General features: G+C 40.5%; 7 protein-coding genes across 11 annotated transcripts in view; 2 read left to right on the plus strand and 5 right to left on the minus strand.

Moving 5' to 3' along the window:
• The first annotated feature begins 5278 nt into the window (after window positions 1-5278).
• si:dkey-234i14.3 (fibulin-7-like) lies at window positions 5279-10111 on the plus strand. The gene is made up of 7 exons (XM_027163818.2): window positions 5279-5344; window positions 6068-6242; window positions 7024-7194; window positions 7630-7785; window positions 8401-8538; window positions 8842-8977; window positions 9125-10111. Exons 1-7 carry the CDS (start codon window positions 5279-5281, stop codon window positions 9483-9485), a joined length of 1203 nt encoding a protein of 400 aa, XP_027019619.1. The 3' UTR covers window positions 9486-10111.
• A 341-nt stretch (window positions 10112-10452) lies between these two features.
• glg1a (golgi glycoprotein 1a) lies at window positions 10453-31831 on the minus strand. 3 transcript variants are annotated; one of them, XM_027163890.2, is made up of 29 exons: window positions 31447-31831; window positions 26997-27026; window positions 26649-26735; window positions 26310-26525; window positions 25745-25948; window positions 25590-25661; window positions 25259-25445; window positions 24101-24312; window positions 22897-23018; window positions 22674-22775; window positions 22357-22510; window positions 22101-22130; window positions 20515-20652; window positions 19037-19123; window positions 18801-18863; window positions 18550-18663; window positions 18082-18170; window positions 17211-17328; window positions 16945-17037; window positions 15912-16049; window positions 15652-15775; window positions 15391-15533; window positions 15183-15284; window positions 14994-15101; window positions 14784-14904; window positions 14591-14697; window positions 13545-13708; window positions 11095-11169; window positions 10453-10749 (listed from the first exon to the last, which is right to left on the minus strand). In XM_027163890.2, coding segments are annotated over exons 1-29 (3507 nt in total). In that variant the 5' UTR covers window positions 31753-31831; the 3' UTR covers window positions 10453-10748. The 3 variants fall into 3 exon arrangements, with proteins under 3 accessions (XP_027019691.1, XP_027019690.1, XP_027019692.1); XM_027163889.2 differs by having other exon boundaries at window positions 10453-11169; XM_027163891.2 differs by lacking the exon at window positions 22101-22130 and having other exon boundaries at window positions 10453-11169; window positions 31447-31830.
• An 800-nt stretch (window positions 31832-32631) lies between these two features.
• rfwd3 (ring finger and WD repeat domain 3) lies at window positions 32632-41219 on the minus strand. Of its 2 annotated transcripts, none has more exons than XM_027164029.2 (13): window positions 40919-41219; window positions 39147-39328; window positions 38188-38444; window positions 37446-37504; window positions 37158-37367; window positions 36881-36972; window positions 36680-36794; window positions 36208-36430; window positions 35965-36115; window positions 35435-35611; window positions 34683-34897; window positions 33386-33600; window positions 32632-33275 (listed from the first exon to the last, which is right to left on the minus strand). In XM_027164029.2, the coding sequence occupies exons 2-13, from the start codon at window positions 39326-39328 to the stop codon at window positions 33105-33107; spliced, it is 2067 nt and encodes a 688-aa protein (XP_027019830.1). In that variant the 5' UTR covers window positions 40919-41219; the 3' UTR covers window positions 32632-33104. The 2 variants fall into 2 exon arrangements, with proteins under 2 accessions (XP_027019830.1, XP_027019829.1); XM_027164028.2 differs by lacking the exon at window positions 40919-41219 and adding an exon at window positions 40277-40422.
• A 539-nt stretch (window positions 41220-41758) lies between these two features.
• ticrr (TopBP1-interacting, checkpoint, and replication regulator) lies at window positions 41759-53035 on the minus strand. The gene is made up of 22 exons (XM_027163965.2): window positions 51955-53035; window positions 51547-51799; window positions 51222-51454; window positions 50886-51093; window positions 50160-50301; window positions 49822-49952; window positions 49479-49670; window positions 49252-49397; window positions 49060-49160; window positions 48842-48929; window positions 48633-48715; window positions 48306-48533; window positions 48140-48227; window positions 47179-47254; window positions 46944-47075; window positions 46739-46829; window positions 46558-46613; window positions 46335-46469; window positions 46080-46222; window positions 43585-45580; window positions 42620-42748; window positions 41759-42430 (listed from the first exon to the last, which is right to left on the minus strand). The coding sequence occupies exons 1-22, from the start codon at window positions 52633-52635 to the stop codon at window positions 42300-42302; spliced, it is 5463 nt and encodes a 1820-aa protein (XP_027019766.2). The 5' UTR covers window positions 52636-53035; the 3' UTR covers window positions 41759-42299.
• A 1214-nt stretch (window positions 53036-54249) lies between these two features.
• On the plus strand, window positions 54250-55359 carry zcrb1 (zinc finger CCHC-type and RNA binding motif 1). The gene has a single exon (XM_027163777.2). It carries the CDS (start codon window positions 54324-54326, stop codon window positions 54990-54992), a length of 669 nt encoding a protein of 222 aa, XP_027019578.2. The 5' UTR covers window positions 54250-54323; the 3' UTR covers window positions 54993-55359.
• A 5233-nt stretch (window positions 55360-60592) lies between these two features.
• c10h11orf96 (chromosome 10 C11orf96 homolog) lies at window positions 60593-61403 on the minus strand. The gene has a single exon (XM_027163811.2). The coding sequence runs from the start codon at window positions 61034-61036 to the stop codon at window positions 60665-60667; it is 372 nt and encodes a 123-aa protein (XP_027019612.1). The 5' UTR covers window positions 61037-61403; the 3' UTR covers window positions 60593-60664.
• A 6987-nt stretch (window positions 61404-68390) lies between these two features.
• Window positions 68391-70893, minus strand: part of alkbh3 (alkB homolog 3, alpha-ketoglutarate dependent dioxygenase) — a 7025-nt gene continuing 4522 nt past the window's right edge. For both annotated transcript variants that reach the window (XM_047819874.1, XM_027164025.2), the window contains 2 exons: window positions 70891-70893; window positions 68391-68779 (listed from right to left, as the gene is read on the minus strand). The exon at window positions 70891-70893 is cut by the window's right edge and continues 96 nt beyond it. In XM_047819874.1, the coding sequence (XP_047675830.1) occupies window positions 68684-68779; window positions 70891-70893 (99 nt within the window). In that variant the 3' untranslated portion in view covers window positions 68391-68683. The remainder of the gene's footprint in view (window positions 68780-70890) is intronic.

Raw genomic sequence — 70893 nt, forward strand, 5'->3', positions numbered from 1 at the left:
GTATCCTGTTTAAAGCTTAGTCATAAACCTATATACACAGAAACTAAATGAAAATCGTGGTAATATACACGTGTAGTGTTTGTGTAGCTCTGTTTAGACAGTTAGATTAAACCCTAGTGTCTCATTTAGTCTATTATTCCATATTAGCCACATTTACTGTGAAATCATTGGTAAATATTAATATTTAATTCATCCAGATATTGACGATGAACAGCTCTGGAACACGAGACATAAAATTTTCATATAAATTTTTTTTACTGAATTCTATTGGATTTAATCTTGTACACGTCTCTGCAGATGACCTGATCGTTACAGCTACATCAAATTATTTGCCTCGATTGCAGATTAATATTATGCTTAGCGATATAATCAAAATATGAAAACATTTTTAAAGTGTGTATGTGAACCAGATTTTTATGTGCTCAAGTTATAAACACTGTAGATTCTCTAGTGGTACATACAGTAACTCTTTGAACGCAGTTCCTCGAGAGTTCTGTGCTTTCTGAAAGGTTTCTTACTTGAGACATTTTAACAAATAGAAACTTTAAATGTTCTAATACAGGAGGGAAAGACAGACATCCTAAAGGCTGGGTCCAAACTTATATTACATGTTCTCTTCTTTCTCACATTGATTTCCTCTGTGTTCTTGGGTTTCTCCCACTGGATAAAAACATGCTGGTGTGTGTTCGTGGTAGAGGTCTTCACGGGTCTAAAAGTTTCACGTGTACCTCGGACACGGGTCGGGTATAATAATAGCGGCGTCGGGTCTCAGGTAATTTAAAATGAATGTGTTTTTACCGAACGGACCCGAGAAGACCCGAACTACTGTATCTCGTGTGTGTGCATCGACTCGAGTCCTTTTCCAACCTCTCCTCTGTTTGCCAAGACCGCGTGCAACATGCGGCTGGCGACGTGCGGCTGGCGGTAAGCTAATTTACATTGAAACAGACCTGTCAATCAATTTTGAATCCACTCTGTAGCGGTTACTTTAGTGAAGAGTTACGCAACATTCGGGTCCAGTCGGGTTAAAAAAAGATGCCAACGGGTCGGGTCGTACTCGGGTCGGGCCTTTCCTAAAAAATATAATAAAATTATGCACGTCGGGTTCGGGTTAAAATGTGATTCGGGTCACTTCGGGTCGGGTCGATTTCTTCAGACCCGAGAAGACCTCTAGTTCGTGGTCCCATCCAGGTTGAATTCACCTGCCTTTTACTTAGTTTTCTTGCTACTAGGATAAAGCAGTACTGAAAATATATGTATGTTTTTTTTGTTTCAAACATGCTTGATAGAGTGCTCATTTTGTATTTAATGAAGTGTCTGACAAAGGGACAATGATCAAGTAAAACATAATGAGCTCCGTTGCAAAAATAAGACTTCCAAAATCGATTAAGATGCCTGAATTGTGAGGTTTCTTTCTCTGACACTATACATCACAGAACATGAGGCTGGTGTTGTTTGAAAGTACTCGAGAGCTCTTTTAACTGAAGATGATTATGTAACCATAAGGCTGTCAGTCACTTATGCAAACCTCTTGTTACTGAGGTAGGATCCTGCAGGCTCTGTATGAAAGGTGGTGATAACCATATGCCTTTCTGTATATTTTACCTCTGAGATGTTGATGTTTAACTGCATTAAAATAACATTATGTTTACATTTTAAATCCCACCATATTTTTGTGACGTGGTACGTCGTCTCATGACGTATCCTTACACCACTGGTGCTTTTGCTTTAGCCCATTGTTCACTGTCTAGTAATGTATGTGTTTAAGTAATAGCTCCTATCGACCTATTAACATATTCATGCTTGTATTATTTCATGGTTCGGTGTTGATAAATGACAACGTGTGCATTATTACTCTTTTAATAGGTGAATATAGTCAACAGAATAACTTGTTGTCAGGACCCTGGCAGAGGTGGCTTGGAACAGACCCGTACGCAGGATAGCTTCAAATGAAAGGGGTTTAATACATTAGGAAGACAAACATAAACCACAACATACGGGGAACCAACAATATTATCAATGAAGCCGTGCTGCCTAATGCAACGTGGCTCACATGTATAGCGACACGGACAATCACACACAAAGGGAAACGGGTGTGATGACGGGGAGGAGCAGATGTGGACGGGGCAATCACGTGACACAAACAAACAACAAACCAAGTCTGCGCTGATCCCTCACGGATCCGCGCTGATCCCTCACGGATCCGCGCTGATCCCTAACAGAACCCCCCCCTTACGGCGCGGCTCCCGAAGCGCCAAAACCCGGCAAGGTCGGGGGTCCACGGCTAATGGCAGGTGAGGGAAGCAAGGACGACGGCGAGGCTAGTGGGGAGAGCAAGGACCACGGCGAGGGGAGCAGAGGCACACGGCGGTGCAGCCGGAATGGGCTGAGCGACGTCCACAGCTGAGCTAAGGGGCCGAGGCGACGTCCGCATCCGAACTAAAGGCCGAGCGAAGTCCACAGCTGAGCTGAAGGGCTGAGCGACGTCCACCGCCGAGCTGAAGAGCCGAGCATCTTCCCCGACCCACCGCGGCCAAACCCGCGCCTCAGCGAGCTGAGGAAAAGGGCGGGAGGGCGGGAAGGCGCCCCTGCCTCAGGCCTGCAGCACCCCCCGCGGAAGTGGTGAAGCGACGTCCTCCTCGGAACGGAACCGGAAGTGGAGCGGCGTCCTTCACCGGAGAGATGCGGGCGGTGCCACAGGGCACCTAAAAAAAAAAAAGGAACCCCAATAACATGGTGACACCCTCCGCGGAAGTGGTGAATCGACGTCCTCCTTGGAACGGAACCGGAAGTGGAGCGGCGTCCTTCACCGGCAAGATGCGGAGCGATGTCACTGGAAGGACTGGCGGAACAGTCCAGGGGGAAAATGAAAGAAAAAAAAAGCCGGCCTGATCCCTAACACTTGTGTATGACTCCCTGACTCAAGGACAGAGAGACTGAGGAAAAACACACAGAAAAAACAGAAAGAGAGGAGACTAGAGAGAGACTTAAGAGTTAGAGATGAAATTTCTCACAAACCCTTTAAACCCCTGGAAAAACAAGTCTTAGTTGCGGTGTTTAAAATAATGCCAGAAAATAAAGCAGGGTTATTTTAACAGGTGCATATTATTATTATTCCAGATCATTTCAGAAAGCACAATACTAACGATGCCAAAACACGAAAGAAGCTACAGAAATGAAGGGGACAAAAAGTAGGTATTTATGACACAAGAAACATTAAGTGATGCATTATGGTACTGTATATGGTGAGGGATGTACAGAAATTAAACAAACAAATACAAAATTGTGGCAGTTCAGAAAGACCGGTGGGTGCGATGTGTGTGTTGGTGTCAGAAAGCAAGTGGATAAAATCAGCATATCTTTCCTTTCAGCAAATTCATGAATCATTATCCATATTCCAGGCAGGTGTCAGCAAACAGGCAGCAAACATTCATTCATCCATAATCACAAATCCAGTAATCAGCCCCAGGTCAAACGAGGAAACATTTGGAATTTGGAACAAAAAAATAGTTATAATGGAAAAAACTAGGGTTCAGTAAAGATGACGATATAAATAGACAAACTAATCAAGAACCAATCAAGCACAGAAAGCCTCACTCACTCACTCATTTTCTACCGCTTATCCGAACTTTTCGGGTCACGGGGAGCCTGTGCCTATCTCAGGCGTCATCGGGCATCGAGGCAGGATACACCCTGGACGGTGTGCCAACCCATCGCAGGCCACACACACACTCTCATTCACTCAAACACACACACACACACACACACACTACGGACAATTTTCCAGAGATGCCAATCAACCTACCATGCATGTCTTTGGATCGGGGGAGGAAACCCCCCGAGACACGGGGAGAACATGCAAACTCCACACACACAAGGTGGAGGCGGGAATCGATCCCCTAACCCGGACTGAAAACAAATGATGAGAACTGCGCTCGTCTCACTTTACAACTTGCAGTGGGACGGAGCTTGTTACTGCACCACTTGCTTCACGCTGGGAAATAAAAGCTAAAGTTTCTGCTGCTGTGTGCGTTTTCTCCGTGTTTCATTTGTGTTCTTTACCTGCAGGACTTTAAAATCACCTGCTATGCTAGTATTTAAAAAAGCATTTTGTTCTTGTACAGGAATAAATCAGTACACACAGGATCCACAACTGCTACTTTATTTTACACTTAACTATCCCACACTAACAGAACCATCAGAATTGATAGTGTAGATTTACTCAATACATTTTGTTATGAAGGTTTTATGTGATATTTTAAAAAAAAATGTAGTTAAGTGACTTCCTCTAATAGCTTTGGGGATTTTATTCTGCTTGATAGTCAAGTTTAATCTCATGTGTGCAGTAAAACACAAACATGTATCACTTTGCTCAGTAAAATCAGGTCTGATCTGCATGCGCAGTTGAGGCCTTGGTTCCAGAGCATGCGCCGTAGATACTGAAGGACAGACAACACATTTCTCAACACATGGCTTTGCTGCACATTTATCCAGAGCTGATAGTCTGTGTTAGTAAATGTTTACGTTCTTGCTGACGTGTTCCTGCTGACCACCTCATTACCCATGGCCTGTTAATCATCATTAAATAACACCTACAGACTCCATTGGGCAGGGTTCAAATTACAGAGCAGCCACTAGGGGGAGTAAGAGACGTTCTGACCTCATGTTTAATACATGTCTCTGTCTCTCTCTCTCTCTGTCTGCGTCTCTCAGTCTCCCTCTCTGTCTCACTTTTTCTCCCCTGCTACCCCTATCTCTTTCTCTCTGTCTTTCGGTCTCTCTCTCTGTCTTCCCCGCTCTCTCTGTGTGTGTTTCTCTCTAACTTTTTCTCTCCCGCCCCCCCTATCTCTCTCTCTCTCTCTCTCTATTTTAGAATTTTCTCATGTATTTGTCATTTCTGTCTTCCCGGTGCTTTCAGTGTGGATAAAATTTGAAGCATAATTACTCCACGTTGATTCTTACTGCTGTTTAATTAATGTCATTCCTCTATTTGGTTTGTCAGATTAAAGCACTCCGATATTCACTAATAAATGTACTGCATTTATATTTCTACAAGGCATTTATTAGGGATGTACAGTGTGTGGGTTTGGACACAATCTGAACTCTTTCCAGATGTACACAGCTGTCTCTTGGAGGTGGGTTTTTCCCTCTCTGGCAGGGCCTTAAAGTTTAGATCTGTGCTGAACAAACTTCTCATACACACACACACACACAGGACAAGGAGAGCTGCTACGTCTAACACACACTGACCCGGGAAGGTTTTTTTTTTCCTGCTAGGATGTATAGCGGCGGACTATTTTTGATCCTTTTTATCCCATGCCAAATGCTCGGATCTCAGAGCCAGGTACGTCCAAAACCGGTAAATAACTCATTCAGTTATTTACTATATTAAGCCACCTATATGTACTGAGTTAAAAAGGTAACAAGGTAAATACTAACATGAAATTATATTCTCTCTCCCTCTCACACACAAACGTGCGGCTACATGTGAAATATCTTAGTGCGAGTTTAAAAACCATGATGCAATACAAGTGATGTTGAATATTTCTAGCACTGTTTATATCCTTATACATGCTTTATGTATATTTTTATATCATTTGATCAGCACGATTAACCATTCAGCTGTTTTTTTTATACTTGTGGAAAACGAACCCTGCAGAACTGCGATCCCTCATTTGTGATGTATTGTATTTTGCCCTGTTTCTGAATCAACAGTGAAAAACACATCGAAGAGTCTTAAAGCATTCTGATAAATAGGATTAAAAAACAAACAAAAAAAATCCTTGCATGCATACACATGATCAAGATCAGAGCTAAGCGCTGGGAAGTTGAAGCATCGCTAAAGATATTATCTCACATTATCCAGAGCAACTTACATTTATACAACTAAACAGTTGAATGTTAAGGGCCTTTCTTAAGGGCCCAGCAGCAGCAGTCCTTGTCCTGGTATTTTTCTGATCAGTAATCCACAACCTTAACCACTGAGCTCCGACTTTTGCATAATCCACCACTGCCACTACATTTCTGTTAAACAAACACCATTAACTCCATAACTGGAACCGTGCAGGAGTGTGAGAGCAGGCAGGACATCCAGAGCACTCTACAACATGTTCATAAGCTGCTCTCAGTGCACGAGACCTCCTTCTTACAGAGTGTACGCAGCCTGCGCAAGAAACTCAACCTGCTATACAACAGCACAGTCAAACACAGCAGCAACTTCAGCACAGACAAGAACAGCACACGTGAGTACAGCAGTAGACACGTTACTTACACGGTATCACACAAAACTATGTAAAAGCTCAGAGATAATAGCTCCTCTAGGATCTAGATTTGGGGCACGGTGGCTTAGTGGTTAGCACGTTCGCCTCACACCTCCAGGGTCGGGGGTTCGATTCCCGCCTCCGCCGTGTGTGTGTGTGGAGTTTGCATGTTCTCCGCGTGCCTCGGGGGTTTCCTCCGGTTACTCCGGTTTCCTCCCCCGGTCCAAAGACATGCATGGTAGGTTGATCTCTGGAAAATTGTCTGTAGTGTGTGTGTGTGTGTGAGTGAATGAGTGTGTGTGTGCCCTGCATTGGGTTGGCACTCCGTCCAGGGTGTATCCTGCCTCGATGCCCCTTGACCCGAGAAGTTCGGATAAGCAGTAGAAGATGAGTGAATGAATGAGGATCTCATTTGTAGTCTCTCTGTAGTCATGAGAATAAAGAATATACGTTTGGATGTGGTGACAGGATCTAGGATTCATAGGCTTCAGTTAAATATAAAGCTAGAAGGCTAACAGTTCTATGTTCCACACGGGGTTTAACTTGGTTCCTTTTCTGGAAGGAAAACACTAATGTAAAATAATACCCCATGAAGAACCTTTAGGAATTTTGCTAGAGGTACAAACCAGAAAGATGAAATCAAGTCTTTACCAAGGAGTCAGTTCTGTCTCTGAACCTGAAAGTCGATTGAAGTTTTTTTTTGCGCATAAACTTGTTTCTTTACCCTCATAACATCTTAGCATGAACTTTCTTTACCTACCAGAAATATGTCTGCCTCCAAACCCACCAGCCAACGGCAGGATGCTGGGCCAAGTGTTCAGAGTGGGCCATGAAGTTCACTTCCTCTGCAACCCTGGTTTCCAGCTGACCGGGCCAGAGACTAGGGAGTGTCTGGATTCCCTCAGATGGAGTGGAGAAGAGCCAAACTGCCAGAGTACTTATTAAATAATAATTCAGAACTTTAAAACCCCGTCTTTAGTTACCACATCTGAAGAACGAAAAAATGTCAAAAATGTTTACTCTTTACTGAGAAAAGAAGCAAAATCCTGTTGGCATAAAACTTGCTTATAATGGCAGCCAATGGCCGGTTCTGAAGAAGACGATTTATGAGAACGATTGTTTTTAATGAATTCTTCACTGAAAGTTATTCTTCATCCTGCTACCTTTTCTGAGAGAGGAATCTGTGGTTACTTTAGTTGTGTGGGTCTGATTACGCTCAGATACCGAACATCCTGATACGGCGTAAGACGACAGAATTACACATTTGTGATTATATGTTTAGAATATATTATATATATATATATATAAATCAATAAGAATCATATATATTTAAAATGATTAACAATAATCTATCCTGGTCTATGTTCAGGGGCAGATGATGGACCACACGATAACACCACTTCCTCTTTTCTATCCACCTCCGCCTACGTGCGTCCCTCCCGCTGTATAAAGTTCCGAGGCTCGACGCACTGCACGTGTCAGCAAGGCTACAGCATCTCCAGCCAGGACAGTGGTTTATGCACAGGTAACGTTCCTACGTAGGTAAATACTAGGCTTTGACTCGACAGTGTAAGAGAGCTGATCTGGGCTTTGTCCATATCACCATAGTGAAAAGAAGAGAAGTGTTGTGACGTGACGTGACACACGGCTAAGTACGGTGACCTGTACTCAGAATTCGTTCTCTGCGTTTAACCCATCCAAAGTGCACACACACACAGCAGTGAGAACACACACACACACACCACACACACACACACACACAGTGAACACACACCCGGAGCAGTGGGCAGCCATTTATGCTGCGGCGCCCGGGGAGCAGTTTGGGGTGGGGGTCGGTGCCTTGCTCAAGGGCACCTCAGTAGTAGCCGGCCTGAGACTCGAACCCACAACCTTAGGGTTAGGAGTCAAGCTCTCTAACAGATTAGGCCACGACTTCCCCAGTGCTTGGGGTATGCAGGGCAAAAAAATTATTCTCAATGTGTAAGTTCCAGAGTTAGATGCTGTATATTATTAGCTGATAACTGGAATAATTTATAAAATGGTGTTCTGAATTAAAAAACTGCATTCAGGGGCACGACGAGGCAGTCAGTAACTAATTTGGTTGCATGGAATCTACAATAACATTTTTATTTATTTACAGACATGGATGAATGCGAGCTCTTCCCTAAGTCCCAACCGGGCCGTCTATGTTTGCACACGTGCGTGAACACGGCTGGGAGCTTCTACTGCCAATGTCCCTCTGGCTACGCCGTCAGCAAAGACACCAGGGGCTGCCAAGGTCATCCTCCTTAAACACTTATTCCATAAAATCTTCCCAAATACGCAGGTGATTTGCAGGTCAGAGGTTATACTGTTCTTACTAAACAGGAATTCACTTGGGTGTTTTGTTTAGATCTTTATTATAGCTGCAAACTGTATGTTTATTTTTTTGCTCTACTTTCTTGCATATCGTAGCTCTCGGAATCAGGAACAAAGAATCCAAGGCAAAAGTACTTGTCAAATGATGCCTCGGTCACCGCATCACGACGTATTGACCATTAATCGGTCAGTTAAATAAAGTGTTAAAATATTTACATTGCAGATATTGACGAGTGTGAGACAGGAGCTCACAATTGTACCAAAGATCACGTGTGTGTGAACACATTTGGAGGTCACAGATGCGTGTCTGTCGAATGCCCTCCCTTCCGCAATGCCTCCTACATCAAGACCTCGCCTCTGTAAGTATACAACTTTCATTCTCATCGATATAACACGTCTGCTCCACATTTGAGGGACAGGCCGAAGACAAGCACGTGATACAAAACATAGTTAAACTGGACATGAAGTAAAAAGCTGATTTTTAACATCCAACCTCATCGTTACAGGCAATGTGAGCGTAACCCGTGTGTCCAGGGGAACAAAGCTTGTCTCCAGGCTCCTGTCTCCATCAGCTTTCACTTCATGTCAGTGGTGTCCAACATGAGCACACCCCGCCTCCTGTTCCGGGTTTCTGCGGCCCGTCTTCTGGGAGACGCCCTGCGCTTTGGGCTGCTGAGAAATCGGGGCATGGGGCATTTTACCGTTCAGCGCTCGAGCAAACAGAGTGGGGATCTGCTGCTGGTGGAGTCGGTGGAAGGTCCCGCTACGCTGGAAGCTGAGGTGGAGATGAGCGAGCTGGAGAGGAGAACACTGCTGGGAAGATATGTTACAAAGATTACACTCTTCGTGTCTCCATACAGCTTCTAAAACCCAGAGTAAAGAGGAAACAGACTGGAGAATAAAGTGAACACCACAGGAACTAAAATGTAGTAACAGATTTTCAGTCCAGACAAATCAAAACTCTTTATTTGGATTTTCTTTTCTTATGCATTTTTTTATGCATTAAATTTGACGAGCTAGCGTTATATCATACTCGTGTGTATTTCATCTCACTTTAAAAATCCTTCACATTATTCTGAACTACCATAAAATCAATCACAGACATCCTGTGGAAGGAGAAGCAGTGTCTCCACAGACAGACGGGCTGAAAAGAAATGTTTCCCACCAAAAAATATGTTTCACCCTAATGACAGAATGCCAAGGCAGGACCTCACAGACCTGTAACTCAATGCACATCATTTAACTGTGTGCAGCTATAAAAAGTGTTCAAACACAGAAGTGGCGCTCTCTCACACACACACACAAACTCAGACAGACACACTCAGAGACACAAACTCCGACACAAACACAGACAGATAGAGACAGACACACACAAACACAGACAGACAGACACAGAGAGACACACAGAAACACAAACAGATACAGACGAACACAGAGACAGACGGACACAGACACTCAAGACACAAACACCGACAGATATACAGACAGACACACACAAACTCAGACACAAACACAGAGAGACAGAGACAGACAGAGAGACACACAAACTCAGACAGACCGACACACTCAGACACAAACTCAAGACACAAACACAGAGACAAACAGACACACACACACACACACACACAAACACAGACATACAAACAAACAGACAAACAAACAAAGAAACAGACAGACACACACTCAGACACAAACACCGACAGATACACAGACAGACAGACACACAAATGCAGACACAAAAACGCTCACACACTCACGCACACACACACGCTCAGATTATACAGATTTTGTAGATAAAGCAGTGTCAAAATAAAGTCAAGTTCTTTAAACAAAATACAAACCAGCAAATTGATTTTATTAACAATTTTCCAAATCACTTTGTACATAACAAAAAACAATAAAGACAAAAGAAGCCATTTGTATATATGTACAGTACATGACGTACATGGCTTGATTAGATCTGAGGGGAAATACCTTGAAATCAGTTTGTACAATGGAGAAAAAAAAAAAAAACATACAAAAACAAGATGCATCTTTACTATTTAAATTTTCTAATAAATCATGTTTTCTTGTAGAAAGGTCACACAGCAGACGGTGAGCACTTACAGTATGACTTCACATCGTTTCCTGTCTGAAACGAGGAGGAAATCGAGCAGTTAGAGAAGAAATCATTTCAGTGCTACATTCACTTGCTTAAATCGATCATCGGTAAAACGTTTAAGGAACGTTCCACTTGAAAACGCCCGAGGTTTCCGGGCTGAACGAAAGAACTGACCACGAGATCAACTGAGCCAACACGGATGTACACGACGAGCTTGGACGTGATTTAATACCGATCACTTTCTGTGGGTCAATCCTGAATTAATGGACAAATTATACCGACACATTGAGCTTTTCTTTTATAAGAAGCATCATTTTCGACAAAAAGTTACCGAAGGCCATGGCCATAATTTTCTGTAGCAAATATTCTCATTACCAGTGAGGGTGGAAAAAGACATCTGCTTCTTGTGAGGGCAATTCAATCAGTAACTTTACAAGACTGTCACAATTTCTACAAGAAAAAGAGCAAAAATTAAGTTGAGAGAGAGAGAGAGAGAGAAAAAACAAAAAAAACAACCCAGTTATATACAGTATATAAGCATCATCTTCCTCCTCCACATAGCATTGCAACATGACTTATGATTTACACAAAAACCTTTACATATGACACCGTCGATTATGTCCTTTCACCTCTGGATCTTTCTTACTGTAATGCTCTTTTTCCTCTAACATGTGTCCCCCCTTCTAACACTTATAGCTAACAAACAAACAAACAAAAAAATATCACCTGAACATTGTTTAGAGCTTTTGACAACGTTGAAGATTTAATTACCAACAAGCTGTCAATTTTTTGATATGGTCTGATTAGTTGAGAAGGAAGGCAGGTGATTATGAAAGTTCATGCAAGAGAAAATGGAATAAAAGGGCATGATTTTCAGAACCGTATTTCCAAGCTATGCAGGTGATCGGGTTCAAGACACACAGAACATCGATTAGCTGAATTACAAACAGAAGTTATGAAAGTATTTAAAAAAAACAAAAACAAAAAAAAAAAACCAACATCTTATTCCTCTTACCCTGGATGGCAGAGTACAAGACCAGCCCCAATAAAAACACAGAGGCATCCAGAAAACATCCCAAAAACCCAAAACCTACAATAAATTAAGGCCTATTAAAACTGACAAATTCATTAATACGTTGCTAAGCAAGCACAGACTAAACAATGTGCCTTGTAAAGAGGCTTGGTTGGTTGAGCAAGTACTAATGCTATTAGCAGTCTTTAATTATGGCACTGTAAGTCCTCCAGCCACCAGCACAAGCTAAACTAAAAGAGATGTGAGCACAGTAACCTGTGTAAAGATGACTCTGTGTCACGACGGTGTCCGTCTCTGCGGTGCAGCAGAAAGACGCAGTCGAATTCGACGTAAGGAACGAATCTTTGCATGCCTGAGCTCCGTTTGTGCCTTGACATCCTGTCTGAGGCCACTACGGAATATTTATCAAGCATCCCATTTAGAACTGGTCTGTCGATCTAAGGTCGTCTACGTCTTGTTCACGTAGTGTTCAGAATTACCTGAACGTTTATCGGCATCCTACCCACGGACGCTCGTCTAAACAGCCCCGTTTATGGCCCCTAGGATCCTGAGTTCTTCTGGCTCACATGTGAATGGCTCTTCCTTCACTGCTCGACGGTCTGTTAGTATCTGGGACTACAGCGAGTCTGAAAAGCGTTACGTCGGATACCTTTATCCATCGACGACCCAAACCTACGATCACAGACACAAATATCCGTCTGTAGAACGTCCAGAAAAAAAAATTTAAATAAAAATAAAAATCTTACTCTGCTGATGAAAATAAGTAAACCCCATAGACAGGATATTCATTCACTCTCACAGGAACTCGTACACACAAACGTACACAAAGCATACTTCAGTACGATTATTCAATCCAAACTCCTGTATTAATCCGTCACAAAAGGCCCTATTTAGTAGTACGTCTACGACATTAACGTCAAGCGTGTTATTTATAAATAAAACCGAAGAAGATGATGCCGTTATTCTCCCATTAGATGTTCTAAAAGATAGCGGACGAATCTCTGCCATGACCCGATTAAAGAAAAAAACCCCACGGTCGAACGTTAAAGAAATTATAAATCGGTTAAAAATAATAGAAGGAAGGTGTTATCGGACCTGCGCAGCCCGAGAACACACAAACCTAATACCACAAAAATATTCTATTCACCATGTGTAACTGAAGTGTCTGGCAAACACCCACATGAAATGATTTCTGTATTTAGTAGTGAGAACCTGCTGCCTCATCACCTCAGTAGACCACAGGGGAGCACACGAGCACACGCAAAAACTCAGACCACAACATCCAATACAACAAAAAGCATCAACAACAAATACATGAATTGCAAATGAAGAGAAATGGCGACAGGAGCTCCGTGAACATGGAGGAAGCTGAAAGGGAAGAAACGATGTCTCAATGATGCTAAAGATCATCATACATAGAAATGCACGAAACACACACACACACACACACACGCAGGCGCACACACACACACACACAACAGCCCAAAAGGTCCACAGCAGGTAGGTCCGGTCACAGAGAAGCAGATGACGATGCAGGAATACTGCAGTAAGAAAACATGGACTGTGAGGAAAGTAATATCAGGTCCCAACATGGCTGCTGCCAGTAGCAAGAAAATCTGCCCAGTTTCAGTCTCGCTTGTCCTCTTCACCATGCCATTGTCAGGGCCTGGGGGTGAATAAGGGACAGAGAGGAGCACTGCTAGCTTCTCTACCCCCTTTTGTGGAATGGGGAAGGAGGAAGGCAGGACACATTGGGTCTCCCCCTCCTCCTGCCCCTGGCAACACTCTTTACCTGTCCTTCAGCTCCTGTGTGACGCGCTTGGTGATGCGACCGCACAGCAGCCCCATGAAAAACAGCAGCACCACACACACAGCCAGCATGCTCAGGATATAGTTCTTAGCAGGAGAAGTGAGAACCTGACCAGCCAAGTCTGAGAAGCCTTCTGCTGGCGCCACCTGGAGGAAGAAAGCAGAAATGTCAACGATGCATTAGAATAGAACTTCATACTAAATTTGCACTAAACTTACGGTCTTTACGTTTTAATGTGCATCTTGGGTGAAGTCTGAAATATATGCTTATTTTCTGAGCGGTCTCTACTAATATTAAGAGACAACGACAAAATGATTTGTCTGTAACCTAACATTAGAACATAAACATACGCACTAACATACGTTAAATGATCGTGTGACACGTGGGGATGCGGTATTGACTTTAAAACGATTCAAACATTAATATCAGAATTATTCACACCATCCACAATTGAACGCTGTGAACCTGTTTCTGCATGACTAACAGTCAGTAAACATAAGGGAGCTTTTTTTTTTTCATGGACCATTCATAATAACATTAATGTTCCCAAAGCCCTTGGAACAGTAGCCATAAAACAAGCCCAAATTAGCAATGATCTTGGGTTAAATTTTATTCTACAATTTATTTTTGGAGGTATGCTGTTCTTCCCTTTTCGGCAGACCTGCCGATGATGTGAATGACCAAAGGAAATGTGTTTCTCATCTGAATTAATGTGTGTTTCATAGACATGTGTGTGTGCGCGTGTGTGTGTGAAGAAGAAGAAGTAGTAGTAGTTTTATTTATATAGCGCCTTTCCATAGCTCAAGGTCGCTTTACATTTCACAAATACAGTACATTCAGACACTTACATATACACAACACATAATACATATAATTGCATTATCCGAAATGCTTGTTATAATTTGTGCTACATAACTATAAACATTCTCTTTTATGGTTATAAATATGGACTTCACCTCAACATGCAATAACGCTTGGATAAAGTTTGTGCATGTGTGTGTGTGTGTGTGTGCGTGTGAGAAAGAGACCTTGGCAGCATAGCTCCACATGTCTATACGATCTTGCAGTCTCTTTTTACACTCGGGCTGGAGCCTCACACGCTTATCCTGAAGAGCCTCCATCAGACAAGACATTTCTGAGGAAGACGCAACAGTTAAAGTTAAACAGTTAAATCCACCAAACCACTTCAGGAATATTCTGACTGTGTCGTTAAATACTCACGTCTTCCTCTGCCTGGTGGAATGGCAGCACACTGATGCTTGAGGTCAAGCGCACATGCTGTGTGCAACACTGGATCCACAAAAATGTCTGCCTTACTCTCCTTGAGGATGTTCAGCACTTCCTACACACCCACGACACATCAGAGTTAAATTGACTACACGGCAAGGGATAATTATAGACAATGTTATAGTAGGAGACACGACGGAGCACCTTTTTGCAGCCTTCACTTTTGAGCTTGAGCAGATTGACTTTGAGACATTCCTCCACCTGGCCTGTCTGCTCCTGGGCAGCCACCTCTTCTGCACACAGCCGTGGGATCTGTAACACAGACATTACACACTATACCACACAGCACTACGTATAATTAGTGACACAGAGAAAGCTGGAGGAGTAACTGACCTCATCAGTGCACTGCATCTGTAACTGAGGGTCCAGTCTGTAGTCCAAGGCAGACTCCTGAAGAATTACCCTGATCTGGTCCTCACAGTCTGACGAGAGACGCTACACACACAGACACACACAGACACACACACACACACACACGATCAGCTCCATTGTGATGAACCACAAAGTAATACTGAAGATTGGACAGGGCACTAGTACAGACCTGGTCAGCATATTTGAGTTTGAGGCAGGAGATGACCTGGCCTTCTAATTCAACGTCATCTTTTGCTTTGTTCAGAATATTTTGGCAGAACTTGGGAATGTCAGCCTTACAGGCCTTCCGCAGTACTGGGTTCAGTCTGTAATCTGGACACGAGAACAACCAGAAGTCACTTATTTATATATATAAAACATTGCTTGGTGTATATATAAAACAGTGTCTCTATGACCTAAGAATTAAGACGTATGGTCAGTCAGACTATACCCGTGTTCTGAGTGATTTGTCTCTTGGTGATCATCTGTTTGCATTTAGGATCCATGAGTTCACTATTCTTATTCTGTTTCAGGCACTGGAGCATGCTCTTAGCATCGGCTTCAGAGCAGAAACGCTGCAATACCAAAAAGCACGTTACTTTACTATCGTTATGTAAACTACATTTTAAAGTGCTGTTGGTAATCGGGTGATTCAGTGCAAATTAGATAAGGAAAGAATGTTTTTATTTATTTATTTTAAAGATCACTCACCCTGATCATCTGCTTACACACTCTCATGAGCTGAAAGTCGAGTTCAGGGTCGATCATCTCGGTCTCCTGCAGCTTAAAGATCTTTTGGTGACAGCGTTGGGTCAGATGCCTCTTACTGTCCTTTAGACATTCGATCACCTTCACACACAAACAAGCACGATACACAGAAAATTCAATAAGGTATTAACTCGTATTAAAATATTAGCAGATTACATGACCATAATCCACTTCAACCTTCCTATTTAAGGGCCTTTTTACACCCGGTCACTTCATGTGTTTTCTCTGATCCGATAGCTATCTGATTTGTTAAAATTGTTCCATTTACATCAGGCCACATGAATGCGTCTCGGCGAATCGGATATCGATCAGATCTTTTTACTCCCGCCCAATATGCAAATAAATTTTAACTAATTTCCGGGGTAGTTAAAATGCAACACACTTTGGTGTATGCGGTTGCTACTAAAAACAGCATTTACTGTTTGCTGCATTTTTGCTGGCGGTAGCAGCGCATTTTAAGACCCAGCGAGACGCCTGGGTGAAAGATCGGAGCCGGCATTGGTGGGAAAACGTGTTTGTTTCTGGTGCGATGCATGACTCGTGAGTCACCTGCGAGTGACGTACTTCCGTTTGGGAGGAGTATAGCGCTGACGTATGTGGCTTGAACAACCACATTCATTTACACCTGTCCAGTTTCATCTGAAACGCGTCCCAGACCACCTCCTGAAGGGGTTCGAACCAATGAATTTATATCCGTCTCGAAATCTTTCCGGAGGGCTTTTAGACCTAGTCTTTTTACCGTCGGATAGCTATCTGATCACAGAAAACGTTCATAGCTATCCAGGTGTAAAAACCCCCTAAGTCACAGACTAGTTCCCTTCTCCACAATATGGTTGTCTTGTGTTCATTTATAATTCACACCACCAACTATGTTGGCATGATATATGAGAGGTTAGTAGTTTCTTAACTGGGCATTTTGTCCCTTCAGAACTGTAGAGCTGAGTCAAATGACATGGGTTATTTTAGAAAGCCAGACCTGAGCATTGCCGTACACCACGTTCTGACAGTGATCCTTAATGTCCTGCTTGCAGTTCTCGTACAGATCTGGGTCCAGGCGGATATCCTCTGACTGCAACACAGTACAGCACCACGGTTACACTATAAACACTAAATATACACAGTGTTCTGCAGTAAAATAACTAACGAGCCGTGAACATCCGACAGCAAGTGTACTATAACACATCGCATCACATCGTCAGTACAAACACACAGAACGATCACATGATTTAACAATAAACCAACCATCTCCAGTTCCTCCACTCTGAGCTGCCTCCGGCACTTCATCGACACTCGCTGGTCTTTCGCTTCCTGCAGCGTATCATTCCTGACCATGGTGCTCAGACAGATGACCACATCCACCCTGCACACACAAATTTATTCCATGACGTTTTTTTTCCTGCAATCTTTAAGATGCAAACAATTATTAGAAGCAAGAACTAAATGACACTAATAATGCAGTCGTCTCCTATACGGACAAAGCAGTATTAAACGATTCTGTTTGAAATGTGCATCATTAAAGGTGGGGTCTCCGTTGTTTGTGAAAAGCTTCAGAAAACATGTAGTCGGGACGACAAACAAAGCACAGGTTGGAGTTTCCCCGAGTCAATAACTCCTGAGCTAAACGCTGTTACTACACAAATAACACCTCTTTTCTATCGTAGTAATGTAGAGAGGCAGCTACAACCGCGTTTTGTGTAGTAACAGCGTTTAGCTCAGGAGTTATCGACTTGGGAAACTCCGACCTGTGAATATGTGGCCGACTTTACTTAAGACGCCGAGGCGTTTTTTTCCTTCTCGATAGGTGAGTAACGTTGGTTTTGCTTTGTTACACAGAACTAATATATGCCTTTGTCCTTTACATCATTATGCTTGCGTGTCATTTTTGCTTGTTTGTTTATCTACAATCGTATTGTTCTTCCCTTCAGCTATAATAAAGACACGTTTCTTTCCATCAGTCGCCTGGGTTACGTATGTACGTGTGGGCGAAGCTATCGATACAGGGGTGGGACCCATTTGGGTTAGGGGTGTGTTTGGTTTGGTGATTTCAAACGTCAACATTGGCTTTCAAACAACGGAGACCTCACCTTTAAGCAACCACTAGCTCTACACTCACTTCTTTTTGATGTTAGGGCAGAGCTTGAGAACATCCTCCTTGCAGGCCATTTTAAACTTGTACGAAAAGCGGAAGTCTTTCATTTGGACCTGAGTGAGAAAAGAAGTCGAACACACGGCCCATTAGGAAGAACTCCTCAGTTATAAAAAGGTATTGATACAAAACTAAAAAAGCTGGAGCAAGTAAAGATAAATATCATTAATATAAACAGTGTGAACATAATACACGTCATAACACCACCAGTCTTTGTGAAAGGGGCCTGGTTGTGCTTATACGTGTAGTGCGTATAGGTAACAAACTGGTCAACATTTGCAGGGTCCAAACTATGCTCAAGGTAATATATTTAAGGCTACCATGTCCAAGCTAAGAGATTATTGGCTATTCTATTTCACATTTAAAATGGAAAACAATATTTAAGAGTTCATTTTGAAAGTAAATGCATACATAATCTGTATTTTTTTTTATTACCAGCTGAAAGTGAGTTACTCCAACTGCACATTTTTCATTCATCTCCTTCTGGTGTTTATTGAGCACAAGACATTCCATCAGATCTCCCGTATCTATCTGATTATCTGCCATCTCCTATTAGACATATTAATAACAACAAAGGGAAAGATGAATAAGCAGGGAAAAAAAACAAAAACAAAAAAAAGTAAAAGGAGGTTGTGGGTTTTACATTGGACTGTGTGGATGAGGAGCTTCAGTACGTTCTGACTTACATGACAGTGAGACTGGATGACAGGCTCACAAGCTCGAATTAAAAGGGCTTCAATTTGAATATCCTTAAAAGAAAAAAAAGTTAACGGGTTAAAAAAAGAAATCTGTACGCATGGTTCAGATGAACAAACACAAAAACATGTAGAGCACAGACGACGCAGTACAACATCGATTCTAGTCATCAGTACTCATCTGATGGAAAGAGAAAAGGGGTGAAAACAAAAAGAGTGTTTCTTACTTCAGACTCCAGCTCGGTCAGGTTACCCACCACTTCTCTACAATCTGAGCCCAAATCATCTAAATGATCCTGTAGACACTCCAACTCCTACAACAGTGCGCACACACACACACACACACACAACCATGTTTAATGAGAGCTGCAGAAAAAAGATGTCTGCGATCATTATATTATATTATATATATATATATAAAGGTGGGGTCTCCGTTATTTGAGAAATGCTTTAGAAAACTGAGTCGGGACGACAAACAAAACAAAAATCAAAACAAACGTGTAGCCAATGAGCAGAAAGGGGCGTGTCTTTTCAATATGGGTGGAGAGAGTGTTCGGTGCGCGTGTGTGACATTAGCAGAAAGTGGTTTTAACATCGACATGGAGGATAAAAACAAAGAAAGAAAGCGAAGAAAGGCTTACGATAAGGACAAGAAGTAGGACGTGTTAATATAGGATCAGCTTTCCAGCGCTGGAGAGAACTGAAGGAGCAGGAAGTTGGCCACATATTCACAGGTTGGAGTTTCCCGAGTCAATAACTCCTGAGCTAAACGCTGTTACTACACAAATAACACCTCTTTTCTATCGTAGTAATGTAGAGAGGCAGCTACAACCGCGTTTTGTGTAGTAACAGCGTTTAGCTCAGGAGTTATCGACTCGGGAAACTCCGACCTGTGAATATGTGGCCGACTTTACTTAAGACGCCGAGGCGCTTTTTTCCTTCTCGATAGGTGAGTAACGTTGGTTTTGCTTTGTTACACAGAACTAATATATGCCTTTGTCCTTTACATCATTATGCTTGTGTGGCATTTTTGCTTGTTTGTTTATCTACAATCGTATTGTTTTTCCCTTCAGCTATGATAGACACGTTTCTTTCCGTTAGTCGCCTGGGTTACGCATGTATGTGTGTGGGCGGAGCTATAGATACAGGGGTGGGACCCATTTGGGTTAGGGGCGTGTTTGTTTTGGTGACTTTGTGTGTCAACATTGGCTTTCAAACAATGGAGACCCCACCTTTAAACACACCAAATCGTGTTGTTCGCCAAAAAACAACTAAAATTGACAGTAAGATTAACGGTGGATTAAACCACAGGCCATATTTACCTTTACAGATCATTTTATGAAGCAGGACAGTGTTTGTCAAACTCGTCAGCTGGACCGCAGTTTTACACTCTCATAAGTCCTGTTCTATGTGTTACTTGCTTTTTCATGCAGCTGCTGCTCTTTGAGATCACTGTTTGTTCAGGCTTTCCTAGTGCACAATAAACCATCTCTCCGACTCTTCATCTACTGAGTCGTTTTGCAGAGTGTTTTTAAAATCGACCAGACTGATTTACAACGCAGTCCCCCAAAAGACAAAACAGAGGGACTGTATGTGTTATGTAGGACGGCAATTAAAAGTAAGACGTTGCTGAATACAATTTATAAAAAGTTAATCAGCTTAGTTTTCCTTACTTAAGCTTTTTTTTGTTCCACGATTTACTAACCTGTCCAGGCTCTGTTTTCTCACTGCACCACTTGCCCAGATCGGTCATACATCGTTTCTGCAAGTCTGGGTCCAGCTTTACATCCAGAGCCCTCTGGTGAAGGATTCGCTGCACTTCTGTCTTACAGTCACGAGATAACTATAAAAAGAGACAAGATATTAAAGCTAGTACTCGTACCCAACTGAATAAACACACACCACATGAACTTCCCAGGAACTAGAATGATATATGTTGTCTTTATAAAACAAAAAGAAGAGTGAAAGACGATTACATATCTTGCCTGTACCACGATGACCCAATAGGTTTTAATATCATTATCCAGAAGAATCCCACTTCCCACACCAACCAAAATCATTTGCAAATTACAAATTTTGAATTAAAAAGCTTCTTGAAATTTTCAGTCTTTGTAAAATGACTACCAGCACAGATGTGATTTCGCTCCTTGTGTTCATGTCAAGACGAAGAAACAAAACTATAATATGCAAGGAGAGAAAATCTGATGCCAAATATTACTCCATTTCCTGGTTACAGGCTGAATGGCTAATGGACACAGGAAGGAATTGTGGAAGTGCGAGTGAGACTACTGATGCCCCTTTTCCACCGAGGCGGTTTGAGTGCAGGTTCGGAGCCTAATTTAGAACCAGTTCTTTCTTTTGACAGCCAAAGCACTGGCTCCGAACCAGGAAAAGTGGTTCTTAAGTAGCACCAAAACGTTGCTGGTCTAGACTTAAGAACCGCTTGTGTCAGGAGCTGTGGGCAGGGCTACTGTAAGCGCCTTTGATAACGTACCTTAAGTATACTAATGTTTAATACACTTTTACTTTACCGTGATATGATACATTATCAGCACGCATGATAGTAGGTAGCTACATGCTAAGGCTAACTTTTTTCTGTGTTAATGACAAAATAACGTTATGTACTTTCTCGATCACAACCTCCGTTTATACAGATTACACGGAGCCGTACGTACACGTCGGATTCGCCGCGTTTGGGTGTTAATGAAGGTTCACAAAGCCATGAGCATTAACAGTAAAGCAACATCCGCCATTGTTGATGTGTTTGTGTTTGTCGCTGCTGTGCTAACGTTGCTGTGTAACGTGACACGTATACAGTGACGTCAGACTCGGCTCTGTGATGCTCTCTAGCCGGTGGGAAGGCAAACCGGTTATTAGAAGGTTCGCCAGTGGAACCAACTTTGAACCAGCACCCGGTTCTTTTTGGTGGAAAAGGGGCATGAGAAACTACCAGTACGTTGGGAGCTGCAAATAAGATAAACCTTAGATTTGGAAAGACAAGAAATACCAAAGTAATACAAGGTAATTACTGAAGCCCCAATTACACCTGATGTCAAGTGATCGACCGCAAGTGGTCATTAGCAGGAACAAATGTAAACGAGGTCAAACGGACTCGAGAAAGAGGAAAAAACAACACAAGACTATAGAAGATAATAGAAATCTCTCAGTTCTACAAAGACTGAAAATTCTTCAAAGTGTGAAGACATTACTCCAGTCGGACCCTTTAGTTTGTTTATCATCCCATGCACGATTTGGTGTACTTGTGAGCGTCTGCAAGGATCCGGTACTTACAAAATAAGGACTGTTGCTGCCAGTTGACTCCTGTGGTTAATTTTAAAGTTAGGCTTAGATAAGTCACAGAAAGTTAGCCAGCAGTCATAAATTAACTTCTGGCCATAGCAAAGCTTCTAAGAAGGCTTAGGCATTACTGACCATTTGACATTTATTATGCCAGGTTTCACACCTTAAGTGCCTTCAATGTATGTTAGACATCAACAAGAGCTAGGTCTGTTACAGGGCATGTATGTGTATGTAAAGGCACCCTCACCCGGCGACCCTGCTCCTCTGTGCGGTAAGCGTGGCGGTACAGACAGGAAAAGACCGCTCCTGGGGGCATGAATTCACTCGTCTCGTTCCAGCCATGAGTGTGGCAAATACGTGCAGCATCATTCTGACACTTCCTGTAGAGGATTGTGTCCAGCCTGAGAGTAACAACAAAAATATGGAATAAACCATGGCTTTACAAATAAACCTTAAAATCGCCGTGTGGCCTCACACACACCGGTCATTCTTAATAAAGTCGCACATCAAATTAGTAATAAATCGGACAAACCCGACATCAGTTTAATGACACTGTTGACTCACTTCCAGTCTCTGGAGATGAAGTACTGCAGCTCTAGCAACCTGTGTTCACAGTCTTCCACCATCTTATCAGTGTAAAGATGCTCCATTAAACAAGAGAGAATCCTATATTAAAAGCAAAAGTACACCCATAACCATCTTCTCCAAACAACTGCTGTCATGATTCATCATTATATTTTAGAGTGAGTAAAAAGTTGCAGATTAAAGAGGAACAACGTCGACTCACATGGGATCTCCGTTACGGATGTGTTTGCATGCCGTCTGGATGACGGACTCACAGGCCTCATTGAGAGCGCGGTCGATCCTGTAATCTGCCCCAGGATCTGTCTCCTGGATCAAAGTCTGGAGCTGAGGACAATTAATACAATACCACATGTTTTACATATATACAGTCACGTACGTAGAGGATAAAACGTAGGGCTGGGCGAAAAAACGATAACGATTAGTATCGCGATAGACAGGTGATCGATATCAATTTTTAAAAAAAAGTGTTTGATAAAACGTTCGATATTTTTTATTCTTCGTCGGAAGAGAACAGAGGTTGCGAAGCAAGTTTGGTTGCATTAACAAAGGCACTCGCTCTCTGGTAACCTATCAACGTAGGGAGTGACACGCTAACAGCCAATCATGTAAAAGGATCAAGTTTGGTTGCGCCACATCGTCATCTCGTGCCGGTCTGCTGGATTCCTCTTCAGTAACCGGCGACTGATGAGCAGAAAATGAGCCGCAGCGAGCGAGGAAATTGTAAACACCTTAAACGTTAAGAGATAATTGTTAAGTGTTCATTGTGACTTTAGACTTATGTTTACATTTTAATTATTTGGGTTTTCCTGGTTGTTGACATTTCTGTCTTAATAACTCAGGGGATTATGATCAGAGGAAGGTTAAGTTTAAAATAAAAATGTTTAAATGTAATATATTTTTCTCCTGGTCCTTATTTTAAATGGGTCATAAAAATCTCAATAATTATATGATCTGATTATATCACTGATATCGTGATACAGATATCAGCCGTATCGCCCCAGCCCTAATAAAAACTGTACAAGGCGTGACATTTAAAAAAAATAAAGTTCTCAGTTCATACATAATAAAAACTACTAGTTTTGGATCAATGCAGCTGAAAGGGTGAACAAATAATTGTGAATATGGGAGGAGTCACAAAAAAAGGAATAGGTAATGAATGAAAGAATGCCATCACCTGTGTGTGATTAATGATGTCTTATTTATATTAAGCTAGAATGAATGCTGTGTGATTACAGAGCCTGTGTGTGTGAGGTGCCATGCAGAAAGGCACACGAACAAATACAGCCCTGTACTTTTTTACACCTTCGTTCAATCTTCTCATTCACAACCACCCGGATATTACGGTCAAACTTCATGAAAAACCTCAGCTAAGCCCAATCCCCATGTAAGGTCTAAAGTCAACTCACAGATTTCTGACAGAGGTTGTCTAAAATGGCCTTGTCACGGGAAACTCTCATGAGGCAGTGAAGGGTTCTGCCTTTTTGGTGCAGACCGGAGCAGTGACTGTCGATATCCGTGCGGCAGTGCAACACAATCTCAGGACTCAGCGAATAATCCTCCATCAGCATGCGTCTGTAGTCCAACATCTCCCCCTGACACTCACCGCTCACAGTGCGTCCTGATACACACAGGAGAGAACACTGATCCTCATACAACAACCAGGTACCAAGCGATCTATGAGTATTATCAACACATATGTTACAGTAATCTCATTTTATGCAAGATTGGAAGACTAACAAGAGTGACGCAAAGTGTGCAAAAAGGACTTGAAAGCAAATACGCAGTGATCAATGCATGAGCGAAAGATTATTTACATAATTGTCTGTGCCAATAGCAAAAGTGGCTTTTTTTTCCTGTGTCTGTAGTAGAGGTCTTCACGGGTCCACTTAGATCCGAAAACCCCGAGGTCCGACCCGAGCGGGTTTGGGTCTAAAAGTTTCACATGTACCTCGGACACAGGTCGGGTATAATAATAGTGGCATCGGGTCTCGGGTAATTTAAAATGAATGCCCGATGACGCCTAAGATAGGCACAGGCTTCCCGTGACCCAAGGTAGTTCGGATAAGCGGTAGAAAATGAGTGAGAGAGCGAGTGAGTGTTTTTACCGAACGAACCTGAGAAGACCCAAACTACTGTATCTCGTGTGTGTGCATCGACTCGAGTCCTTTTCCAACCTTTCCTCTGTTTGCCAGGACCGCTTGCGACATGTGGCTGGTGACGTGTGGCTGGCGGTAAGCTAATTTTCGTTGAAACAGACCTGTCAATCAATTTTGAATCCACTCTGTAGCGGTTACTTTAGTGTAGAGTTACGCAACATTCGGGGCCAGTCGGGTTAAAAAAATATGCCAACGGGTCGGGTCGGACTCGGGTCTAATTTTTTTGGGTCTGTCTCAGGTCTTTCTTAAAAATAAATAAATAAATAAAAATAATAAAAATAAATAAATAAAAAATTATGCACGTTGGGTTCGGGTAAAAAGTGATTCGGGTCACTTCGGGTCGGGTCGATTTCTTTCGACCCGAGAAGACCTCTAGTCTGTAGCACACATCCATCTCAGCACTCCTACCTCTGTGTACTGCAGACTCGAGGCACAATAGCAGGTAGGAGAGCTTGGCTTCTCTGCCACGGGGCAGTGTGGTATCCACGTTGCAGCGGTATTTCCGCAGGTCCTGTTTGCAGGCTTTGGCCAGTGAGTAGCTGACCTTGTAGTCTTGTGCGATCAGCTTCTGTCTGGTGGAGAGAGCTTCTCTGCACTGTGCATCGCCAGAAAATAAAATCCATTCAATCGACACAAATCACACAGATCTTTTATTTATGTGGGTAAATTGTGGTTGAGGTCGGTTTGAGTAATATTATAAAAGGAGTTGCTCACACAATAGAATGGAGGTTTTAAATACCTTTACAGACATGGAATCTTCAAATTTGTGGTTGAACAGACATTTGTAGACCCTGCCTTCACCTGCTGGAGTCTAAGTCGCCAAAAAACAATAGGATGAGTATGGCATCGTACCTGCGAACGGTGCACTGCAAATACGCAAGGTCAGAGACGTACATTCTCACAGAAGCGCTCACGATCGTCACGGCATGCAAAGAACAGGTGCCGGTCCAGATGAAAGTCGTCTGATGACAGCTCAGCCACACGCATGATGGCCTTCTTACAATCTTCTTTGATTGTATAATGCCCTGGCTGTTCCTCTGCCTCACTCACCAGCCCTTTCTCCAGACATGCTATCACCTCTCCTTGAGAGTGTAAATCCTTAAAAAAATATAATAGTATAAGTTTCAATTGGACTGTACTGAAAAGGCAAGCCAGATTTATGCTTTAAAAACGTACCGGATATATATTAAAAATGACCATCTAAAAAAATGACCACCTTTTTAACTGGATTATGAGCACTCGATTACATCGTGAGTGTTTCTTTATCCCAGAACCCTTAAAATCACATCAAAACTTAATTCCACACACGTCACACGTTCTGAAATGAATCTGTAACTAGAAAGTTACTGGAAAATATTTCTTGGTTCAGCAGCTCATGAGTCATCGGTGCTATTAAGAGGACAGTCTGATATGTGGCCAGTGAGGCGTAGTGCTCGTGCCCCAGAAGGTCGTAGCTCACCTTCTCACCAGTGTTCACACTCCCACAGTGCAGTGTGTTGATGTCGTCTTTGCAGCTGTCCATAAAGCCACAGACAAGCCGGAAGTCACTGAAGATGATGCTCGTCATCTTGGTGATGTACTGATTGCACTGGTACTCAGTGATGTTGGTACGATGATCTACCAAACATGACACTAAATAGCCTTTCCCCCGCTCCTCTGATGCACACTCTTTAATCTGTAACCACAAACCCATTCATTACATCATATTAAATTGCACCACATACACCACTGTTCGCTTAGTTTCAGTTCGCACGCAAAGGCACAATCTGCTGGATAGAGCGGGCGCAAGGGTACTTACATCACCGATGGTACTTTTGCACACCTCGACGGCCACGGACTCGAACTTCGGGTCCGTCGTCAGATTCAGCTTGTAATTCCATAGCAGCTAAAAAAGATGGAATTTAATCATTTGGTTAAATAACGTACGTATACAAACCCTCCGCGCATGCGAGCTACTGACATACAGCCCCGTATCAAGCTTCGTCAAAATCAGAACTTGAAAATAAAAATCTGAAATCAGAATATGGATCCATACGGAACACATCCTTATATTTCCTTTTGAATGTCTCGCTTTACTCTAAAGTCATCACGAACCTGGGACATCATAAAACATGTGACAAGAAACTGTGAAAAAGATTCTACTCACATGGTTACAGCTGGCTGCAATGTCAGTTTCCTATAGGGTGAAAAACATAAAAGCAGGTTTTATTTCAGCAGAAAAACATCAGAACCGGAAAAACATCAAGAAACATAAAACTAGCTGTCGATGCTTTAATGAAAATAAATCTTAGCCAGATTTCTAAACAGTACTAATACATCTGCACACACAGTTCATACTAGGTGTGGCACGGTACATGAAAAAACACCCGAACCGTTCGGTTCGCTGTCTCGGTTCGTGTGTGCGTCGCGCGGTTCGACGCATGCGCAATGTAGCCCCGTGCTCAGTTTCGCACAAACATACATATAGACAGTAAACGTTGAGTAAGGGTGCTGCAGAAATGGCGGAGGAGATAATGAAGGCTGCCCGGAGTTGGCGGATGCGCCCGCGTCGTTCAAATCCGGTGTGTGGGAACATTTTGGATTTCCTGTTACTTAAGATGACAACGGAAATAAAACCGTAAATAGAACAAGCATTGTGTGTGCAAGCATTGTGCAAAATGCATTCGAATATTTTGACTTGTTTAAAAAAAAAGATAGGGCTTGTAAGAGTTCCTCTCTTTTTCTTTCTTTCTTTATTTTTTGTTTTTTGTAAGAGCTACACTGAAGATGGCAGTTTGATAAATGCAAGTTAATTTCGGTTTTTGTGTGCTAAAAAGCCACAAGTTCCTGTAAAGATAACAATACACATTCTCCTTTGTTTTTTAAAAAAAATAAATAAAATAAAATAAACGAAAAGCATGTCATCATCGATGTCTTCTCTCTTGCTGTATCAAAATCTCACCTAGCTTTTACGCAGAGATGGTCCCAATAATGTGCTTAAAGTCAAGTCAAATTCAGTTAGTGCATGATTACATTACAAAGATGTTAATACTGTATCCTAAATTGTGGATAATTAAGCTAATAAGCTATATATGAAAATGCTGAAGGAAATTTCTGGAGTGTTGAAGATTAAAAGAAAAAAATATCAAGAACCGTACAAAACTGAAAACCGTGACCCGAACCGAACTGTGGGTTTTGTGAACCGTGCCACCCCGAGTGCAGACAACACTATTCTCACTATTATGGATGTTAAATCCTCAACAGGTTCTTCAACTAACTTCCACATAAAGCGGTCATGTACAAATCTAGCCAGCTGCTACTCTACATAATGACAGTCATCATAGTGACCGCATTTCTTTGGAGACACAGCAGCACGAAAGACAACATGGAGGAGCCTAAGCCTAAAATGCTCATTGTGCTATTATTATATGGAACCTGTTTGTATTGTACACAAAGAACACTACACAAATTTGTTTGCAGAATAAACAACGGTTGAAATGTCAAGATGGACCTGTTTACCAGCCTTGAAATAAAACATCCATAAAATACTGCGAAAGCCAACATGGGAAAAGTGCCTGAGTAAAACAGCAGAGGAAAAAAAAAAAAGATTTAAAAAGTACCAACAAAAAAATAATCGTGTTTAGATTATATGTACTTTGTTCACATGTACAGTGTGTTCATATGTACAGTGATCCAACCCGAAAAAAACAAACACAAAATTTTTATTACAAGGTACTAAACCCGTGCGATTGTTTATCACAAACATTATCAAAGTTAGACAGCTTTCCAAGATAAAACCCTCCAACTACGGAGACTTTCACAAAGTCAAAATACACGAGCAACAGAACAATTTTAATTCTCTTTAATTTGGAGTGTGAAACACCAGAGCCTGTACCAGCATCGCATGATACAGTTCTTATGCTTATTTTCCTAACAAGGCGGGAATAACGGATCAGATGCCCTTCAGCAGGATCACACACTTAAGGCATCTATAAGAAAATATCCTCTGGAGTTAATAAATCTGGTTCAGTATTACAGCACTGACAGGCTTCAGAAAATTCCCTAACAGCAGTGTCTTTAGTTGGAGAGGCTCAAATGGAGCTACACATTAACTTTATTATACACATTCCCACAAGCACAGAGACATTTCACTTTCTAAAACCTGACATCAGTTTATGTTGAACAAGTTAGCAGAAGCTCTGACTTTCTGATTAGTGTATGTGTGTGAACTGAGGCCACAGGATGGTTTAACTCAATGTCTCACAATCTTTAGAAGGACCAGAACTGGACACACGCTAAAAATCTACACGATACCCCACACATACAAATCCTGAGCTCGTGTGATCAAATTCCAGGTGGTCTACGTGACTGTCAAAACGGAGAATCCTGTGTCCTTAATACTGGAATTGTTCCACAGAACAGAAAATGGTAAACATTACTGCAGGCTTCTTATTGTCTTTCAGCTGCACCAAGTGAAATATGTGGAGAACAATTACAGACAGATAAACAGCCACTCAGAAAACAAACGTTACTCGGGCGTTCGTTTCTAACTTCTTAAGAACATCACCTTAGCTAAACACAGCTGTGGGAAATCCTGCCCTAGATGCCTACCCTCTGAATACCCTCCCACAACAGCAAGTAACACAGAACATCCATTTTCTTCCTCTCCGTTCGGCCCTGTGGGTGTGTTTCTTTGAACAGCTGAGAACAAACTCAAACAGACCCTCAACACACAGATCGGTCAGCAAAAGTGTCGAACACAAACAGCCACAAAATACTTCATTCACATCCGGGCTGAGAGGAAGAACCCTGAGAAGCACCACCTCACTGCTCCATTCACAGTCGAGACTTTTTAAGCTCAATCATACATAAATGTGGAGATATTTTTTGTAAGACTGTAAAAATAAAATAAACAATGACTTCTATACAAAAAGAGTTATAGCTTCAGAAACTGTCACACTGTAAAACGCATGCACAAAAATTTTTTTTACTATGATGCAATATCTACATGTAGGACAAATATCAAAAGACTCGATCACGGTAATTTGGGGGATGGATCACATGATCAGTGAGCAAATGAGGCCCAGTGCCAAAAGACATGATGGAATATGAACTGCTTCCTCGGTAATATTATACGTATTCTTGTCGAGACTGGAAAAGTCTTCCAAAAAAAGGGCGACCCCTCGTTCCATAATCCTGCCAACATTAAACCGCCTCTGCAAGTCACTCGGTCCGTATGCGAAGCCTCTTATTAAAGCAAGCCCAGCTTTTTATAGATCGCTCTGTTCCCTTTCACAAAGCACCAAAAATAAGCACAAAATAACAAACTCTGTTTAGACAGGAAAAGACTGTGGAAGAATCTTCATGTCACTATCAACAACATCAACAAAAAGACTTGCACATTTATACCAGCAGAAGAAAATAAAAATCAAAACGTGTTACTAGTTCAGCTGCCTTTTCTGCATGGATGCGTGTGTACCGGCGCAGGTACCGGTCTGATACACTGCATTTCTGTGTTACGTTAGAACATCACGAGCTGTTTTAAAAGCTAACGCTGTATTTCTGCCAAATTGCAATAAATGAATGTTTGATCTTTCTGAGAAAAGAGGAGGTTGTGGTCACATACTGATGAATATTGAGCACTTTAATAACTGATAATTACATCTGCTCTTTACATCTGTGTTTAAGAGAGAGTTCAGAAGCAAACGGTCAGGAGGCTTTTTATTGTCATTCCTCTATATACAGTAGCTTGGAGTGAAAGGTCACTTCGTCCCTTGCAAAGCAGAGTTGGTGTATATCCTGAGAATATATCCAACAGAATTACACTGGACTTGTTGAGCTGAAACAATGAGCAATATAAAGTTTACTGTAAAGATTGACAGGAACACAATGATTCAGCTCTGCATTTGTCCATTTGTCGTCTCTCTATAGTTTAACATTACTAAAGTAAAGGGGTCAGATTGAGCTTCACAAAAAAAAGTCAAAACAAATCATTTAACAGTAAAAGAGAGCCGAGTAAAGCAGGTATTATCTGTGGTGATGTCTACACATCAAACTCTCCATATAAAACAACAAATATGTCAAAGGATTCGAGCTATAAATGTGTTAAGTGCAGATGTGTATCATTAGACGTGTCCGAGCTGAAACATGACAAACTTAAATGCTAAACTACTTCCTTATCTTGTTCACAGGCGTGAAGGAGGAAGTTTGTTATATACTAAAAATATCATATCATCTCTTTGCCTAGTAACATACAGTGGACATAGAGACACAGACTAGCTAAAGGTTAGCATGCATTAATCAGTAAATATGCTACAATACATTAGCTAACGTTAGCAACCCGTCGGTCTCATGTTTGCTAACACCTAGCAACACTAAGCTGTGTATTTAACGCTAACATTAGCATCAGCCAGTAACTGTAGTGACATTCAGCTTATATTGATGACATGACGATTTATAAACACTAACAATAAGCGGTAGCTCTGACACAAATCTCCTGACAGTGTAAAACACCTCAGAGCTGCGCACTTAGCATTGTAGCTAACGCTAGTCAGCCTGCTGGGTTTCTACCGGTGCTCCCACAACTACAACAGCGAGCAACACGCTGGTGTTCTGACCTCTTTCCGGTCCTGCAGACACTCGAGCACAGCCAGGTTGTTGTTCCATGAGTGTTTGGAGCACAGACGGGTCACGTCTTCGCGACAGGCCTCATCTTCAGCCAGCCTCCAGCCGGCGGAGCTGCGGCGGGACTGAGCGGCCTTCGGCTCGGCCAGCGCACCTCCGGCATTTCTAACATCATTAACGTTATCTCCTGCATTTACATCAGCGTGAACGCTCGGGGATTTCGCTCCCTGGGTAGAACGAAGGCAAGCGGTGACGGATATAAGCAATAAAAGAAGCTGCACACGTCTACAAGCCGCCATCTTCGGTAAACCACCTACGCGTAACTGGCCTACGGCAGCCGGAGGCCAATGATTTGTGTGTGGAGATGTGAGATCCGGAAAGGAATCGGTTCACTTTGAACTCCTTGTCTCGAGGGAGTCAAATGTGTCGACTCACGATCACGAATGGACCTAAGGTTACTTTTCAGCTAAGTAAACAAACTTAACTTTATATACTACACCAATTTGTAGCATATCTGAGTTTTCTCAAAGCTTTCAGTATTGTTTAGCCCAGAGAGCACAATGATGTATTTAAAGGGAAAACAAATCCATGAACATTAGGATAGCAGCACATATTGTCTTTTATTTATAAACTAGACCATTATATATATATATACACACACACACACACACACACACATATATAATTCATACGATTCAACTAGTCAGTCTTTGGGAAAAAAACTCGTAGTTTTAAAGATAAATGTTTTTGCCTTTGTTTCGCTTGAGTAACTTATTTCAGTGGATTTCTATTAACATATATAATAAATACACACACACACACACACACACGACCTGTTTTATTTTCCCATTACAATATTTCTGGACAAACGAATCAACACTTCTAGAAATTGATTCAATTAAGCTGTTCTGTAAGGAGTCGAAACGTTAAAGTGAATCGTGATTCCCATAATTAGTGTTAGTTGTGTGAGTGAGATGAAGCACAAAGAGGCCACGTAGACCCCAGAACACACAAGATCACAGCTCACCTTCTCTTCTGCTTAAAAGAAGTAAAATCTTAGATAAAAACCTAGCACAGTATTACTATACAGAGTCTGTCATGGGTTAAAGGTGTGTGGTTACAGTTTATCTGCAGACACAATAATACTCCTTAAAAAAAAAAAAAATAAATAAATAAAACAGCCTCAACAAAACATTTATTAAGAAATACAGTCAGAGATCAATAAAAACATTTACGTATATACATTTTCCATCACATACAGACACACAGGAAAAATGCAGAGGCATGTCACTGTTGTATTCTTAAACAACTGGAACAATGTTAGAAGATTATACAGAAAACATGACAAAGAAAAAGAAACGTTTGAAAACAAGAAAGTTTTCAGGATGTATATCTTGAGTGTAAACAAGCAATACAAATCTATACTGATGATTAATGACGTTTATGAAACCTTAATGCAAAATTATAGCGGATAATTTATGGAGCTTTTCACAATATCCATGGTATGCAGATTGAACACAAGTCATATGCCCTGTCATTTAAAGTCCCATCATCACAATAAAACATATGCTTTGAAAAATACCCCTGATTTCTATGAACCATCATGTCAAGAGTAAAACAGACCACCTTGTCTGGGTCCAAAAAACGACTATTAGAAACTCGCTCTTTCTGAGCCACTCTGCTCCCATTTATAGATCTTGATCATCTTCTCAGTTAGAGATGCCAGGTAGTGTTCTTGGTTTGTATAAAAAGGGCAGATGTCCATGACTGGTATGTCTGCAGGAAGTTTCTGGAGCAAGGCTCCACTACTAGCATCCCATACCTGTGGAAGTTAAAACACAACATACAACTATAAGGTGTACATCAATATTCTATACCAATAACACCCCATATTGAAACGCTCTAAAAGTGAGCACGCATATATCCACCCACCATGGTAGAGTTAGAACCCTCATCTCCTGCACACACCAGAGTGGAGTCAGTAGCTGGACTCTTGAACACGGTGTTCTTTGTGAGCAACTTGGAAGATGAGCCAGCAGTGAAGGTCTGAACAGGAGAACAGGAGCAGACAAAATCCTGGGCAGACTCCTGATGAGGGCTTCGGTTAAGCTCCATCAGAACACAACGCAAAGATGGGTTGGTACGACCTGGAAATAAACAACAGTTCAAGTGCTCTTTGTAGTTCAGTGTTTTCCAACTGCGGTCCTCAAACACAAGTCTTATTCCTCCTGTATTGTTAAATAGCTATTAAATAGTTTTATCAGGGTATACTGTTATCTGCTCGTGTGTTCAGCAGAACAGGATGAACAGCAAAATACACAAAGTCTACTTTCAAAATCAAGCCTGATAAAACCACAAGGTTGTTCTTTGTCATTGTTCAGTCTGACCTGCTCATTAGGGATCTAATTATAAATCTGCTTTGTGACGACGGTTACTGATACTGAAGTGTTATATAAATAAAACTGAACTGAATGCAAACAGTTTTGGTTTTACACTCGATTTTTAGACGCTATACATCATATGATGCCATTATTAATTTACTCACCATAACATACACAGCAAGCAATTGTTCAAAGCTGTAATTTAGAACTCTTACTTGTAAACTCATTATATAATCAATCAATAAATTAATTGATATACAAGTAATAGCACGTCTTTGATATTAATTCCCTCTGTAGATCACAAGTACTAATTTATACAGAAATACTTAAACAGTAGACACTTTGATGCAGTACTATGAAATTTACAACTGACTAAATTATACTATTTAATTTAAAGTGCATTTAATACTTTCTTTTTAAGGCCATTATGACTTATGGGGCAAGTCATGGCATAATGGTTAGAGAGTCTGACTGCACCCAACCCCCCAACTGCTCCCCGGGCGCCGCAGCATAAATGGCTGCCCACTGCTCCGGGTGTGTGTTCACAGTGTGTGTGTGTTCACTGCTGTGTGTGTGTGTGTGTGCACTTTGGATGGGTCAAATGCAGAGAACGAATTCTGAGTATGGTTCACCGTACTTAGCCGTATGTCACTTCACTTCACTTCACTTAGAACAATAAAAAATATTTTAATACATTCGTCGTTTATTAACAGCTGCTTATAAAAGCTGGAAATATCTCACAATTTACAGCATTTTTAAATTTAGTTTCTTCTTGTGTTTTGGATACGAAAACATTTGACGGCGTCACAACACGGTCACTTTGTAGCAGATTATCTTTAAAGGCTCACCTGGTCTGTAGGTGACCAGACAATGTCTGCTCTCAGGTTCAACCTGGATGTCTGTACAGCCTCCAGACTCTAAAGGCAGAACGTGCTGTCGATACGAGGTTCCATCCACTTGCTCCCAGAAACATCCTCCCTCAAGGGAGCCAGCAATGAGGCCACCACAGGGGAACAAGCTGGAGGCAGCACGGGGCAGGTAGGACAGGGATACGACTGGACAACTGCACACAATCAGGAATAATAACAAAAAGGTATTAAACATGGAAAATCTCCAAGATGTAACAAATGCAAAAATTCCAGTATGTGCCATTACACCCGAAGCAAAAGTCTCTTGTATATTGTTTGGACACAGAACTGAGCGTATGATAGGTTATACCATCACGGCAATATTATTAAAAAAAAACAACACATTTCAGGATGCAATGCAGCAGTTTTACTGCATTTTAGGTTAAAAAAAAAAAAAAAAGGATATCCAAAATATTCTACATACACAACATTTTTTTCCCCATTCAATAAAATCTATCTTTTCATTCCTAATGGTTACATGCACAGGGAAAAGAACCCTCAGTGAGCTGCCCTTGCCCTCAAAGCAATACACCTACACATTTAGTTATTTAACACTTATTAAGACAAACAGCACAGACTCCACAGGAATGAGTGAGAATTCCCAGAGCGCCAATTACAATGATTTGTAAATGTCCAAAAATAAACGGTGCAACAAATACTACACAACTGTTACAGGGGTTCTCCGTCAGTACCTGGAACGAAGAGGTGCGAGCTCCTGCACGTGAGTGCTGGTGTCTCGTGTGTCGTACACTCGCACTGAGCCGTTGCTCAGACCTGCATAAATGTAGTTGTTGTTGTCGTGGCACCAACAGCAGCTCCATACGGGTTTCCCAGTGTTATAGGCCTGTACCACCGTGTTGGTAAACAAGCTGTGGAGGAAAAAAAAAAATACATCGGTGCTTTGAACAGCTATATCAGATTAATTACATCGCATTTATACGTGATTGAAAAGAAAACTTCATATCATTGTGTAACACTGCCTATGGAGGGGGGCACATTAAGTTTGGTCCAACACTGCATGCAGCTTTGTCATTTTCCACATATATTTGGTAGATGAACTTGTGCACGTCCCTAGTTCCAGGGTCATGTTACTGCAGTCATTCAATTACCTGTAACCAGACTGCACTAAATTGACCATCATTAACGACTACTGAGACAGGGCATGAGAGCACACTGCTGCTGCTGCATACGGCCTGTGGGAATAAGGAAATGAGTCTCATACCTGGTAAGCTTGATGGTATTATCGAAGGCAGCTGAAAGCAGAAGGCCATCCTGCTGTCTGTTGAAGGCAAGGCCTCTGATTTGTTTAGTGTGGATGGGAACATAATGACTGGCTTTGAGATTCACAGTGCTGATTTTTTTCACCCCAAAGCCTGAGACACGACAGGAAAGAAACGGTGAGGGGGAAAAAAAAAACTCAACACGTGTCTAAATACTCAAGACAACATTCCTAAATATTACACACCAGGAACCAGAGAGGCATGAGGGGAAGGCTGAGAAGCCAACAGGCAACTGAGGGGCTCGCAGTATGTCAGCACACGACAGCCACCGGTCTGAGAAACAAGGACAGCCTTAAAGAAAACATAATTTCCTCTGCAGGAGGATTCATGTCTCTGAGACAGAGACAGTGCAGAGGTCTGAGAATGAGTCGAGCTGGAAGGAGTCTGTGCCATTAACCTCCTGAGCTCCTGCACAGGACGAGAGAGAGAGAGGCTTGTTAAAAAAATTAGAGAACACAGAGCAATGATAATGGGAGGACATCTAAATAGACCTGATGACATTGCTTTGGACAGAAATTGCTCTTTCATCAAGAGTGTTCATTTTGAATATTTAAGGAAGTAAAATGTAAACAAATAGAAAACACACGATACTCTCCATTCGTGTCATGTGATGAAGACGGGGAGATTTGAAAGACCAAGTGTGAGCAGATCTCATACCTGAACCTCTTTGCGGAGTTTCCCACACTCGTCTGTTACGACCTGTAAACGCAGACGACACTGAGCAGATTCCAGCTCTGCCTTCCTCCGCAAACTTTGCTCCTGCACCAAAGATCTAAACACACACATCAATAACTAGATTAAAAGCAAAAAAAAAAAACCTTAGATGGAAGTCCAGTTTGTAATTCCAAATGACTTTACTTCTTTAAACTCTCCTGTTCTGTGTTGTCCACTGCCCTCAGTTTATGTGCATACAACAACACGATATCAGCACGCTTGGCCTTCTTATTGCACTAGAGGAAAACAAAGGAAACAAAAAGGTCATATACAGCTATAATTTGCGCTATGAGTGTTTCTAAATGATAAATATACCATAACTATCGGAAGATGACTTGTTACATGTTATTGATAGCTAAATAAACATCACATGATAAACAAAATCCACCCTCTGTCCTCTTCTTTAATATGAAACACTGACCTGAGGGCATTTAGCTCCTTGGCCCTTCAACCAGCGGTCAATACAGGTGTATCCAAACAAGTGGCCACATCGCAGCGTGGCCAGACGGTGTTCACCAGATGTGGTCCAAGGTTCAAAACATATAGAGCAGGTCTCTCCCTCTCCGTCATTCTCAGCCCCAGCATCCGAGAGCGAGGCGCCTTTACATGCCTCTGCGGGTGATGCATCAGCCTAAGAAAAGACAACGAGGGGGTCGACACACAGAAACTTTCACAATATTTGGCTCTTTGCACACTTCTTTCACCGTACCTTTTCTTCAGACTGAACTAGAGGTTCGGGTTGATCGGCTTCAGCAGAAACAGTAGGCTCTGGGTTAAAGAAACATTAGGCTCTGGGTTAAAGAAACATTCTCTATTTTAAATAAACAAGTCAAAGCAAGACAATACACAGCTTTTATAAAGTAATGCAAACCAAAGTTTATATGAGCACAAGGGCTTTGATAGGCTAATAGTCTTTTTTTTTATTATTTTGTTAAATCATAAAGCAGCCCAAGCCTCTCTAGTCCGTTTTACAGACCACCACCCTCCAATGTTCCTTCCCTATTTCCCAAAAGTGTTCCAATTTTTTCCAGAATGAACTAATGTTGCCATTATCTAAATCCACTGGGTGAGATGAGATGTAAATAAGCCACGAAAAACAACCGCAGGGAATCGGTGAGGTTTGTGGATGTTGCCTGAAATGAGCTGCTCTTTGAAGGAAGTTCAGAATAAAATAAATAAATTACATAAATACCAACCAGCTCTGCTCCTCAAACACATGAATGCTAGCGCTATATGGGGAGAATTCTGAACTGAAGGGAAAGCACACACACGCCTCCTCTACCTGTCCCGATTGTTTGAAACGTTCAAGGATCACATTAGCCGTTTGTTTATCTCCCATTTACAAATCTTGAGGCTTTCAAAATGTATTGCAGAAATCGAGGATAAAACATTGTAAAAACGAATTCCTGCATGACGATGGGAGCACATCAGAGAGGCAGATGAAGGTGTACCTGTTGCACTGGACTGTTGAAGTGGAGGAGTGACGAGAGCAGCAGGCTGGCTGCTATTCAGTGTAGCTGTAACATCAGCAGCAGGTATCGGATCCGGTGTCTCTCTGTTGTGTCTTTCCTCCTCGGAGTCGCTCACCTCGTCTGTGCTACCCGAGAGAGGCTCCGTGTCGCTTCCTGTTGACACCCTGAGCAGAAAGTCTAAAGGACCTCGGTTCAAATGTGAAGACTGTGTGGAGTACTGGAACCGCAGCCCTGCTCTGTTAATAGGGATTTACTCATGTAAAAAAAAAAGCATTTTTAAACCCGAGAAACAATATTTGTCAAAACGGCTCGTTAGAAATAAATACATTTCGATTAACAGTCTACATTTCTATTTTTAAATAGGAAATTCTATTTCTGTTGTTCTACATCTGTGAATCTGACAACACGTGCAGGCGGCGCACAGAGACGTGAAGCACATGACACGTTTACCGCACGTCAAAAAAAAAAGTATAGAAAACAAAAACCAAAGAAGAATCTCTCAGATAGAAGATAGTCGTGGACATGAAAGAATTTAGTTACACCGGGCTTCAGGGCCATTTCTGGCTATTTTGTGCTCAAATTTGTATCACATTGCTTTTGTCTGAGCACATTCCTAAAACATCCAACATCTTTTTCATGGCTCTTTACTGAAAGTCGTTTCAATGATTGCGGCTGTCATCATGCTTTTATACTAAACATTTCTAGCCCGGATTCATTCTACATTTAGGGGTCAAGGATTTGCATTTTTCAGTGACTCAAGGGACTTTTCAGTGATTTGCATTTTCCAACCGCACTGATACTCAAAACACATCTGTGCTGAACTAGGCATTGTGTGTTTAATACACATCGCTGTTTCAACTGTATGCAGTTCACAGGAGCAGCATGATTGTGTTTCGCATGGTTCTGTGCAGCAAAATTTGCTCTGGTTATGTTCACACCTTGCCCTCCTTCTCCTGACAATCTGAGTTGTTGCAAGTCGTGGCCTGGAAATAAGAACCGTGCTTCGTCCTTCAGGTCTCCTATCGGGCTCCTCGTCCTCTTCCACTTCTGTGCTGCTCCCGGAGTCAGGAATGATGATGGGACCTGCTCCGAACTGCAAATCTACCTCCATGTCTTCCATCTACACAACAACAACATTTAGAGAAAGAAATCGAGACCCAAATCAGACAGAAACGTGCAGACAGTCAGTAACCGTGTGTATTATATAGAGCTTGTTGTGCCCTATAACTAGCACTTCTTTCCTTATCTTTTGCATTAAAAAAATTTTTTTTTAAAAAAGACACTTTCATTGTAACTTTGAACAAATGTTTTAAACTCATGGTATCTTAAGTATGTAACCTAGTGAGCCAGCTTTAATGTATTCAATGTTAGAGATTTAAGCACTTATGTACGTCGCTCTGGATAAGGGCGTCTGCCAAATGCTGTAAATGTAAATATATTATATCACTGTTCGCTTTAAACAAGTGTGAAAAGTCTTTAAAACGCCAGAATGATTAGTCAGATAAACTCAGAGCCAGAACAAACAGACTGAAAAATAGCATCTTTCCAGTGGCTGTTTCTGCACTGAACAGCTGATATGGTGTTAATCACCACTGTACTGTCACCTTTCTTCTGTGTTTTGCACACTATTTTGCACCACTTTAAAATCATGCATCCTTGCACCACCCAAAAACTATCATTACACTTCTGTGTGTCTATCTATATATTTATTCTGTCTAGTCTCTGTGTGTGTGTGTGTGTATATATATATATATATATATATATATATTTATTTACATAATAACATTCCTTTTGTACAGCTCTGTCATTCCACTTCATACTGTATCATACTTATATAATAACCACACTATATATATACACCCTTATTCAGTTATATGTACATATTACTACACCTTCTGTATAACCTCATACCCTTATTTATTACACTGCCACTTGTAAATAAGCCATCTATGCACTTCCGGTTAGATGCTAACTGCAACTGCACAATGACAATAAAGTTCAATCTAATCTAATCTAATCTAATCTAATCACATGCTAACGTGAGCAGCGCTTCTCTTACACAACTCACCATGGTCACAGCTTCAGTTTTCAGGAAATGTTTAAATGTCAAATATAACTAAAGAGTCACAGGTTTGTAGCTGCATCAGATCTGAACCGCTCTGAGGTAACTAGCAGTTTAACGCTAACTAGCAGTTTGACGCTAACTAGCAGTTTGACGTTAACTAGCGAAGCTAATTCACGACACTAAAAAAATCATGTAAACAAAAACAACTCTTGCTAGAAAATTACAGCAGGATAAATTCCTCTGTGTTTAACTGCCTCTACGTTCACTGCGTGTTAAACAATAACAAATTAGATCATTAGTTTTAACACTAATGTTATCGTGTTGGTTTAAAGGCTTTACACATCTTACTGCTATGTGATGATTCATTAATAATAAATACATTTATATATAAAACACACACACACACACACACACACACACATATATATATACACACATATAAAATGTATAACATATAAACACACTTGTATAATAAACACATAATATATATAATATGCATAAACACACTTGTATAATATATAAACACATATATAACACACATATATAATATATATATATATATAAACACACACATATAACACACAGGTCCAGATGACTAGCCGACAGCAGGTTAGCAAACATTTGACAATAACACAGTAACATTACCTTTAACACACATTATTCAGCCATGATCCACAAGGCCTTAGTGGTCACCGGACTAACGCTGATTTTAACAATAAATCACTAATATAAATTTAAAACTAGGTCGATTTTTATCCCATTAACTAGTTATATTTACTGAGATCCAAAGCACGCGCCAATCTGAAGCCCCGCCTCTTCCTCCTCACGTGTTCACATGGGGCGCAGGTTAAAGGTGAAATACTTGATTTATTTTTATTCCTTAAGTGTACAAATCACCTGAAACATTTGCAGAACATAATAAACAATGCTTTAAGCCACGGCCTTAGCTAAAGCGTATAAAGTCGCTGAGAAAATAGGTTTGGAAAACTGCTTTCCGGTCCGTAAAGCTTGTCTGTGGTTGGATGAGCCACCTGTCAATCTGTGATATAGACCGTGCTGATTGGACGAGGCGCCAGAACAAAAGCTGATCTTTATTGATCCTTTAAATCCTTCAGACATTTAATACTGCTGTCCCAGACACCCAGCACTCACACCCTGAGGACACTGGGGCATTAATCTGTCTGTGTTTAACTGCCTCTATACTCACTAACATGTGACCTGCCTCTCGGTTACAGTCCCAACTGTAAGGCTGATTTTATTCATGTAATCTTCTGTGAACTGGAATTAATATTTTAAGATATAAAATTGATGCTTTTGGTAGAATAACACTGATCAGGTGCAGTTCCATTTCCACCCAGCAGATGGCAGCATTATAAAAGGTTCTGAACATCAGCTGTTCTGTAAGGTTTGGCATTTTAATTTAGAAATATAAAACCTGTGTGCAGGATGTTTCTATAATTATTCTAAATGAAACCAAAAAATCTTAAGAACATAATCTTTATTAAAATAATTTGTTTGACATTTACATCTATTTCACAGTTGAGGACAGGACAGGGTGTGACAATGATACTTAGACAGACGCAGACAAAACGAGCAATAGAAATGTTTTTTTCATTATGACTATAGCACCACGACAAGGACTGAATGGAAACATGCCACATTCTTCATCAGCGTCTGCCAACAGTTAATATTTTTGTTTTGCTTTCGACGTCATCACCCTCTATAGCCGAGATCTAGGCTACGTTACATGAAGATGCAATTAAAAGTAGTTGCAAGATAAGAACATTTAATTGCAGAAAATATTCAACAATCTACTAACTGAAGAAAACAAAATTGGACCACAAAGTACAAATAGATACAAAAATATCTGACCGTTTTGGGATTTTTTACAGAATTAAAAATATATACAATAGTGCATAAAATCTTAACATCCACATAAAAAATAAAAACACTCAAGACGAGCAATGATGAAAGATAAAATATATAAATAAAAGACAGCGACATCACTATGTTTTAAGGTTAAACCTTATGGTTCCAGCAGTCTCTTCCGGCTGTAAGTTCTGCCACAAGCCTGGCGTCTCCTTGGTTGGCTAACAGGTGAGACATTAAATGTGTTCATGCCCATACTGTCAAACTGCGCAGAGTTTCCACTCGATCCTGTGGGAAGATCACAGAAGTATAAGTCCCAGGTCAAACAATAGCTAAAGTGTATCCTGGAAGCATCCTGCTGTTGCACCTGAGGATGAAATGTTTAGTATTTGTCACTGCCTAATCTTAATATTTAGACAGTGACTGCTTAAGCACATGTCCTCTTTATATCATGTGTCGCTGGTAGAATCATCTCACCATCACGTTGGGTGGTTTCCTTGGTAACGGAGCTCTTTTTCCCTTTGTATAAAAGGGGTGACTGTGTGAGAGCGAGGATTCCACTGGCTGAAACGGCTTTCTTCACTTTAGGGTGTGGAGGGGTAACAACTGTGGAAACGAATCACACACATGTTCCATTAAGATCAACAAGCAGAACAGAAATTTCTTCAAAAAAAAGAAGGTTTAGCCACTTATCTAAATAGAGGTGATCAAATCAAAGAAATATTTAATGAGGGCGAATTATAGTTTATGTCCCAATTTTATTTTCCACTGAAGCCGACGCGGCTAACATGCAGCCGTGTTCTGATAAAATGATCATCATAATCATCTCACCTTCACACCTCCTACAGTTTATACACAGATAAATATTATATTAGGCACATTAGAATAATGAGTTTAGCAAAATCTGGTCAAAATATCCTACGATTTGCCACAGAGTGTGAAAGCAACCTAAAGTTCGGAACCGAGCGATCTGGGTATATGAATAAACGAGGAAACAGGAGGCTTTAAGGTGACACAGCTGCTGTCTATGCAGAAGCCTTCATTGTGTTCAATGGTTTGAAAACAGAATGTAGCTAAAAACAGGACTGAGCAGAATAAAATTATTTAAGCTTTAATACCTGGAAAATGTCGATTTATTCTGACATTTTATAAACTTGCGATAAATGGATTTCATCACTAATTTGAGGGTACAAACAATGCAAGTATATAAATGGCTGTATTATCTTTGTAACATTAGTGCAAGTACAAACATTTCCTGTTTTAGCTGATTAAATCCATTTGACCAGATAATTTAGTTAGATAAAAAAAACAAACCTTCACTACATTTAGATAACCAAAGTCTACGGAGAACACGCACAGAAATGTAAAATACACAGCTAACTATACATTATGAAACTATAGCAAAGTCCACAAATAAGTAACGAGTACACGTCTTACTGTACCTGAGCTACATGATCCGCTTCCACTTATCCATGAAAACTCATCACGTGTCGTCGTGTCCGTCGTGTCACAGTTACGCACCACAGATTCTGCCCAGTCCATCTCCTCAGTAGAGCAGAGCTTGGATGGAATAGCTAACATGTATTTAAAAGCAGGGGCATCCCTTAACTCTTTAGGCTCTTCTGTCCCTGGGAGTCTAAACACACCGTCAAGCTCTGTGTCTTCCAAATTCTCTGTCCCTTCCTTAATCTCCTTGGTCCCCGAGAGCCCTATCCTGGCCCTTTTCTTGCGAGGCCAAGTACTGAAGTTCTCTGGGGTCGCCCTTCCCCGGCTCTGGGGAGATGGGGTCCAGGGCACATGTTCCCCGTGGCCCAGGGGAGAAGGGCTATTAGTTAGCAGCCTAGTAGGAGTGATTGACTGGCATATATATTTCTGGACACCTCCCTTTCCAGGTGTATAATGAGATGGTGAGGTACAACTAGGTTCTCGATGCTTGGAACAATGTGTAAGTGGGCTATTGACTCTTGATGGTTTATTATTTATATGTGGAACTTGCCCTTTGCCTGCATTACTAGATGATTCAACTGAATTGAAAGAATCGGTACGTTTAAACTTAAGCTTCGGTAAACCTGATGCCTGCATTTCTAATTCCACTTGATAAGTAAGAGGGTTTGGTTCAACTGGCTGCTTCTTTCTATGCACAGGTGTTCCAGAGGCTTGTGGACTGGAGAACACTCGAAGCCCAGGAGAATAACCAAGTCGTGCTGCTGCCTTTCTTTGTTGTCGATCTGGAGTCTGACGGAAACCATATCTGCTACATCCTTTTGGACTATTGTCAGGAACGGCTGGTGTGCCAGTGAATTGAAAAACTTCTGAGAATTTAGACGACTTGCGCGAAAAAGAAATGTTCATTTTAATGCCACCAGTTAATTCGGTCTTCACTACGGCAGCTTCTGCGATATCGATGCTCTCTTCTGTAGAAGTGGCACTGAACTGTGAGGAGTCAAACTGTTGGGTGTCTGAGGAGGACGACGCCTCCTCTGGCGCGTGAATGCTTTCGGACTGTCCATCAGTAACCTTCGTTGTCCATGACTCACAATGTAGTGCATGATGAGGCTTGGTATCATGTGACAAGGTCGCTCTATGATTCGTTACAACAGGTGTATGACTGCCAGGTGATGGTGATCTAGGTGTTGGGTCCATTGATCTCTCTTTATTAAATGAAGATATATCGGCCTCTTCGTCAGGTGGCAGAGTAGAGAAACATTTAAGAGGTGTTCTTCCAGAACGGGTACACATTGTGTGTGTGGGTCCAGGGCTTTTACTGGGTGTTTTTATTCCTGGTGTTGGTGGTGATGGATGATCGTACAAAAGAATGTTTGGACTGTGGGGGTCAGCTTTCTCTGGCGAACTTAACGTCCTGCTTAGTTTCTCTGACCTCCGGCTCAGCTGGGGTTCTTCACTGGCAACATTTCTAGCATTTCTTTGTGCTGTTTTAGGGGAAACCTTGCCTTTTTGTTGACTTGATTTCTCAGGAGTTTTGAAAATGTCAACCTGATCTCTGCAACGTTTGTTTGGTGTGATCAATCTTGGGGAATATCTAATGGAGAAAACGGGAGAATCTGGGACTTTAAATGGTTGTTCTGGCAAGCCTTTCCATGGAGATGGAGACCAAGTCACACTTTTCCTTGGGGTTCTTATGTTGGGGCTCCTAATAGAGGGGCCAGAAGGGGACCCACATTCCATAGAGCTTTTCACAGGGGTTTTAAGAATGCTCTTCAGTGGGCTTTTCTTTGGTGATTCCAGCATTAAACGTTTTGAAGCCGGAGATCTAAACGGACTTCCTCTGAGGACCATAAAGTTCTCTCCACAGCCTGGGCTCTTAGGAAAGAAACACATTTCGGTTTTAGAAGAAGAACCGGGTTTCCTGGGAGTTCTCCTCTCAGTTGCAGGTCCGGGCTGTTTGTACAGAGATTTTCTTGGAGTCGTATTGCAATTCTGGTAGAAGAAGATATAGATAAATGTGTGTCTCAAACCTAGAAGCCTTTAGCCCTTCAGTCCTTCTGTATTTTACATTTTTAAATCACAAGACATAGAAAAGTAAATGAATTACAAGGGTTTTATCCAGTTGCTTATTAATAATTAGCTATTCAAACAAAGACGGCGCTGTTGTACATAACTGTGGCTTATAAGACCAGTCTGTAAACCACAGATGCTGAACTCTTATTATTATTATAGATTCCATTTACTAATGATTATTACCACATTATGACATACAAAATACTTTAACTCTATATTACAGCATGAGTTTAGCTTCTACGACGTGAAAAAAATCAGATCCGGGCCAGTTCTGAGTGTTCACACTACTCCTGAAGAAGTCTGACCTGGTCACTTGACCCCAAAAAAATTTGGGCCACTTTTACCTGCAGTGTGGATGTGGCCTAAAATACTGAAATGCACATTGAACCACGTTCAGTGGTGCTGGCAGGTTTATTACCTCAAAGACAGAATCAGTAGACCCAAGCCCAGCAACTTCAGCGTCTTTACAGGTCGATCTGGACGTGGACGTGCGAGCAGGAGACTCGGCGGCACCAAACAGAAGTCTCATTGGTGACTTAACACCCTTAATATTAATGTCACCTACAATTGTGAGCACAAAAAAGCCAAATAATACATAAACTCAGAAGATATAAAAGGTCTTAGCAGTTCGATGGATATTTATCTACTATGCAGGTTATGGTATCTTGCTCACCTTTACTTTCAGAGACTGGGAGCTGTGAAGAGGACAAGGCTCTATCCAAATTTCTAGAGCGTGGTTGTGAGCTTGAATAGAAGACACTGGAATGTCTCCTTGCCAGTTTTTTTATTCTAGGACTCCTCCTCAAATCTACCAACAAAGATCCAGAGGTATAAATAAAATAATAATAATAAATGTTTCTTTTTAATATAGACCATAATAAATAAAAGTTACTGACCTGTCACTGGTTTAACTGGAGACTCCTCAATGACTAAATCAGTGTCACCTGAACTCCTGACAAAGCAGATAAAGTAGACAAATGCTACTGATTCACCATTTAGAGTAAAAATAATAAGTAGAGAATTATGAGGTCAGCGGCAGGACAAAAAAATAATTACTGGTTATTTTGTGAAGTTTACCTGCTATTCCTTTGTCTGTATAATAGACGATTAGATACTTGCTTATGGACGGGAGTCTCGGAGACCTTTTTTGTTAGTAAAGTGCGTCGTCCTGCGAGTGGAACAATGGTTTAATAATCATCATAATAATAATAATTTCACTCTGAGGGTTTAGATTGTATTGCGTCATATTCTATTTAACAAAAATAGGAAAAAATTTTATTACCATCTTCCACCTGCGACCGTTTCCGTTTCTTCATGACATCTACTGCTGATACGGACTGGCTCCGAGGCATTTTTCCCTTTTTTGATGACATTTTCTCCTGGTTAAAAAGGTTTCTCCTCACCCTTGTCACTTCTGCAAAATATTGTTGACAACTTATAGAGCCAATACTTAATCCACCACATGCTAAAACATTATACTTAATGCATCATGTATTTCGCAAAAAAAATGTACGTGCCTTGAACTGTTTGTTTTTGAGTTGATGGGCCTCCTACATGATGTTTTTCTGGAGGAACGCATTCCTTTGTTTTTGCCTGTCACATCAAAGAAAAGCAAGGGGCAATGATTATCCCAGATAAATTCATATTAAAAATTAAATTCATTAAAAGGTGGGGTCTCCGATGTTGGAGAAATGATAACAAACTAAACAAAAATCAAAACAAATATTTAGCCAGTGAGAAGAAAGGGGCGTGTCTTGTCAATATGGGTGGAGAGAGTGTTCAGTGCGCATGTGTGACGTTAGCAGAAAGCGGTTTTAACATTGACATGGAGGATAAAAACAAAGAAAGAAAGAGAAGAAAGACTTACGATAAGGACAAGAAGTAGGACGTGTTAATATAGGATCAGCTTCCCAGCACTGGAGAGAACTGAAGGAGCAGGAAGTTGGCCACATATTCACAGGTTGGAGTTTCCCGAGTCAATAACTCCTGAGCTAAACGCTGTTACTACACAAATAACACCTCTTTTCTATCGTAGTAATGTAGAGAGGCAGCTACAACCTCGTTTTGTGTAGTAACAGCGTTTAGCTCAGGAGTTATTGACTCGGGAAACTCAGACCTGTGAATATGTGGCCGACTTTACTTAAGACGCCGAGGCTTTTTTCCTTCTCGATAGGTGAGTAACGTTGGTTTTGCTTTGTTACACAGAACTAATATATGCCTTTGTCCTTTACATGATTATGCTTGTGTGTCATTTTTGCTTGTTTGTTTATCTACAATCGTTTTGTTCTTCCCTTCAGCTATGATAAAGACACGTTTCTTTCCTTCAGTCGCCTGGGTTACGTATGTAAGTGTGGGCGGAGCTATCGACACAGGGGTGGGACTCGTATGGGTTAGGGGCGTGTTTGTTTTGGTGATTTCAAATGTCAACATTGGCTTTCAAACATCGGAGTCCCCACCTTTAAACTTGATCATACTCACTTGTCTCGTGGATTTCCTGGGCATCTCTATTTGCCGAAGATTCAGTGGGGCCTCCGTCGTGCTCTTATGACGTGTAAGCATGCTGGTTCTGAAAGTAAATAAATATTGACTTATATAATTTTGTCATACACACGTGAATAAAATATCCCTCCTGTTCATTACCCACCTTCTCTTTTTAGCAGAACGATTGCGTAACTCTTCAAGCCGATCTCCAACACTGGAGACCAGACTCTGCGTGGCCGACAGTGGTGAGGGACTTACACAAACACTCTCCTTTGCCACAGAGTCATCACTAAAAAAATCAGCAGGCAGGACTGCAACAAGCACCTCAGGAAGCTGGGTACCGAGACTGTGGTAGATGTCTGCCAGAACCTTAGGTATGCCAGTCAGGTACCTTTAGCACATCACATGTAAACACACAATCTCGCGTTATACAGGATCAGCTTTAATTAACACTTCACCATTTGTATTTCATCAGTGCACAAGTACGCACGATGGCAAAACCTCCTCTTGCATGAACTTGGACAGGTAAACGGGATCTTTTGTCAAAGAGATCACCCGCAGCATTCCAGCCACCTATGATGGATACCAGTGGAAAGCCCGTTACAATGGGACGTTCTGTTTATTTGAAATTTATTAGTAATCATCACAATTCTAATAAATAGTGCATGATAAATGCTGCTTTATGGAAAACCTTCTTACCTCCTCCACCATCTGTTCCATGTGATCTTGATCCTCTGAAGTCAGCCTTTTGCACAGCTCGAGTCGGAGAACTACTTGTAGCTGACAACTTACAGGTAAGAAAGTCAAGGTTTTTGCATTGTTCCACAGACGAGCAATACTAATTACTAAATACTACAAACAACAATAATAATTTTCTGCTCTTATTAAGAATATTTTATTTAAGGAGCACGACATACTCTCTGATTTTACTCTCAGAATCAGCAGTACTTCCATAGATGTGACGAATGGACTGCACACTTTTTAAGTGGTTCTTCTTGATTATATTTAAGAATGAATCCTGCCGAGGGAGAAACAAGCAATGGTCAATAAATACAAACATTTTCATTAATGCTGACACGAATGTGACAAGTATGGTCAGTTTTACTCACCTCTGTATCAAAATGAATTTTAATGAAGTTTTCCACCACTGAGAGCAGATCCTGCACATACGTGATGAGACCAACACTCTTATCCTCCACAGCCTGCTGATATCCCAGGGTCAAATGGGAAAGAAGCTCATCTTTATTTTTAAAACCTACAATAAAATACATATACAGGTCATTACTTTCCCAAATACTTTAATTTAATAACAAGTTTAAAAATTCTTACTACTCACACATAGGACCAGGTCCGGTCCTTTCACTGGAGCATCTCTTGACTCGCTTCTCTGTACCTTTGGTGGTGACGGAAGGATCTGTTTCTGTTTGATTCTTTTGTGCTTTCACATTAAAGCGAGCAACATTCAACATCTGCAAAGAGCGACTCATGGTCTTCATCTTCTGTCGAACTGGTGTACGTTGAGTACCTCCTACAGAACAGAGGTCATTAGCAAACTGTTTAACATGCAAAATGAATCGCGAAATCAAATAAATTGTAAACAATGCCCTTACAAGTAGTCATAAAGGATGTATACTTGCCAAGATAATTAATAATAGATCAAGTATTAGGGATGTACTAACGTTTTTTGCCTTTCGAGACACTGTGTCCATCTTTATTGTTTTTATAGAGCTCTGCTAGGCTGTTTGTCAGCTCTTGCTCATTAGTGTCATCTTCTGTATGTTCCTGCTCCTCAGGAGCAGCATGCAGAAGCCTACAGGCGATAAAGCAGCAAGTGGCATATTCCATAATAACAATTAGGAGTTGTTTCTACAACGTGTAACAATAAAATATTCAGCTTCTGCTAAATAAACAGGGGGAGAAAATGAGTTCTAATAGAACTGATAATAACAATAAATAATATATAAATATTAAGAATGAAAGAATGAAAGAAAGAAAGAAAGAAAGAAAGAAAGAATACCTCATAGACTCCATCAAATGGCAACTAATCCCAGATTGGTCAGATAGAGGAAACCAGCCCTCAGTAAACTCTGTTGTTAGATTAGTCCCCTGCTGAAGCTCCCGAGTTGCCCATTCAGGAATCTGATGTGGACTTGGTTGTTCTGGGGAATGAAAAACGGTAATTCAAAACATGTTTAAAGCTTTAGATATTGCTCCTCTTTCCAAAACAGAACTCTAAGGATTTAAGTTAGTGTTTTTTAGCCAGACAGTCCAAACTCTGTTAGCATAGTCTGTGTGAAATTTAACCTTACGTTCTTTTATTACTTGGTTCTATTTTGTTTCACACTGTACAGATTAGAGCAGACCAACCATATTTTAATGAAGAAATATGGTAAAAAAAAATTATCTTAATAAAGCTTGCAAATGCACATAAAAATCACTGAAGTGAATTAAGCACCAATATACAACTGAATGACATTAAAATTTTGGCACCCATTTGGCTATAAACAGAGTCAGAGACCACTAGTCTTAGATTGCTTTGGTTCATGTCTGACAATATGAAGGGATGTATGCTATAGGGATGGATTCAAACCATGTGAAAGCAGCTTTCTTGTTTAACACTGCTGCCACTCTGACCATCAGGGGCAAAGCATGGCAGCTTATTATTTGCATAATAACTCAATACAGTTTGTGTTCTGCTAGTGAGAAGTTATAGAAGCTTATAAAACACTTGTGACCTACATACCTGAGGTATCTTTATCTTTCATGAGGTCTTTAAAAACACTACTGACAATGTCATGTAGATCTGAGGTTTCAGGAAGGTCTGCAGTTTCTGAAGGAAGGCATGTATTCAGAGGTTCCTCACTGTGGAGAACTGTCAGAAGAGCCATACTGTATGACAATACTGACAGTACTGCAGAGTGGACCTGACCTCCTTCACTGACTTCTGCTAGCTGTACCAAAAAAAAAACACACATTTAATATATTGTATACAATTAATTCCTCTAATAAAACAATGCTACGGTTTGCTTTATTTAATCATCGATTGTAAGGTAGTTTGGATGTTAAAAAATGATGTTACCATGTCAGAATCTATCATAAAAAGCTCATTGAAGAGACTTTGAAAAGTGACGTGATTTTGCTCTGATTTTTGTTGGCAAATCAGGATCCAGCACTCTGAAGCCGTCTGCTTGAGATGGCAGGTGTTCAGGCCTCGCAGGACACTTCTGAGAGTCACCTGAACAGGTGCATTTAGACACCTCTGTCTGCACGCAACAGGCTCCAATGAAACACTGCAGGTCTGTTTGTTCTTCTCTGGTACCACAAGGGAACAGGGATGTCAAAAGTTAAAGTACATAAGATTCATAACAGTGTCAAAAAGACTGTGCTGGGGCAATATTTGTTACCTGCACCCCAGCAAAGCGTTCCTACAAGACTTGGAAATGTTCTATTGTAGGTCTTTTCAGAAGACAAGATGTATCCTGTACTTGAGCCAGTTGGAAAGGAAAGCACTCCCTTGTTGTCCCTAGTGCATGGGTTAGGATCTTTATGTTTCAGCTTCATACCAGACATGAACAAAGGAATCACTTTTCCAGCTACCGGCTGCAGTGCATCCATGACAGTCTTCAAGCTAGTGTAGTCATCAGCTTCATGATTAACCTGTTGACAAAGTGCTTTATATTACACAAAGTTGGTTTGTCTCTCTCTCTCTCTCTCTCTCTCTCTCTCTCTGTCTCTGTCTCTCTCTCTCACACACACACACATATTATATATTTAGTTTAAATAGCCAAGGTATTAAAAAGGTTTAAACAAACCTCATGAGAACTACAATCGGCCCAGTGCAGGACAACTTTCCGATAATTTAGCATGTCTATTAGACCCTTTGGTAGAATAAGCTCATGTAAATCCCACTGATTTCCAGTGTTACTGTTGGGCAGCTGTAAAAAATCCACCATGTCGTTTCTGGAATACGGACACTCTGAGACCAAAAACACCACATTTTTTCCATGACATGAAGTATCATCATCTGCCATGGGATGATTTGTTGTGTTCCTGGTTGACCTCCTGGGGCGCAATGACAGTTTAGTGGGAGAGGTTATGTCTGGTCTGTCCCACTGGAAGTCCAAAAGGATCTCCTTCAGTGTGTTCTGCACACAGATTGCCGGACTTGCTCGCAGTCTATGATGCTCCTCACAAGATATTTGATTAACTCCAACTTTTTGGGCAAATTCCACCTCAAAATCGCTGAATGCTTTCTCCTGGAGTTCTTTAAAATCGGTGCTTCTTGTTATAAGACTTGCACTTTTGAAAGTTCTTGAATGGAAAAACTTGTAACCCCATCGAACGTTATCGAAGCCATATTTACTGCCCAAGGAAAGCAAGACTTTTAACATCCACTGCTTTAAGTAACTCAGACACCAGTCTCTTGGGAAGCGAAGCTCCTCAGGTTGATAGTCCGCATCCACAGCAAACACAACATTATGAGCCGCCATCATTCATGGGAAACAAATGCGTTCAAATAAAGTCAGAATTAATCAGTAATACGGCCTCAGTCTGGCTCGACAATACACACGAGTAAAGACCGCATGTCTGAGTTTGTTTACACTGATTATTTACGTGACTTTCCCCATGAACGTCTAACGTTATGTTAGTGTTATTGTTAGCTTAGCTTTAGCTTAGCGTTAGCACAGCGGCTAACAAACCTAAACAAATATAACTCCCGAGAAAGTATCTAAATATCTACATGTATAACGAACAGAAGAACTTGGCTTTAACGTCATGCGGTAATAAACGGACTGTGAATAAAACGTTACACTAAGAGCAACATTTATAACCTCTTCCAGTTCAAGTCGCCATTTTCCTTCATTCTCCGAGATCAAACACTTGGCGCTTCAGAGTTGACTCGAGTTGTCATTGGCTGAAGTGTCTGTGCCCGAGATTCACTGCCTGTGATTGGACCGATGTAAAGTCAATCAGAATTAAGTCGATTTCGAAAAGTCGTACTTTGATTTAATTGGTTGATGCGTTTTTCCCAACGGAGAGGATTAAAGTGACAAATATAAGTAACTAACACAATGGCTTTAAGTCTAACACCAGAATATAGCTGTGTGTTTAATTCACCTCCTGCAGGTTCTCTGCGATTATTGCAGAATAATATGGAATTTGATAAGAAACATTTAAAACAGAAATAATTTTAAATGGTATAAATATTAAGGACAGTAAATGTAATAATGTTTATGGAGTTTCTTCATTTTCTTGTTGTGAAGTAAACAATACAGGGGACAATCTGTGAGAATATTAACTGGAAATTGGTTTGGACTTAATAATAATAATAATAATCATAATCATACTACTACTACTACTACTACTACTACTACTACTACTACTACTAATAATAATAATAATAATAATAATAATAATAATAATAAATATTGCATTAACAATAAAATTAGTGAAGTATATTAATTATACTCTTAATTTATCCAACAAACCAATTTGTTCAAAAATGTAAAAATGTTATTTTCCTGTGCATTCTGTAATATAAACACAATCTGCACCTTGTTACTGATTGTATGTGCACTTAGTTTTTTTGAAGCATTTTTGTTTGACAAAAATTAATATACTCAAAAAAGTTTTTTTTATTAGGAAAGTAAATTGGTGATCTTTTTTTATTTTAAACCTGTTTATTTTAGTTGGAAAGTTTCATATTCATAAATGTAAAGTGGTCTTTAAAGAAAACAAACATTTTACAGTTTAATCTCGAAAGTAATCTCGAAAACTGTGGACTTTTAAAAGGCTGTTAATTTCATTATATTGCTCTTAAATTAATATATATTAATATATATTCCCCTTATTTGTATTTTTTATTTGTGTTTTTTTTCTCCTTTATGTTATGTTACTATTCTATGATTTGAATAATATGACATTGTATTTATATATATATATATATATATATATATATATATATATATATATATATATATATATATATATCTCATTTGTTATTGAGACAATAATAAATAAATAAATAAATAAACAAATAAATAAAAAATAGACGACTATTATGACGAGTAAACAAATACTTATTCTAGCAAAAGTGTCGTCATTTCCGCCAGTTCCTACATACTTCCGGTTGAAATATTTACTTCAGTTGGAGAAGAACGCAGTGACGTTTGAGCCCAAAATGAGCGGCGGTTTGGCACCGAGTAAAAGCACTGTTTATGTTTCTAACCTGCCGTTTTCTCTGACCAACAGCGACGTGCATAAGTTGTGCAGTAAATACGGCCAGGTGGTGAAGGTGACGGTGGTGAAAGACAAACACAGCCGCCAGAGTAAAGGTGTGGCGTTTGTTCTGTTCCTCAACAGAGAAGCAGCTCATCACTGTGTTCAGGCTCTGGACCACAAGCAGCTGTTCGGCAGGACGGTGAAGGCCAGTATCGCTGTGGACAACGGCAGAGCTGCAGAGTTCATCAGGAGGAGGAACTACACTGATAAATCTAAATGTTATGAGTGTGGAGAAGAAGGACATCTCAGCTACAACTGCCCTAAGAACCTACTGGGAGAAAGACAACCTCCACCCAAAAAGGACAAGAAGAAGAAGAAGAAGATGATGATAACGAAACACCTTGACGAGGTCGAGCCTGAGGAAAGTGAAGATGAAGGAGAAGATCCGTCATTAGACAGTTTAAGTCAAGCCATCGCTTTCCAACAAGCTCGAATGGAGGAAGAGGAGAGACGAAGGAAGCAGCAGGTCTCGGCAGACACGAGCCACGCTTCCACATCAGACGGTTCACATAAACCCAGGATTAAAAAGAGCACGTACTTCAGTGACGAGGAAGAGCTCAGTGACTGATATACATTATTCTGTTCTTTTTGGGTGAAAACTTTGCTGAGGCTTTTTTTTTTATTATTAATACAAATAAAATGTTTTATAGTGAATAAATCAGTCACTTGGGGTTTGGAAAGCTGAAGTAACCGATGAACAAAAACGCCGTCACTCTTTAGCATCAGTGTATTAATCCGTTCGCTCGTCGTATTTTATGCTGTAAATAATGTCTACTAGTTAGTACAGATGTTTACTGAATTCCCTGAAATAACTCCTCGGTGTGCAAACAAATTGTTTTCAGTTGTATTGGATAACTGGAGCTGTGCTAATGATGAACTACGATAAAGAGACACTTTAGAAATGGATTTTTAAATAAACTTCATCAATGATTCCACAGGTGAAGAAATCGAATACTCACTCAATGTGCACAGGCTCAAAAATTTGAGAGGAAAAAAAATCATATTTACAATTTCAATGAAAATGGATTAAAAAAAAAAGTTCTTCTCAATAGTTTCAAACTGCAAACGTTTTATATTACTTTAGTTCTGTGACTTAATGATTTGATCTAAATTTCTGATTCCTAACAGAGAAGCTACTCACACGTGACAACCTCAGGGATAAAACATGACGAGGCACGCTATTATAGAAAAACAATTAGTTTCATTATGGGATGTTTTATTTGAAGTTTCCTCCATACAAATCCCTGTGTATAATGTTACTGTAGACTGTATGACACTTGATTATGCTTGGCATTTACTTTGCAGTTGAAACTATTGACAGAATTGTTTCTGTTATAAAATGAACATCTGGCCAATCAGAATCGAGATAGCAATATTTTCGGCTGAAAAGTAAATGACAAGCATAAACAAGTATGTCATAAAGTCTACGGTAACATTATACATACGGTATATACATGTACAATGTTACCGTAGACTTTATGACATACTCATAGATGAACATCTGGCCAATCAGAAACGAGATAGCAATAGCTGTGTGGTGTAAAAATGCATAATATATCGACAACCTTGTTTTAATAGACTCAAGTCCTGGACCTTAAACACGAACCCAAAATTGACTCTCTGGCAGACAAAGGACTCATAATTATTCTCACACATTTATTCTGTGAGGTTTCAAAAGAGAGGCTTACGATGTAAAGGGAAAAGCAGATATACTGAAAATACACACTAGCAGTTCCTATGAAGTTAAAGTGTCCTGCTGTGTTGCAGCTTGAAATAATAAAACAGCTCTCATATGAAGAGAACTGATATCATGGCAGATCGAGTCATCACAAGACAAAAGCAAACAGTGTCACGAAAAGCCGTTTTTCCCACTGGAACGGTTGTTAAATTATTTACATATTAGACTCCTGAGTCTCACATCATTACTTATCTAAAGAAACTGTCTGCATTAAGTAGACTGAAATAAATCAATTAAGAACAAATGTTTTATTATTATTATTATTATTTTAAAATCTACTGTATTTTTAAATTAAAGCAGAACATAACAGCTTTTTTAAAATTCTTGCGAAGACCAGACAGATTTTAGTCTCAGATCTCCATTGTACATCAGTCTAGCGGTTTACATGACTGACCAAGAGGAGCTAGATGATGATGGTGCAAGGTTCTTTGTCTAAGCTCTGTTCGTATAACTTTCTGTGTCTACACAAAATGGAGATACTTTGTGAGCACTTGCAATGGCTTTGAGTTTGTACTTACATTTCCAGTATTTGCCCTTATCCAGAGCGACTTACATTGTTCCTTTTTTTTTGTACAACTGAGGGTAAAGGGCCTTGCTCAGGGGCCCAAAGGTAGCAGCTTTGAAAACCTGGGATCAAACTCACAACCTTCTTATTGGTAGCCCAACACCTTAACCACTAGGCTGCCACATCCCCTGTACTAGGAGGGTTTCATCATATTTGCATGCTGTAGCTTGGATCTGAGTTCCAGTTCAAACCTTGACTACCAAAACAAGTTCCTTCAGCAATACGACACAGTAACTGAGTTCGATTTCCTGTATTAACTATTTTGCCTCCTGACACACTGACAACTCCTATTATGTGATCCCTCGCCTGCTGTCTTCATCATGATTTGAGAAAATGAGATCATAGATGAGAGATAAGTGGCCCACCTTCTGTGCCATTGCACTGTGTTCCTCTGATAGAGCAGTGTGTGGGAGAAGATTATTCTATCCTATCACAGATCCAGGAAAGAAGAGGTGGCAAGAGAGAGTGAATAACATAATGTTTAAGGTAATCTGCCCCCTGGTCCCAGCCTAGCACATGTGAAGGTTCAGTTCTGTGGTGTTTGAGAATCTACAGTAGGTTAGACAAACTGAATTAGAGTGTATTCTCACACAGCTCCACTCACACATAGATGTAAAAGGCAATTCACTGTTCACACAATGTCAAAGAAGAATACATTTAACATTAAATGACTGGGTGCGGCTTTACGGTCCAGTCTATCAGCACCATGAGCCATCAGTCACGCTAAAATCATGGCATTGCTTTGTGCTTTAACTCCTAATATGGTCTGAAATTCTGAAGTGCATTTTGCATGTTGTGTTTGTTTAGAAGGGTTTGATATTTCTAAATGAGAAAACAGTACAAATAATTCCCAGTCCTCCATGGATGATTAATTCTTGCTTCTGGCATAAACAGTTATAGCAGATGCCTATCAAAGGCACAAGCTTGAGTCACTGCGCTTCTATCAGTAGCCAGTCCTGAAGCACGTCCACATTATTGAATAGACAATTATAAACTCACCAGTGTGGACTATGGCAAAGCCTCAAGACTATAAAGCACCCCAGAAAACATTTACTAGCAAATATATGGATAAAGTGAGTCAGTATAAGAATCAGACTTTTTCCCATTGCAGTTCTATCATCCATCAGTGACTACAGCTGGCAAAGTGAATACATCAGTAACCTTTTAATCCACAAGTGAGGCTGTAAATCTAGACTGAACTTCAGAAAAAACAACATGTATAACTAAAATTAGGAATAGCATTGCTACAGACTATGTTTTTTTTTTTAATTAAATGTTTTTCCTTACTTTTATCAGGGAAACATAAGTCTCTAGGCAACAATCCAGAGATACAAGAAGACATATGCAGTTTAAGTTTACAGCGTAAAAGAACATGATCTCCTGTATAAGATTACATATTAGCTGTTGTATGATGTACAGGACAGGCTGTGTGAAGCAGAACACTGGGTTTGTTTTTCTGACAATTCTGAGACATGATATTTCATCACCAAGGCAACTGTATAAAAAGTAGGTTAGAGGGCTATATGAGCACACCGAGGTAAATGGATTAACTAGAGCAACTTTGATAGGTAAATATTTGTTAGTTTGCATTTTAGCTTGTTACAGTACAATTAGATAAAAGTGTGCAGATAATATATCTGTGCAAATTTCTTAGGTTGTGCCAAATGAGTGATATTTGCCAAATGAGTGATACTAGACACTGACAGCGGTGTTTGTTAGAGTAAAATGGTCTGTATACTTGGTTGCAAAAGCATGTTTTTCTGTCATGTAATTAGATCAGTAGACATCAAAATTGAAGCTATGTTTAGCTCTTATCCACACCATCCTCACAAGAAACAGATCAGTCTCTGGGTGAAGTGTCCAGCGACGGTCTGTTGAAATTTGTTTTCAGGCTAACGATGAGACATGCAAGAGCTACTTGATCAGTGAAAGGCTCAGCCCTACACTACAAAATCATATATCAATGACTGAATATAGGTAGGGGGGCATGGTGGCTTAGTGGGGTTCGATTCCCGCCTCCGCCTTTTGTGTGTGGAGTTTGCATGTTCTCCCCGTGCCTCAGGGGTTTCCTCCAGGTACTCCGGTCCAAAGACATGCATGGTAGGTTGATTGGAATCTCTGGAAAATTGTCCGTAGTGTGTGAGTGTGTGAGTGAATGAGAGTGTGTGTGTGTGTGTGCCCTGTGATGGGTTGGCACTCCGTCCAGGGTGTATCCTGCTTCGATGCCCGATGATGCCTGAGATAGGCACAGGCTCCCTGTGACCCGAGGTAGTTCGGATAAGCGGTAGAAAATGAATGAATGAATATAAGTAAATTAAATTAATATTTCTCTTTATTACTTTGTTTTAAAACAAGTAAATATTAGTAGTACAGTATAATATTAGACACCTATTTCTAGACCTGTTGACTCATTTCAAGCTTGACATTGTCTTATTCCATTGGCAGGATTTGCTTATTTCAAGCATTCATTTCTACAAAGAAAGATAATTATCTGCCAAGCTTGAATTGTCTAACATAGAAACTGACTTAATGGTCTTATATTTGTCTTGTGATAATCTCATAATAAGAAATATTAAATACATTTGTCTTTATTTAAGATATCATCACTTTTTGAAGCTTTGTGGGACAACTTCATGATCTGTGAATGTGCATTCTCATTAAATGTGATCCTAAAATGTTTATATTCAGTTTAATAAACTAAAAAAATGGAAATTCTTGAAACCTTAAAAACTATTTATGTTTCTGGGATAACATTAATGATGAATGATTTCACCCCTGTTTATCTTATGTGTAATTCATTTTAAGCCTTACTTTTGGCTTACTGTATCATATAGTAAGTACAAACAACAGACACACCAAACATAAGGGCAACGTCACAGGTATACACTATATTTATATATATGTTTTTATTAAAATAAGTATGAAATATTTTTTACAAAGATAGTAAAAGAAAAACAATAGTATAAAGACATCATTTAATCTGTTTTCTTGTGACCTTACAAGCTGACAGTGTCAACAAATCATTTTGAATTTCACTGTTATTAATAAGATAAACATCTGAGTTCATTAGTAGACATTTTACTCTGGCAGAATCAAGTCATATGAACAAACCTCCTATTCAGATTGTGGTGTCTACAGACCAGGTTCAGTTCTCGACAGCACAATCATGATAAAGTGGCAAATATAAACAGTGATAAAGCATCTGTCTTGTCCAGTGGAATTGTATATATATATATATATATATATATATATATATATATATATATATATAAACATTACAAACCTCACAATGAATAATAGGCCTCAAGTATAGCAAATACTGTAATTCTGGAATTAAGGTATTTAAGTAGTTAGAAAAAAAATTAACACTACATCTAAGAAGCATAAACTATTCAGTGTGCCGATGCTCGACTGGAGTGACAGATAGTTCTACAAAATACTGTAACTATGTTATAGCTGCAATGTAAGCTTCAAGAGGTTATGTGCAAAGAGCTTAGCACACTGGAGTCCAGTCCAGAAAGTAAGCTTGATAAAAGATGAGCAGATCACATGTAGAAGACAGAGCTCTCTCTCTCTCTCTCTCTCTCACACACACACACACACACACACACACACACACACACACACACACACACACACACACACTCACTCTCTCTCTCTCTCTCTCTCTCTCTCTCTCTCTCTCTGTCTCACTCTCTCTCACACACACACACACACACACCCACACCCACACTCTCTCTCTCTTTCTGTCTCTCTCTCTCTCTCTCTCTCTCTCTCTCTCTCACACACACACACACACTCTCTCTCTCTCTCGCGCTCTTTCTGTATCTCTCTTTCTCTTGCTCTCTCTCTCTCTCACACTCTCTCTCTCTCTCTCTCTCTCTCTCTCTCTCTCTCTCTCTCTCTCTCTCTCTCTCTCTCTCTCTCTCTCTCTCACTCATTGGGCTGAGTCTGAGTCACTTGAGTCCAGGCTGGCCTGTGTCGGTGTGCTGGTTCTGCCGTGTTGTGTAGTTCCTGTGTGTTGTAGAGATTGTGTGCTCCTCCTCAGGCTCTCTAGAGACTGCAAGAAGGAGCGTCGTGCTCTCTCTTCCTCCAGTGGTGAAGCTCCTTCCTCTTCCACCTCTGCAATCTCTGCGAAGGTCACTGGCTGAGTTTTGAAGCGAGCTTCTCGCGGTCGCTTGGGACGACTGCGGCCCCTAGCTGGGCCCTTGGGTACAGGGAGCTGCTGTGGGAACTCTTCCATAGCAGAAGCCATCAAGTGAGCAGGGAGCATATTAAAGCCCACAGTTTCCACTGGACGTACAGCCATTGCTGGAGATGGGAAACGCTGTGTGTTTACTCTTTGAGATGCAATTGCTGTTTCTTCTTCTCTCCTCTTTTCACTTTTTAAAGATTCCAGAGTGACTTTTCTCTGCTTTGCCTCTTGCCACTCCAAAAGAGTTTAAGTGTACTCTCAAATTACAAGACTCCCAAATAACAGCACACTTCAAGATGTTTTATGTCCTCGTTTGTTGACAATTTTGAGTCCTCAAATCTTCCCTTTTGGCTCCACAAAAGCTGTCAGAAGTCCTTGGAGACTGTGCCTTGCTGGGCAGCACAGTTTGTTTTCTGAGACGCTGCGTTTTCTGCTGCTAGTGTCTTCGTGTTCGAGCTGTTTCGACATCTAGCAGAGGCTTTTGTAGCTGCTTACTCCCTCCACATCTCCCCACTCTTGGTAAGTCCCTCCCTCTCTCTGTGACCAGTCATCTTTCCAGTTACCATTCCAGGCCCCCTGTATCAGCCCCCATAAATAAGTGCTTGCTACAGGACAGCTGGAGGGGAGGAGAAGGGGAGGACACAGTGCTCACAGTCATGGCCATATACATATCTACAGGCAATATGTAAGCGAGGTAAACAACGCCATGCGAACTGTGCTTATGCATATATGCTAAAGTAAAATGATAGTATGATGATAGATATTGTTTGAAATAAACAAATTATTCTCTACAAGTGTTTTTGTCAATTTCAATCTATTCTTTTCCCCCAGATTACTGATGGCAAATTACTGATAGTTTAGCACTGACATACATACGCCAAATATGTCCCGGGCATATTTAAGCACTGATTGTAATTTAACAGGGATGTTGGCATGGTATCGTTCATACACAAGATCCTCTTCGAGCATGTCAGACACTTAACGAGTGTCATCATCACCCGCTGACCCGATCTCTGATCTGAAATCTGTCATTACTATATATAACAGGATGTACTACAAAGTTAAACAGGAGATGAGGGAAGTAAGGCAATTATAACAGTGCCATTTTTACACTGGACTCATGTGTACTATGGTGAGCCATAAAAAGCAAAGAGTGCTGAGAAAACACACACACACACACACACACACACACACACACACACACACACACACACACACACACACACACACACACACACACACACACACACACACACACACACATTTTGGGTGGCATTGTGTCAGTCCCTCACTTAAAAATTATATATTTAGTCACTTCATGTCACTTGACATGCAGATATTCATCATGTGTTAAAGTGATTTATGGCTTGTTGCTGTAGCCGGCTAAGATGCACGTACAACATTTTTCCATGTACAAAGTGCACGTTTACAAACTGCTTCTATAATTTCAAGTGTCAAATCTCTCCCGTTCCTTCCCTTTCTCAGCTCTTGCCGCAGCTGACCAAACAATAACACTTTTAATAAGACTTGTGCGTGATTTATTTTTTCTAAAACAAATAACTATATAGTGAAATTGATGTTTGTGCTTTAGTTTTCGAAGAATATAAGTTTTAAGAACAAATGTTCCCACAGGAGATTTCATTTATAGTTCTATGCTCAGAGGATACAAAGCGTGAGAACATCAACTAGATGGTTGGAAGAACATCCCAGCTGGTCTCTTCATGAAGCTGATAAAGAATATGCCAAGAGTGTAAAAGCTGTCATCAAGGCTACATTGAAAAAATAAAATGTTTTGGTCAGTTATTTACAGTAGGTATTATTTCACACAGGTAATGTAATGGTTATTATTTCTCCAAAGTGTGGAAAATAGAAAAAAACAAGGAAAATTCATATATAAATAGGTTCATGCAAACATCTGACTCCTACTATTATGAATATTTGTCAGTCTTGACAAAGATAGGCTTTAGTGCATCAGGACTGACTAACAAATTATTAGTAGGTTGCAGGATTGAGATTGTTTATGTTGCGCTGGTGCCAAAGTCATATAACTGTCTCGAACCATTCCTTCAACCAAACACTCCTGCTGAGCTCTGGAGTACTAGAAATTTTTACATGTATAATTTAAGTATATCGGAGTTATACTCTTTGTGAATACAGTTATAAACAACAATACTAAACCAGATTTGTAAAGTTCTTCGGGACGAAGTAATCCAAAAGGCCGGTATGCTAGGGTGCCAATACTTTGAGTGGATACGAGCATGTGACGTCAGCTGAATACCCGTGATGCAATTCCCCTCATTGTGCTGAGTGTTTTGATATATCACGCGTCCATTTTGTAGTAATTTCTTATTTTGGGGGCGGGGACGTGACGTCATCCGAATACCTGTGAGGAAGTTCGCCCTTATTGTGTCTGAGTGTTTTGATATGTCACATGTCAGTGTTGTGGAAAGTTGTTTGATTTTGCATATATTTGGGGCTGCCGGAAAACCGAAATTCCAGTCAGTGCACCAATTTAAACCTTTGTCCAAAGTATCATCCTAAAGAAGCTGGCGGAGTTTGGTGTAGATAGATCGAAAACTTACGAGTTATAAACCTCTAAATTTTATAATGGGTGTCTATGGCAAAAAAAAGCCAATTTGAGACCCGGTACCATGAGTACCGGTACTCAGATTGCTTGGAAAATAAGAGTAACAAACTTCATGGAAGAAAAACATATTGTACCTTATACTTACAAAAAAAAACCCTTTGTCCTGCAAATAAATGACCGTGGTGGAGCATGTAAACAAAATCACACGCAGAGAAGGATAAAGCTAAGCTCTATAGAGTGTGTATCCTCTGTGGAGAACACAGCGGTGAGAATGATGATATTATGATGATGTCTCACATTCACATACTATACATTTTATCATGCACAGCATCTCAGATGATCAGAAGCATCATGTTGCATGCTCATTTGCTTGAATACAGTAGTCTTGCAATCAATAACACACACTTCAAATAAACTCCCATTCACAAAAAAAAAAACACAAAAAAAAAACAAAACAAGACAACAAATCTCTTTCAATCTTAAATCAGTAGTAAATCAGATCCTGACAGAGAGTGTTCTCAGAAATATGGGGACATCATTAGTGGGCTAAGTGTCCCAACCACCCTACAGTTTGTGGAGAACACAAGGTGAACTGTTTAGAATTTTGTGAGCAGGCAAATTTCCCTCACAGACAGGAGAAGCCTGGTAGTGTTGTGTATTTGTGTGTATGAGTGGAAGGGCGAAGTTGACGGTGGTGCTGGCAGCAGCCACATTTATCTATTTTGTAAGCCTCAGGTTTCCTGTTAACAACATTTTCCATTGAATCGATGAAGTCCGTATACAGACTGATTAATTAATTTTATCTGGATAATACACTCGATCGTCGAACAGCAGACTGCATGCAGAGTAGAACACACACACATGAAATGAGAAGAGTAACAACTGATCTGGCAGCAATCACAAAGAGCTTTCTGTTTGGCTGGAGGTGTGTGTTCTGATTTCATTCCAGACGGTGTGGTACTAATGGGTTAATGATTGTAGGGTGAATGGAAACAGAAATGAGTGCGAGTCTGTCGTAAGAACTGAAACTGGAATCAGCCAGAAAAACTAGGAGGAAATGTGACAACTCTGTATGTACATTAATGTGGCTAACATATTACTATTTGGGACAACTGCAAACGAAGACCTCACTCATGATTTGCCAGAAGAATCGCTCTAAACACAAGTGCAGACTTTATGCATAAAATCCTTATAAAATGTGATCTGATCTTTAGTGGAAGATTGAAAAGAGAATTTTAAATAGCCACAGGCCATTAATGGAAAAAGAATGTTGAACCAGAATGGAACCTCCTTTATTGGCAAAAAAAACCTAAAAGAAATATTTTATTAGCTGATAATGTCTGTTGAACCAGTTATAAATATTTCAGCTCATTCTTCAAATACAGACTGTTCTTTTTTAGTTCTAAATAATTACCGAACAGTGCTGATCTGCTCATATGACTGACTTTCATGCTTGAACAACTTTCAAGTTAGTTCATAGTCAGCATCCCAGTCTGAACCTTTTAAGCTTTTAGATCACACAAGTCTTAAAAGTCTTTAAAATGGAAACCCCCAAAGCACAAGGAGAACATGCAACCTGGCCAGTACGGTAACCACTAAGCCACTAAAAATGTGTATTTAATAAGTGATTTAATGGATTATTATTTGTATTTAAGGGGGGGGCACGTTGGCTTAGCACGTTCGCCTCACACCTCCAGGGCTGGGGCTTCGATTCCCGCCTTCGCCTTGTGTGTACGGAGTTTGCATGTTCTCCCTGTGCCTCGGGGGTTTCCTCCCCCGGTCCACAGACATGCATGGTAGGTTGATTGGCATCTCTGGAAAATTGTCCGTAGTGTGTGAGTGTGTGAGTGAATGAAAGTGTGTGTGTGCCCTGCGATGGGTTGGCACTCCGTCCAGGGTGTATCCTGCCTCGATGCCCGATGACGCCTGAGATAGGCACAGGTTCCCCGTGACCCGAGAAGTTCGGATAAGCGGTAGAAAATGAATGAATGAAGAATTATTTGTATTTACAGAAACAACTCTTCCACAATGGAATACAATGTAGTCTGTAAGCTTTGTTAGTTAAGCAACACAACAAGGCAATGATTAGGCTGCGGACAGAACAATGCCTGAAGTGTAACCAGTGCTTTGTTGGTTTGTTTTAAATCTGGCATGTTAATAAAAGAAATCAATAGTTGTAATAGAGTCACAGCGTTTAGAGTCACAGTGTTTAAAGTCACGGCTGTGTTTTGAAGATTTAGAGGAGGGATTTAGAAGGAGGGATTGACATGTAGTACGTTATTTTTCCAAAGCATCTTGTTCAAAATTTATTTACTTATTATATTTCTCACTTATTACGAGATTGCTGTGAAATATCAGTGTGATCTTTAGGAAACTTTAGTTGCTCAGCAAAGTGTTTTAATGTTTCTTTTGGGCTGTGGTTTCTTTTTCAGTAACCCCAACAATCATTTTTCACTCTCGGATTTTTTTCTAAACTGAAGGCACACAAACACGGCATGATCGACTGTAACAGAATCTAGCAGTTCATTATCTCTCACTCTAGGGAACTTGTTTGAAGATTCTAGTGTTATGTGCTGATCTTTGAAAGATGGTCACAGCTGGGTGAGAGAAGTGAAAAGGTGCTGAATTCCTTCCATTTGTAAAATAATCTGCCTGGGTTTGTTCGGATAGAAAACAAAGCCTATACAAACTTTTTTTGTTACATATTCTAGTATTATGACCTTCCATAAAACCCCTTAGACATTATTGAGCAATAAAGAACCAAATTGCATATAAACACTATTTGTTTTGTGGACACCTTTTGGACATCTGATTAACTTTCCAGTAGGTTTCAGAGCATTTACCCGTTCAGCCACAAGGTCTAACACATTAACGCATTTATAGCTGAAATACTTTTGACATACAGTTGTTCAAACATCTATATGTTAAGATTTTTTTCATTCATTTTCTACCGAACTTCTCGGGCATCATCGGGCATCGAGGCAGGATACACTCTGGACGGAGTGCCAACCCATCGCAGGGCACACACACACTCTCATTCACTCACACACACACACACACTACGGACAATTTTCCAGAGATGCCAATCAACCTACCATGCATGTCTTTGGGAGGAAACCGGAGTACCTGGAGGAAACCCCCGAGGCACGGGGAGAACATGCAAACTCCACACACACAAGGTGGAGGCGGGAATCGAACCCCCAACCCTGGAGGTGTGAGACAAACGTGCTAACCACTAAGCCACCATTCCTCCCATGTTAGGATTTTATTAGTAGTATTTGTTATATATTTTTTAAGTAGGATTCCTGGACTCTAGTTATCTGTGTGGAGTTTTCTATGCATCTTCCCAAAACTCATAAGGCAGATTGTTCCCATAGTATGTTTGTCCCACCTGGAGTGAATTCTCACACTGGGGGCCCAATGGATCCACCACCAGTTTGACAAGCTTATATACATCTTTTATGTAAAGATGGGGATGATGATAATGATTACTGAACATTTCATATTTTTCCTTTATTTTGGCCAAAGCATTTTCGGTGCACTACATCCAGAAATCCACAATTACCAGAGATTTCCAAACCTTTTCTCAACAATGTGCTATAATGAATGGAAGCGATTGTGCCGCTTATTAGGAAATGGCAGCGACTGAAGATGTTTTTGCCAAATTTAAAGGCATTCTCAAGCTCAAGGTGCAACACTACACATATGAGACATAGTAAAAGTAACAACACAGTAAGTCAAAAAGTAGGTAAAGTAAGTGTGAAAATTAGAGATACACATATTTAAAGAAAATTAAGACATGACGCATTTAAACAGCTGTATTTTCTCACTGAAAATGCCTGAGAGCCTTTTTCTGATATGGCAAGAACAGCTCTGAATTCCAGTAGGACATTTTATTTCATTGAAACATCTATATACAAACAAATGTAGCTTCTGAAACATTAGGCAAGCAAATATGTTCTCTCAGTCTCAGTCACACAGACACACACACATACACACACCACGAGTTGCGTCAGAAAAAGGCCAAGTGGACCAATTACAATAAACAACATGAAGTCTTACATTCCAGAACAGAGACTGCAAACATGGAGTTTCTGGGACACAAGTCAGGTTTTATAGGCTCTCACAAGCGGCCTGTTGCAGTGTCTGTGAAGTATTAGGGTACACCATGCGGCTTTAATTAAGGTCCTGCAACAAATCACTGTATGTAGATAACAGTCAGCAAAAGCAGGAGATTAGGATTTATGGAAGTCTAAACACTATTGGAAAAGAGGTTGGCGGTTAAAATCTTAACTAGAAGTTAGAACCTGCCAAAAGCTATACAGATAAAAACAAATTAAACAACAATAAAGCACACTTGAATAAAAGACACCACGGAACCGTGCTGTTGAGCCAAACAATCGGTTTCTTAAAAACGTTAATAAGCTTCAAAACCATCACATCTGAGACTGAATCTCATGTGCAAATCAACACGGTAAACTGTATTAATGTGTACTCTGAAGCACAGATCAGCATCAGATACGATCAACTAGTGTCATGTTTTAATGGATGTCTGAAGTGCTTTCAGTTCCTACTTAGATACAGCCATGATTTATCAAGACTAAATCACGAGGTACGAAACGCGCGGTTTAACAGATTTAATATAACGATGTAAAAGTCCATGAAAGCATGTCTACTTAAGAACTGTAGGTCAACTTCGGTTTTATGAACACCATTAAAACCATTAAACCAGGGAACCCTTATATAACACCAGTATAAACAAGTCTTTGAAAAACTGTGGCAACGCATTCAAGTGACACCGAATACAGAAGTTGATCTGATAATCGCAGTGAAACAGGAAATGTTAAAGGAACAAAATGAAGCACTCAACACTATAAACACTGATGTTATATAGCACATTTTATTGAAGTAAAAGTTCAACACAATACCTCAACAGAAAGCAAACACAGAAGACTTAATGAGTAAAACTAACAAAAATCTTTCAAAACTAAAAAGGTGCTCTTAAATAAAGCTTGTTAATGAGAATGAAACTTCGAAAAATTACAATTCCATTTGTTTTGAGACAAAAAAAATCATTTTGTATGTTAATGCAATATATTATTTGCATCCCTTCCACCTCAGACATTTTCTACATCTTGAAGCTCTTCTTCTCTCTTCTCCATTATCATTATCCGTCATCTCTTGGAAGCGTGTACTGGTTCGGCGAAGATTGTACGGAAGGTCAGGTTTATCCTAGGGCCACGGTCATGGTACTCTTTCGCCACCTGATGCTGTCCAACAAAATGATTATAAAAAGAACAACACAGAAAAATGAAGCATTAAAGGGTGGGGTCTCCGATTTTTGAGAAATGCTTCAGACAACTGAGTCGGGCCGAATAATAAACAAAAATCAAAACTAACGTGTAGCCAATGAGCAGAAAGGGGCGTGTCTTGTCAATATGGGCGGAGAGAGTGTTCGGTACGCATGTGTGACGTTAGCAGAAAGCGGTTTTACCATTGACATGGGGGATAAAAACAAAGAAAGAAAGAGAAGAAAGGCTTATGATAAGGCAAGAAGTAGGACGTGTTAATATAGGATCAGCTTTCCAGCGCTGGAGAGAACTGAAGGAGCAGGAAGTTGGCCACATATTCACAGGTTGGAGTTTCCCGAGTCAATAACTCCTGAGCTAAACGCTGTTACTACACAAATAACACCTCTTTTCTATCGTAGTAATGTAGAGAGGCAGCTACAACCGCGTTTTGTGTAGTAACAGCGTTTAGCTCAGGAGTTATCGACTCGGGAAACTCCCACCTGTGAATATGTGGCCGACTTTACTTAAGACGCCGAGGCGCTTTTTTCCTTCTCGATAGGTGAGTAACGTTGGTTTTGCTTTGTTACACAGAACTAATATATGCCTTTGTCCTTTACATGATTATGCTTGTGTGTCATTTTTGCTTGTTTGTTTATCTACAATCGTATTGTTCTTCCCTTCAGCTATGATAAAGACACATTTCTTTCCAGTAGTCACCTGGGTTACGTATGTATGTGTGGGCAGAGCTATCGATACAGGGGTGGGACCCGTTTGGGTTAGGGGCGTGTTTGTTTTGGTGATTTCAAATGTCAACATTGGTTTTCAAAGATCGGAGACCTTACCTTTAATGCGCCTTGAAGAGAATAGTATTCATGGACTATATAGGGTTTTAGTAAGCAATTAGGAAGACCTAAGACCTTTATTTGCTTAATAAACTGCATGCTGTACACTTTCTCTGGGGCACACACACACACACACACACACACTCATATTATCACAGTCAGAGCATGTCTAGTAAGTGACCTGTAGACCAGTAGACTTTGGTCTCTGGGGAAAATGGTTCAGCAGCAAAGCTCCCTCAACGCTACGTCTCTACATACTTATAAATATTTATTATATTTTTCATCCCATCCTACGTCCAAGTTAGATTAGTACACCTTATTATGGCTTTAGAATGTAAATTGTGTCTGACTGAAGTGTGCTTTCAGACACTTTCCAAGTTCAAATTAAGAGCCCAAGAGCCTCAGAGACAGTCTTTAGGTGTTGCTATAAAATGTCTTTGACCTTTTCCCTTATTTGTGCTCTCTGAAAAATAGCTCTAGCTGGTACTTGTGCCAGAATCCAAAGTGAAACTGCACCAGGGGGAGAAAATCCTTCCAAGGCTTTTAGTATTTAGCTGGCATGACACTAATAATAATAATAATAATAATAATGAACAGGCCTGTCCCAGCTCTAGTCTCACAGGTTTTTCAGCATGGGAATGGGAGAATTAGGTATATACACACTTTAATCTGCACTCAGCAGAAGTATGAACAAGATTGTCCAGTTCTTCCTTAATTAACACTCTATTCAAAGATGTCAGTCAATTCCAAAGGTCACATAGCAAAGTGTAGTTTAACTAAATGTATTAAAAATAATCATTACATTTATTAAAATCTAAATAATCAATATAGTTACTTAGGACAGAATGCAATTTAATGCTAAAAAATTATGGCATCCCTCAAAAATCTACGATAAAAGCTTCGGAATATTATGTGAAGGATGAAGATTTCCCTTGAGTGGAGTTAAAGACCCCAAACCGATTCCATGAAGACAAAGCTGCTATGGAAGAACTTTAGTGTTCTGCACTAAGCCAGGACCTTTTCAATGAACTAAAACTCCTCCCAACCCCCTGGCTCCTCCTCCTCCCCAACATCACTGCCTGAATTCATTGAATGATCGCAAATCAACAAAAGACACGATCCAGAATTTAGTCCTTCATGGTAGAAAGGTGGGACCAAATTTGGCATGGGACATTTAACAAGCACATATTGGTGTGATGTTCAGATGTCCACGAACGTCTGGCCATATAGTGTACTGTAACTCTATACCTG

Source organism: Tachysurus fulvidraco, chromosome 10 (assembly GCF_022655615.1).
Source record: "Tachysurus fulvidraco isolate hzauxx_2018 chromosome 10, HZAU_PFXX_2.0, whole genome shotgun sequence".
Classification (NCBI taxonomy): Eukaryota; Metazoa; Chordata; class Actinopteri; order Siluriformes; family Bagridae; genus Tachysurus; species Tachysurus fulvidraco.

Bases quoted from the DNA above. Each gene is read 5' to 3' on its own strand.
- si:dkey-234i14.3 (XM_027163818.2), top strand. From the start codon at position 5,279: ATGTATAGCGGCGGACTATTTTTGATCCTTTTTATCCCATGCCAAATG. The intron at 6,243-7,023 runs GTGAGTACAGCA...TTTACCTACCAG, and splicing joins CACAGACAAGAACAGCACAC to AAATATGTCTGCCTCCAAAC. The intron at 8,539-8,841 runs GTCATCCTCCTT...TTTACATTGCAG, and splicing joins AGACACCAGGGGCTGCCAAG to ATATTGACGAGTGTGAGACA.
- zcrb1 (XM_027163777.2), top strand. From the start codon at position 54,324: ATGAGCGGCGGTTTGGCACCGAGTAAAAGCACTGTTTATGTTTCTAAC.
- c10h11orf96 (XM_027163811.2), bottom strand. From the start codon at position 61,036: ATGGCTGTACGTCCAGTGGAAACTGTGGGCTTTAATATGCTCCCTGCT.
- glg1a (XM_027163889.2), bottom strand. From the start codon at position 31,752: ATGGCGGCTTGTAGACGTGTGCAGCTTCTTTTATTGCTTATATCCGTC. The intron at 19,124-20,514 runs GTTAGTAAATCG...GCACTGTTGTAG, and splicing joins AGAAAACAGAGCCTGGACAG to GAGTTGGAGTGTCTACAGGA. The intron at 18,171-18,549 runs GTAATAAAAAAA...TTTCTCACTCAG, and splicing joins GAGTAACTCACTTTCAGCTG to GTCCAAATGAAAGACTTCCG.
- rfwd3 (XM_027164028.2), bottom strand. The intron at 36,431-36,679 runs GTATGAGATCTG...CGTCCTGTGCAG, and splicing joins AACTCCGCAAAGAGGTTCAG to GAGCTCAGGAGGTTAATGGC. The intron at 33,601-34,682 runs GTGAGCCTTTAA...GTTTATTTCCAG, and splicing joins TCTGGTCACCTACAGACCAG to GTCGTACCAACCCATCTTTG.
- ticrr (XM_027163965.2), bottom strand. From the start codon at position 52,635: ATGATGGCGGCTCATAATGTTGTGTTTGCTGTGGATGCGGACTATCAA. The intron at 46,830-46,943 runs GTAATAAAATTT...TTCCACTCGCAG, and splicing joins ACGGTCGCAGGTGGAAGATG to GACGACGCACTTTACTAACA. The intron at 46,470-46,557 runs GTCAGTAACTTT...CTTTGTTGGTAG, and splicing joins TCCAGTTAAACCAGTGACAG to ATTTGAGGAGGAGTCCTAGA.